Genomic DNA, 70,118 nt, shown 5'->3' with positions numbered 1-70,118 from the left:
ATGAGATGCTGGAGCTGCAGAGGAGCCGGATGAGAGAGGAGATCAGGGAGTATAAATTTCGGGAGGCCCGCCTGCTGCAGGACTACACCGAGCTGGAGGAGGAGAACATCACTCTGCAGAAACTAGTGTCCTCACTCAAACAGAGCCAGGTTGGTCGTAACTCAGCCCCTCCTGTATTAATCAGCTAGGGAGGTTGTCCACACTGGGAGGTTGTCCACACACTGTGTTTACACTTTTTACTGCACAACAATGCAGCCCATGTTCTTACACAGATCTACTCCCCTATATCATTTACAGTGGCAAAAGTGTTTGCCCTACTCACGGCTCAGTGACATTCAATTGACATTTGCTGTCAAATGCTAAAACTGCATTACAAAATTGGCATGGCTTGTTGAGTGTCAGTGGGCATTTGAAGCATCAAAGAGTGATATGGACTGCGTTGGTTGAAAATCAAGTTTGTACTACGTTATATGTTTTTGCCAGGGTTAGTTCGGAGGTCTGATATTAACTAATTACTAACCAAGTGTGAGGTCATGCCGGGAAATATCAGACTGAGGCTGTAACGTATCGCCGGCTGTTAAGTGACCGCCGGCCTTTACATTATCCCTTACTTATTCTCTTCACTGTTGGGTCATCTTGACAGTTGAAATGAAAACACAGTCCAGGCTCCAGGTTTATGACTAGATGGTGGAGCCTTACTCATCACTGCCCCCTGCAGGTGGAGTACGAGGGTCTGAAGCATGAGATCAAGGTTCTGGAGGAGGAGACGGCGCTGCTGAACAGCCAGCTGGAGGACGCGCTGCGCCTGAAGGACATCGCCGAGAGTCAGCTGGAGGAGGCGCTGGACGCCCTCAAGAGCGAGCGCGAGCAGAAGAACAGCCTGCGCAAGGAGCTGGCCCACCACTTCAGCCTGGGCGAGGGTGCCTTTGGGCCGGGCAGCAGCACGCACCTCTGCTCCCTGACCTCCGCCCCGCCTAGCGGCAGCGCTACCCCCACCGCGGCCAGCTCACCGGGCAGCGAAGAGGGGGGTAAGTGCAACGGGCACCTGCTGCAGGGGGCAGCTGGGGCGCTGCTGCTGACCAGAGCCAATGGTGAGTACCGGCAGGCCGGGGCACGCAAAGGAGAGCAGCAACCGGATCTCTTCAGCGAGCTAAACGTGACAGAGATTCAGAAGCTCAAGCAGCAGCTCTTGCAGGTAAGGCTGCAAATGCAAGCAACTGATTATTCACTGTAAATACCCCAACAGGAATATTTTTGGTTAACCTCAGAATTAGCCAAGGATGGCAACTAAAATCCCAATTATAGGGTTTCTCCACCACTTTCATAACAAGACTTTCTGTTTTTCACACTATACATTGATTGCATGTACACCATACAGTTGTCATTGCAAGTGTTTATGGATTCCAGAGGGCAGGAACTGACAACCTCGAAGATTTACGAGCTAGCCTTTCTTACTAGTGTGCATTGTAGCTGCGGAAATTGATTAACAAAAATGCTTCTGTAAAGATAAAAATAGGCATTTTTTAATGTGCTTTGGGTCATTCCAAGAAATTACTGAGCAATGTCATTCCTTTTGTTGAACATTGCTTGCAGCTAGTGTTGTGACCACTGAAGGACTGGGAGTTCTTTTACCAGTAGGAATTATGCTGGAAGATTAGGGCCCAGACTGAGAGAGAGAGAGAGAGAGAGAGAGAGGGAGAGAGAGAGAGAGAGAGAGAGGGAAAGAGAAAGAGAGAGAGAGAGGGAGAGAGAGAGATAGCACGACCAGTGCCGCAGTAGCAAGGGGTGTTTACGAGCTGGATACTGCAATGTCTAGGGAAGAAACCTGACCCCTTATACACACGCACACACACACACACACACACACACACACACACACAAACACACTCTTCTTGATGGATTTTGCTTATTTATATCCTCCAAGACTATTGATCGCCTCTTGTAGTGAGCCTTGTTTGGGATGCATTGAGGGACAAAAATCATGTGAGCTGCGGCTGTTCTCAGAAATGTAAATCATGTGTTTTGGGACCTAGAGTAGTATACCGATCAGAAGTGGCAGTCAGAAGTGACTTTTCAACAGAAGGGGAACTTCAGAAGCTCAGGATTAATACTTCTGTAAGCCCTCACACTGAGGAAGTGATGCATTTAGCTGAGGTGCAAAACTAAGAATAAGCGATGTGATACCTTGATGTGGGGAGGCAGGAAGTGATGTCAGGAGAGAGTAACTGTCTCTGAAAACAAGAAGAAATGACCTGAATGATCCCAATCATTGTTCCAATTCTCAGTCACTGTTCTGGTTGCGGGTAGTTTGCAATCCATAGATTCTCTTCCTGAAAACGTAATCAAAGCCAAGAGTTGTTAAAACAGCAGTAAGGGGCTTTAGCCCCGTCTTTTTAGCTTAGGAAGGATCCTAACTGAGTGAAATAACCCCGAAATATCAAAGTGATAGCCATGATAAGAGCTGTCCCAAAGCTGCAGTCGGATAGTCCTTCCTATCATCTATTCTCTAAATGCTTAATAAAAAGGTGCTCCAGTGCACCTTTTCGTATCTCTTTTAGCATAGGGTACACTGGACCATTCTTTATTAAAGGGAAGGAGATAATATTGTCCCACAATTTCTTGTGGCGCCAACAACAACCAAATCAACAACTGATCAATGTGACCCACGTCAATAACATCAATAACACCTTCACATAATCACATAGCCTAGTGTAAGTGCAGCCGGATTCTCTTAGCACTGTGGTTGTCTTTCCCTAAGTCCTCATGAATTCTCCTTCACATCTTTCCTTGACCTCATGACGTTTTCCATCGAGGTCAAGGAAAAGTGGTTAGGAAAACACAATAGGACGTCCTATCTGACTGCAGCCTTAGTCTAAAACCAGCGGGCTTACTACCTAAAAGGCATAGCATAGCATGCTAAGTGGTGTACTTTGGCAATAGATTAGGTGATCTCTTGCTGTGAAAGGCGTGGCCCATCTCGGTGCATAGTGCATAGCCTGGGCGGTGTACCATGTACCACCAAAATGAATTTGAAGATGATACCATCACTAGTTATTAATAAAGTATATCTATTAAAGTACACTTAAAAAAGTGTAAAATGGAGGGCACTGTGGCGCAAGCCGATAAGCCCCCCATTCATGGGCTTTATTGCCCGCAGGGACTCAGGTTCAAATCTGGCCTGCTGTCGTTCTCCAAATCCTCTCCCCACGTCTCATCCGCCTTGCTTCCTGTCCACAACTCTTCACTGTCCTATCCAAATAAAGGCATAAAAGCCCCCCAAGTGTAAAATTGCTGTATACTGTTGCCTTAACCCAAACCACACACACCACAGTCTCTGTTAATGTTGATAGGTGGATCGGGAGAAGACAACCCTCTCCACCAGCCTGCAGGAGTGTGAGGCCCAGCTGCAGCACGCGCAGACGGCCCTGTTTGAGCAGCACGCCCGAGCACGCCGCCTACGCGAGTGCCTGGGCTCCCTCCGCCGCCAGCGCAGCACCGGCGACAAGAAGGCCCTCGAGGATGAAGAGGAGGAGGACGACGAGAAGGGCCTGTTCTCTCAGACCGAGGGCCCCAGCGTGGAGGTGATGCAGTGTAAGTACAGGGTGGCGGTGACAGAGGTGGTGGGCCTGAAGGCTGAGCTGAAGGAGCTGAAGGAGCGCTACAACCAGCGGGTGGAGGGAGAGGTGGACGTGCACGGCCACAGCCAGGCACAGCAGCAGCAGGCCCTGGAGGAGCAGGTGGTCCGCCTGGAACGCAGCTGTCGCGAGGGCAGGGAGAAGGTCACCACCCTGGAGGCCGAGCTGAAGACTGTGGCCAACGCAGCCAGCGACAGCCAGGGGCGGCTGAACAGCGCGCAGGACGAGCTGGTAACCTTTAGCGAGGAGCTGGCACAGCTCTACCACCACGTCTGCCTGTGCAACAATGAGACGCCCAACCGCGTTATGCTGGACTACTATCGGCAGAGCCGCTCGCCGTTGCGTGGGTGCGGCCTGAAGGTGTCGCAGGGGCAGGAGGAGATCCGGGCGCTGCTCACCCCCCGGCTGGCTCGCCGCCTGGCCGCCATCAACGCTGCCGTCGCCAACGCCTCCAACTCCTCCACCGAGTCACGCAGCCCCTCAGACTCGCCGTCCAAAGAGCCGCTGGCCGCCGCGGGTGGGGGCAGCCCAGCACGCAACACCCCCAGTGCCTCTTCCTCCTCATCCTCTTCCTCACCCGCCCCTGAGACCCCTGCCCTAGGAGGCGGCGGGGGCTCTGACCCGCGGCGGGAGCCCAACAACATCTGCCATCTGAACGCCATCATCCGTGACCAGATCCAGCACCTGCAGAGGGCCGTAGACCGCTCGCTCCAGCTGTCGCGGCAGAGGGCGGCCGCCCGGGAGCTTGCCCCGCTGCTGGACAAGGACAAGGAGGTCTGCTTGGAAGAGATCCTCAAACTCAAGTCCCTACTGAGCACCAAACGCGAGCAGATCGCCACGCTGCGACTGGTCCTCAAAGCCAACAAGCAGGTGAGGAACTAACTATGTACTGTATAACTCTATGCACTTATGTATAACACATTACACTTATGTATACCACTATGCATTATGTATAACAATATACACTTATGTATAACACTATGCACTTAGGTACCTACGTATATACACCTACTTAACAGAGAAATCTGTTCATCTCATTTGAACATTCACTCTAACAGTGAAGCTAGTTGCCTTTAATACCTTTTATATGTAGTATCTAGCTCTCAGCCGCTACATTGAGGTTTGTGGTGGTAAGGTCTCTTTAGCACAGTGGGTAAGGTTAACGCATCAGCGCAAATGTTCTTGCTTGTGTGTTGTTTTGCTTTTCTTTAAGTTGTTTGCCTGTGGTAAGGAAAAGTGATGTCCCTTGACCAAAGTAATGCAATCTGATTCAATGTAAAGAGATTTTTGTTCTTTTCTCCGAATGTATTCTCTATGAATAAAAGCTCAGACCATGCTGTGCCCTCTCCTGGCCCCTGTGATTTACAGCGCGGCTGGTTTATAGATTTCCACCCTGATGCGAAAGCGCTGGGTTGTATGGTCACATCTTGGTGTACTACACATAGTCGAGTCAGCCCCTCCCCCGGCCCTCAGACAGTTGACAGCCAGCCAATGATGTGGAATGCTACCGTGTCAGCATGTTCTATAAAGTCCAATAGAAAATGTATTATTTAAAAATTCTGTATGACTTTGGGGTAAGTAGTCATGTTCAACACGTAGGAAGTGTAACCATTCGCATTGAGAAGGGGTCCATTCATCATTCTAATAATCTGTTATATAGCAGCGGCAGGACCACCAATCCACAAGCAATCAGCCATTAGTTATGGAGTTACGTCACATTTTATGCCTGGCCTGAGTCCATTACTCTCCTCCTCTGTTCATTTTGAAAGAGCTTGAAATGTCCTTTATCCTGATTTAATTGTGTGTAGTCCTGTTCTAGTCGTGGCCTTTATCACTCAGATATATAGATGTGTAGATTTAGATGTAATGGGTTCACATATTCTATGTTTATATATAAACAAAACTAACAAATATGATCTATATATACACTGTATATAGATATATATTAAGTCATATATAGTTTCGATCTTTATGTCTGCGTCTACTCATAAAATATAGAACAGTCCCTTAAAGATGTTGATGCAAAGGTCAGGGGATAAGGAAACAAAATATGGGGCAGTTGAGTTTTTGGGGATTTTTTTTAAAAGTGACAAAGCCTCTTATGTATAGCAACTGTTTGAAAATATGGTCTGAAAGAATAGGTCTGCATTGTGATCAGCATAATCTTAGTTCTCTGATGATGATAAATAAATAACCCGTGGTTCTCTCAGACTGCAGAGGGGGCCCTAGCCAACCTGAAGAGCAAGTACGAAAACGAGAAGACCATGGTGACGGAGACCATGATGAAGCTGAGGAATGAGCTGAAGGCTCTGAAAGAGGACGCTGCCACCTTCTCCTCCCTCAGGGCGATGTTTGCCACCAGGTGAGACAGAGACCCCCTCGTCCCCTCAACCATAAATCACCCGACACTGACAGCTACCGTAGCCTGCTGGATGATGCCCATTCCACCACTGTGTGTGTGTTTGAGGTCGAAACAGCAGAAATAGCCGGGGATGATATTTTGGGAATACTGAAAGAGATGAGGGCAACATCTGTACGGTGGCATTTCTGTGACACCACTGGTCTTTCTCTAAGTGTTGATGTCTTACTTCTTGACAGATTGGACAGTGGGTCTGGGAATATGTCTCACACTGTCTTTTCATTTCTCTGTGCCTTTTCAAACTACTGCTCCTTTCTCTTTCTTTTTGCTCTTATCTCCCCTGACATCCTCTCACTCTCTTTTCTCTTGTCTTTCAAATTTCTCTTGAACCTGTCTGTCGTTCTTTCTATCTCTATCTATCTATCTAACCTCTATCACCCTCCCTCTGTGCTCTCATTCAATCATTCTATCGCTCTGTATGTTTTCTGTCTCTCCTAAACTATTCCCTCCTTGCCCCCCTTTTTCTGTTCTCCACCCCCAGGTGTGACGAGTACGTGACCCAGCTGGATGAGATGCAGCGGCAGCTGGCGGCGGCGGAGGACGAGAAGAAGACGCTGAACTCTCTGCTGCGCATGGCCATCCAGCAGAAGCTGGCGCTCACACAGCGCCTGGAGGACCTGGCGTTCGACAGCGAGGTCTCGCACCGTACGCGCACCTCCGGCAGGGCCTCGCGCCTCCGAAGCGCCGCACCCAAAGTAAGTGGAACGTGCTTGGCCAGCTCCCTCCCTGGCTCCCCGATGCTGGCTGCATCAGTGGCGTCCAGCACAGCCACGGGTCTCCCCCCCCCTACCGCCTCCTCCACCTTCGCGGCTTCCTTCTGCGCGCCTCCCCTGTCCCCCAAATTCCCGACATCCGTGCCCTCTGCACCGAGTAGCCCCCCCTCCCTGGAGGCGCCGTCCTCCACGGCCTCGTGGACTCCCTCGTCCACGGCGCTGCGGCTGACCCACTCGCAGTGGACCATGGGCACGCGGACGTACGTGGTGGAGCCTCACTCCATCAGCTCACAATACCCCCACCTGGCCCGGGCATCCGCCCTTTCCCGCCGCTACACAGCCGAGTCTTACGCGGCCTCCCCGTCCCACAGCCCCGGCTCGCTGCCATCCTCCCCCTACCGCTCTGCCATGCTGGACGGCCAGCGCTCTGCGTGGAGTCCCCCGCGCCCCCGCCCCTCCCCCCACCCCCTCATTAGCCTCTCCCGCCCCTCCTCTTCCTCCACCACGCGCTACACCCCCTCCAGCAGCTACAGTCAGCACTACTCCCGAAACTACACCTCCCATCACCACCGCTACTGAGGCCGGGTTGACATAGAGAGGAGGACTGACTGGTTTCCTGGTGTGCTGTTTTATGTGTGACTAGCCTCTTTGTTTTTCGAATGTAAAAGTGACTTCCCCCCCCTTTTTTTTTTGCTCAGGGATTTTTCTATGGAAAGGAGCACTGGTGCCCTTCCCTCCCCGACAGACTGTTGATCAGTCTTCTTGATGACACTGTGTGTTGCTGCTGAATCCTCTCTGTTTGTTACATCTCTCTCTCGCCTACTTGAAAACTGTGAACATCCTGTGCATGTGGACAGCCTCCACAGACAGAGAGAGCAGAGAGCATACAGCATGGACATCAGCCAAACGGCTGAGGCTGTGACTATGCTAGTGACTTTACATCAAGGTGAACAGTATTTACCCCTCTTTTGGCTAGAAAAGTGTTCACATGTTAGTTCAGTGTCATACTACCACTACTACACACAGATATATGCACTGAGGGATCCAGCACTGTGCTCTTTGTTCTGTTCTATATATTTATCTTTTTTCTACTGACGAGGTTTTGTTACAAAAATCATTAACACTGAAACCCATTACATTTTGAGACTGAAAAAAATGAGTAAAACAGGAGAATATGCTGGAGACATCATGGGATTTTTAAATATTCCACCTTAAAACACCTTACAACTGTTACAACGAGACTAATCTTTGCAGTATAGTCTTTTTGATGCTAGTTCTGTTTAGTCATTTGACTATTTCACTTCAATAGGATTTGTCCAGCTGGCACATGCCACAAGGAAAAATAGATTTCGCCATCATTTATACATGGGGGTCGTAGTTCCAAAAGTCAAGACAGGTATTTTGGCTACTAATGCCAATTAAACGATCATTCTAGATATGCATTTAGATGACATGATAAGAGTGCTGATTGGTGGATTGCACCATTACTGACTGTAGCTGGTTCTTAGATAGTCCTCTCTTAGACAGTTCCTCGGCTAGGTCTGCTTTGTAAAGAAGGGGTAGTAGTTTTGAATGAATGTAAGTGTGTGGTGTACCTCCTCAGCTACATCATACACCATAACTCAGGGAATCTCACACATGGTTGAAAGGCGTGTGCTAGGAATGCTAGAATAGCGTGTGCTAGGAATGCTAATCCTAACGTAAACCGTCAGACTGACACCACAGTAGAGGTCATATGCAGTAAAGACTGGTGAATGGCACTAGCACACATACAATGTGTCTTTGATACCTGTTGGATAACATGTATGCTGATTTTCAGTGAGGAATTTGCTTAATGATTCCTTGTTCAGTTCATAAATAGAGGTATGTTTGCCGTTAGCATTCAGCACTAATCATCATTCTAACACTTTCTTGGCTGACTGGAGCCAAACGTCTAAAGTGGACAGCCAAACAGTATTTTGCCAGACAGAACAGATTACTGTCAGGGCAGTGCACTTTAAGTAAAGGGGCAAATTGTATCAAAACATTTTTGGGTGGAGTCCAGTTCACCATCCTATGGTTTGAATACTTTCCCCCTGACTTTTGAATGCCAGTATTATTTGTTACATTGCAAAAGCCCAACTAAACCATACACAGTACATTTATTTCTGCCGATCACATGGAATTGTATCCACTTAGCAACTACATTGTAACATACTGCAAATGTGGACACTGTTAAAGCCAACTTTTCATGCCAACATATGCCTGAACACTAGTCTACTCTCACATAGAACTGCTGTGCATTTTTTTTGACAATGTGTGAAGTTGCAAACTAACACGGAGCCACTGAGCATTTGACAGTCAATCCCCTCACGGGCCCTCACGCTCATCCATTAAAGACATTTAAGGCTGCTAGAACCTCTCTTCTCTTTTGTCTGGCAAATGGCACTGGGTGATGGTTTAACAATAACAGAAACAAGATTTCTCACATGCTGTTGCTCAAACCTTGCCAAAGTCACCTACTCTGCCACTTACACAAGCCTTAGTATTTGCAGTACGATGCAGTACAACACTTTACTGAAAGCACTGGCCTTAGAGTATGTGTATTTGGCTATGCTATTACACATCACACCTTCCACCTTCCTGATCTTGTTTCACTCCCACACATGCAACACTGGCCTTAGCATGTTGACTGTAGTGCATGTCTTTTATAATACTAGTTATAGATGTAACTTTCTACATTTTGATTATCAAAAAAGATTATTGGTATTTTTTCAATAATGACGCTTCAAAGGGGTTACTAAAGTGATTTATAACTTGCAGTATTAATGAACTTGAGTGAGTTGAATGCCTTCAGTCTTTACAAACTTAGGCAGCCGTGTAATCAGGATTGATGTTTGGTGGTTGTTGGAGTATGGCTTATTTGTGGTGCACTGCTATAGGTTGTGCTAAACACTGGGCGGAGTTTATAATCTGGGCAGGAAGTGTTCTAGAAGGAAACCAGTGAAACCTCCTCTCTGTCAACCCCTTTTCTCTAAGGCGTCTCCCTCACACACTCACACACACACACACACACACACACACACACACACACACACACACACACACACACACACACACACACTCTCTCTCTCTCTCTCTCTCCCTCTCTTTACCTCTCTCTCTCACACACACATACATACAGACACACACACACACACACACACACATACTTACAGCAAATCATCACCCAGTGTTCCCCAGCCCAGACCCCTACTGCAGCTCTCCATCTCCATCTTAGCGTAATTCAGGATGTGCCATAGCATCTCAAACCTGTCAAATGCTCTCTGGGCCCCTGTGGGCTTTTTTTTTATGCATCAGCTCCATTTAACGAGCTGTATTTTTTGTCTGATTTCTTATTTCTTATGCTGAGTTGAAATGAATTAGATCTCACTCTGTTTTGATCTGACCACCCAACAGGGCATCTATAGGAATGGGCTGCTGTGTGTGTTTTTTAATACATACAGTACATTATACATCTGTTTTTTGTGCTAATGTCCCACTATCATATCTGACAGACTGTTATCTTCCTCTCTGTTCACTGAATGTGTCAGCCTGTTACACCATAGGCATATGCATGTATATACAGTATAGGGTACAGGAAAGATATAACTCGGTTGTGTATAGTGGTTTGCTATTCCACGTATATTCTGTAAATACCAGGTAAAAACAGAACTATTCTTTGTCTCTGTCTTTCTTTTGTGTCTGTTCTACCAGCATATCGTTAAATTTGATGTAAGTCACGGAACTAATTTAATTTCTCTATTTCACTAGACTTCCTTATTACAAATCATACTCCACATCATGGCTTCCTCATTTATCCTATATATATATAGATATATATATATTAATACATGTGTCTCCACACATTAATCTCCCAACCTCTAATCTGTCTATTGTATATGGTCTTGGCATTTCATCCTGCTCCATGGTGTCCAAAGCGGTGTGTGTTTGGGGTCCTACTGTACGTTACCTTTCTAACAGAGGTCTGGGAGGAACATTTCCTGGGTTATATACGTCCTGCAGGAAATAACTCTTTTCATCAGGGAGAACCCCCTAGCAGAACCCACCAGTGAACGGGGGGGGGGGGGGAGGCAAGGACAAACTGAAAGGGTAGGGACAGAGGAGGAAAAAAGATAACACTTGACAACAAGTATACATACAAGAAAACAAGTGAAGGTATCGGACCCCTGCACCTGTAACCTATGATAAACTCCCTTGTACGTTATTTTGGACAAAAGCGTCTGCTAAATGACTAAAGGTAATGTAAATGTAATTTGTAATTGAGTCTGCAGACGTCTCCTGCTTAACATTTCAGGATCCTGGCCAATTATCCCACTACTCACATTCTATGCACATATGTAGTCCTCTATAGTCCTGCAAACACTAATTGAATTAGACACATCGAGAAAGACTTTAAAACAGCTAGAGATATTAAGCATGCAGTGTTGTAAGACGCTGTTTGCAGAATGCTCCTCTTGGTGAGTAGAGGAGGGTATTCCTTAAGGTTATCGCTCTTGCCCTCCCCATTATCTTTTGTCTATGTGACCTGGTGGCCCAGTGTTGCCTCATGCCTGTCCCTCTTCCGGCACCGCTCTATGCGTATCTAATCTCTCAGTCTCTCCTAGATCGTCAGCAGCCTTCTGCCACCACAGTGCCGCCAAACCCCACACAGCTAAGACGTAGCCGGGCCATGTTTCTTCGAAGGTAACTACAGAACACTGACCACAAGTCCCAGCGTGTGAAAAGTGTCCTTTTAAGGCACTTTGGCAGAAGCATTTCTGCAGATAAAAGCTGCTAATTTTTTTTTACAAATAATTACTTTGTGACATTAACCTGCTACCTGCAGTATGCTGTGAAAAAAATAAGTACTTAAGTTAAGAAAACTTTGAAAATTTTAATGTTTACAAGGGTCTTCCAGAGAGGAATAAAGGGTGAGTATCAACTTACAGGCAAACATACTTGTGTCTGTAGTATTAAAAATAGCATTTTGTGGCCGGCTGTTTTGATAAGTGCAATCCGTTTTGTTTCCTTCTTTCCTCACCTTGTGGCCTATCCCACATGGCTTTGGCACGGCTTCTCCACAGGCGCAGGGTCGTCGTCGCTCTCCAGGACTCCCCAAGCTACTATTCCAACAGTAGCAGCAGCAGCAGCAGCAGCAGCCCTCCCTGCAGCCACCGCTACTGCCTCCCCCAGTTGCCCCAGTTGCCCCTGCTGCCACGGCCCCTGGGCCCTCGACCTCGCCTTCCCCCGACAGCCCCACCCAAGGCCCTCTGGATGGACCACCTGTAGAGAAACAAAACCACAGCAGTGCCTACATCCTTCATCCAGCCATGCTGGTTCCCCGCCGCCTCAATCTCTAAGCGACAGCCAATCAGTTGCTGTATGTGGTTGGATGAGAATCTACTTTGCTGAGGGTGGAACAGAGACCCGTAACAAATAGGCACAGTTGACTGGGTTTGGGTATTATGCTTGACCTTTGAACCAGGCGTGTCAGGCCAAAGGACTTACTATTGCTGTGACAAGAGAGGTTATCACTGCTCACCTACTCATATATTCATGTATTTTCATTGTTGTGTACTCTCTTATCTATTCATGACAAAACTTTAATTGTTTACACTGTTGGACACATTTTCCGAAAAGAGAAAGAGAGAGGGAGAGAGAGAGAGAGAGAGAGAGAGAGAGAGAGAGAGAGAGAGAGAAACGAACTGTACCACTGTTGCGTCAGCTGAATGTAGAACTGTACAATCACTATGGGTTTGTAGTCCCAATGGATTAACCAACTACGGCAATCCACAAATAAAGCATTAAGCATGGGATGTTATATCAACAATGAAAGCAATCCAAAAAGGCTGAATCTGGTTTTACATTAGAGAATGGGGCAGTGGGGACCAAGATCCATTGTTGTGATTAACTGCAATATTAAGCTGCTGTGAGAGATTAAGGAAGATTCATTTAGGGACGTTTATATTTCTGTTTTTATATGACAACCATCTTGTCTTGCAAAGTTTTTGTACAACTCTTTCAATCAGAGTGTATTGAGTTTATTATTGTTTCATTTCAGGTTGTGCTTCATTGTCAGCAGTAAGCAAGCAGAATACATCGCAGTGAAGTCTTACAATTTACTTAAATGCAGTGAACTACCTCTTTAAGTACTCTCTTTATAGCCCCTCAGCCTCATTCTCAATGTCTCACACACACACACACACACACACACACACACACACACACACACACACACAATATTGTAGTTTGTCATTGTTGTGTACACCTTCACTTACAAACACTTCTAATAGATTTGCACAAACACTTGAGTTGCTCGTTAGATTTATACTTCATACGGTTCAATTTGAGCCATGCCACCTGCTTGTTGGTAATGCACATAGCACATTTGTGTTATAATTGCAATGAACCATGTGGAAGCCCGTGGAACAAGCACAACAACAAAAGAAAACAACTGTACAATGCATTCCAGTTTTTGATTGTGATATTGCCTGAATACACTTCAACCACAAACTAATGTTGGAGATGGATATCTCCCCATGTTTGCTTTATCTGTCTGAAGACATTCTCTTTGGTGTGATTTTTGAAAATTTGACTGAAAGACTTCCCAGACACTTAAAGTGAGTGAATGTGTGTATATAAAACCTTGAGACATGTATGAGGTCTGAGGTGGAACTTCAAGATAGATAGGATGTGTACGACAAACAGAGTACACACTAAAGCATGGCTACAGCAGTAAGAAGAACAGATGATAACTTTGCTTGCTCCCTGCTTAACCTTTCCTGCAACAGATGATGGTCACATGACAAACTGCCAAAGACGCTTTTAAAATACTTTTTAATTGTGTATTTGGTGAAAGTGTCAACATAACGCCTTTTTCTAGCCATATGCCTCCATGTTCCATCTCAATTGGTTTAAAGCTCATCTAGATACTTTGGCTAAGAGCAGCACTGTCCTGCTTGATCATTGTCCTTTTTAAGGTGCCTGTCTCCCAATTATAACATTCAGTGTTTTCTTTTATGTTTCACTCTTTTGCTATGTAGGAGTTTGTACTAATAATCACCAAACACCTGATAATCATCTTGTAATGTAATGGAAAGAAACTGTTATATATCAGACAAATATGTGAGGAACTCAAACTTAAAGATTGTTTGCACAATATTGGACAACCATGGACTGAGAAATGAATGCGAAAACTGAAAGTAATATCCATACACAAAATAAAAGTAAAAAAAAAAAAAAAAAAAAACTGGGTAGCAATACAGTAGCCTACACTCTTACATCCACCGTTTTGTATCTCGCATTAACGTATGCCATGCCTTGTTTGAAAATGAAAATAAAGAACCTAAAGGTGGGTCTGGGTTGACTTTATATGAAAGTTTAATTTAGAAAGTGGCATGTGGTTATGTTTTTCAATCTAGATTTATGTCATAGCCTAAGCGAGGAAAGCATAAAGGCGTCTTTGAGCCAAAAGCAGTAGTAGGGCTACCTGTTGGCTTCTTGCAACATGCCATAAGCATGCGACATGGAGGACAATAACAGCAATGTTGCACAGTTACATAAACTGTTAGATTTATAAAATTGGATGATTGCCATGAACACAGACCAATCCCAGTGCGTGGGATGTCTTACAAATGGAGATGGGCGGTATTTGACTTCTCCGTATTGAGTTAATTTAACAAGACCGGTTATTATTAACCAGGCCATCTTTTTCATGGTGACACTCGAGTGTTGACGTTTCTGATGGGATTAGGCTTCGGTAGTGAGACTGTTGTTCGCTTTCTTATAAGGCTATCCAAGTTGACAAAATACAATAACCGTACATCGCACGGGTTGCCCATTGCTTACTTGAGCCCAGTGTTGTGAATCACTTTGCAATGTTTGACAAGGTGAAGAAGCACCCTGTGAAAAGCTTGCAGGATGGGGAAGAGTTCAGACGGTTAGCGTTGAGGAGGCGACGAAGATCAAAAGGCGACGCTAAAGCACACCCAGTGTTTTGTGCAGGTGAGTAGCTTATTCTTGCGATTACCGACGGCAGTCCTGCATGAATGCATACATTTCGTTTAAGAATGTAGTGTTTGGACTGGTTGAAGAGTTCCATCCAGGCTATAAGTGTAAGTAAAAGAGAAAAAACGTAAATGTTTACTACGCAGCTCGGCTGTAGACATTTCAGGCTGCAATCTCTGAGTGAGACTTAAGAAATCCTGTGCTGTTTAGAGCACAAAAGCCTGCTTGTGTTTGAGTGTGGTGCCACTGATTTTAATAGTCTTAGCGTTCTCTTATTATGTGGCATTACAGGCACTCCAATGGTACTGTTTTTCCCTTTGTCACTGCTTTTGATTAAGACTGAATCCCCTATCTGTACAGACAAAGGGGTAATCTGTCAAGCGCATCACATGCTGACAGTGATTGATTCTGCATTGGGAAGACTTGTTCCACAAACATTTGTAGTGCTGAAACTGGGTCAACAAGTTGGCAGGGTTTGATGCAGGGAAAACAAATCAACACAAAATAAGAAAAGAATGTAACTAATTTGAAAATGGTTAGGTCTGTATGAATTTAAATACAAATAATAAAATAATAATAATAAATATAGCTGCAAGCAGCAATGGAGGGTTCATGCAGCGAATCGGCCAAATTCGATTGGCTGTTGAAGGCGAATGCTTTCAGAACTCAATGCAGTGATAAAGCATGGTCTGTAGAAAGTCCGTGCCAATTTTGGTGAAGATCGGATCAAATTCGCGACCTGTGCAAACTTTTTAGTGTTTTGGATTAAATTAAGGTCAAAGGTCACCAAATGTATTGATTGTCCCCCAGATGGGGTCAGCAGTCCATGTACCAAGTTCGGTTTTGATACATTACAGGGTTGCCGAGATATGAGCTCACTTCCTGTTTGGCGGCTTCGCCGCCTAATTCGATTGGCTGCTACTGGCGAACGCTTTCGTCAATTGTTCCAAAAACGAATGCAGTTATAAGGCATGGTCTAATGATGGTCTGCGCCAATTTTGGTGAAGATCAGATCAAATTTGTGACCTGTGTTTGCTTTTTAGTGTTTTTGACTAAATTCAATATGGCGCCCTCATCAATTATGATAATGTCACATATTTGCATGTGTCAATCTAAAGACCTCCAAGAGCATGTATAGATCCCACTAGTAAGTTGAAATTCCAAACACGTCAACAGCTACAGGCCAAAATGCATTTTTTGTAATTACAGTGCCACCTAGAGGTCAAAGGTCACCAAATTTCTTAAGCGTCTTCCTGATGAGGTAAGCGGTCCATGTAGAAAGTTTGGTCTTGATACATGAAATTGTTGCTGAGATATGAGCCCACGTCCTGTCTGGCGACTTCGTCGCAAATTTTGATTGGCTGTCACGGGCGAACGGTTTTCGTTGCGAAGATGTACTACCACAACTTTTGTGATGCTTGGTCTGAAGATGATGTGTGTCAAGTTTGGTGTTGATCGGACAAAAATTGTGACCTGTGAAAAATTTTGAAGGTTTTTGATAAAATCCAAAATGGCGGAAAATCCATCATGGCGCAAAATGACGTCATAGGGTGCTTTGAACTCGTGCTGGTCCAAGGATTCCAAGGATGCCTCATTTTTGAAAATCGGGCCAACGGGTCAAAAGTTACGTGTGTGAACGTACGTCCAACTTTGACCTGTTGGTGGCGCTAGAGCGCTACATCTGCCTACATGAAACTTGGTGAAATGAATCATGGGACTGTCCCCAATCAGTGTGCCAAATTTCTCAACTTTTTACCAGACGGTTCTATGGGCTGCCATAGGATCCCAGCACAGAATAATAATAATAATAAGAACAAATAGAAACACAATAGGTTTCCTGCAGCTTCGCTGCATGAACCCTAATTATGCTCCACCATAAACTGTCCTGTGACTGAATTAAAAGTCATGTGAACTGGAGTGACATTTCAGTGAGTGTTGCAGAATGTTTTGCATTCTAGGTTAAAAAAATCCAGGCCTTTTACAGAATTATTAGCCTTAGCCTTAGGCTATGCACCAGATGTCGTATACAAGCCCTGGTCTGTTTCTTGCTGGTTCATAGATGAATCTGTTCCAGGGTCATATATCTGATATCTGGGACTGTACACACATGCACTAAGTTTGTACACTTCTCAGAGCCTCTGTTCAGTCCCTCTTCCTGTTGTCTGCATGTGTGCAATGTCTGTGTAGAGTGGTGTCAGTACGTCAAACATTGAGTTGGTCTCAAAGGAATACTCCACATGTGTTGAGTATAAGCCCAAATGGCTTTCACTGGACTAGGCCTGTGAGCACAGAGACTCCAGGCTGAGGCTTAGAGAGGACATTGTGTCAAAGGATGGAGAGAGGAGAGCATGGCTGGTTTCTGCTAAGGTTGAGCCTATTAGATCTGCAGGGTCATCCTCAACAATGCACCACTGCTACAGACGCTCAGCACTTCAGTTAATCTTCTTTATCTGAGCACCTAAAGCACTGTCCCTGCGTGCTGTATCACTGTGGATGGTATTTGGTTACTAATTTGATGTTCGTTGCAGAAAGGTTGACCTGAGATCTAGCTTTAGAATTGATTTATTCAGAAATCACCACAAGTAAATGAATCATAGGGTCCAGGGTGCAATAAGGGTCTGTGCCACCCCTGATAATAAACAGATGATTTGAATCTGTTAGATTGCAAGTATATGTATCACTGTCATGCAAGATGACTTCAAATTGTTTTGTCCTGTATTGTCTATGTGTCTTGTAGACTGAATTATTCTTAGTCAATGGTTGTAATACACAGGGATGAATTACAGAACGGGCCTACCGGACCCAGGCCCAGGGGGCCATGAGCTCAGGGGGACCCTTAGCCAGAGCCTCCGTGTGAAGTCGCTGTTATTAACTTTGCATTTCTTGTCGCAAAGTCAAATGATATGACACGCTGCGCTGTGGCAGAGCCGAAGTATTTTAGGCTTAAGTCATTCATGCCAATAACTTGACCAAAAGTCCTAAAAAAAAACTGAAGGAATAGCATAAACATTTACTTTAAATATGTTACAAGAAAGACACCATCATGATACCTTTTTTAAGTGAGTGTTTATCCCCTCAGTTTATCATCAGGACATGAGTACTCCATGCAATATGGGCCCCTTCAACTCTGTAGGGAGAACTCCAAAAAGCAAGTTCAGAACAATAGCATTAGAAGCTCCGTCTAAGTGCCCCCAAACACGCACACACACACACACACACACACACACACACAAACACAAATACGCTGTGTCATTAAACCCTATTATGTTGTTATCCACCCCTGATCTGTCTGAATGGAGCCCCTCAATCATATAACATCATATAACACTTTACTGTATACTCCTTTAATTATGTTTTGCTGGTAGGCCTTAACTGGGACCAGTTAGATTCCTTACATCAACTTTGAACAGTTTATAGAGGCCCACCTCGTGCAAAAATCGGGCGACGCCCTATTTCTTGAAGATATAATATTGTGAAGTCTATGATCCGTAATTTTTCAAGAAAGAGAGAGAATTGTGTTGGAGTTGTTTGTCAGGAATAGCAGATAATTGCTTAGTTATTTAAACAGGCCTGTTATGTTGCGTAACGCTCTATTGATATTGTTGTTTTAAAACGCAAAAGTACTTTTTATCTGATTAATTGAGTAATCAATGAAATAATCAACAGAATACTAGATACCAAAACTATTCGATAGTTGCAGCCTTACTTTAATAGAGTGTACCTCAGCTGTGTTAGAAAAATGTGTATGTGCATTTTAAATCCTGTTGAGGTACAGGTGAATTTAGTTATTGTGTGTTGAAAAAAACAGTTAATTACGTTTAAGTAATGTTTCGCGAGCGCAGAAGATTGTTTTGCCCATGGTTTCCGCCCATGGTAGTAAACATGAAAAATGAATGCTAGACAGGAAATTGTTGTACCTTTCTCTTCAAAATCTCAGTACATCTTGCACATGTGTTTGGTTAGTCATATAACAGTTATTTATATAAAAGATCATCAGTGTTAGGCAGATATATCAGATATACTCATGTATTGTTTTTTATTCTTCCTTGTTGCTTCCTTTAAGTCCTTTGAGGCTCCTCTCCATCTTGGTGACTGATGGTTACAATGCCAACCCCATCACTTCACTCACTGTTACCTGCGATTGCTTATCAGCTATCCTTTTCCTCCATTGTCAGGAGCAGGCAGAATGATTGATTGATTTAGTCTGAATCAACACCCTTTTAGCCCCTTGAACTTATTAGGCTAGTGTGGCCAATATGCCTTTCACACTTGGCTATATAGAGGGATGAAATGGTTTCCTCTTTGTCAGTGACCGCTGATTCAACATCCTGTTGTAGAAATTGTGATGGTGCGGCCCTTCATGTTCATGGAGGCTGAAAATAGATTGATTCTTTAAAAAGTACTGCTATTGCATTGGTTGAACACAACCCATTTCAAAGCTATATCAATACATTTGGCACTTGAAAGTTTGGTTTGAACTACTACTGACAGACTGAAGGGAAAGCAACTATCATTTATCATCGAGTACTTGTATTATACATGTAAGAATCTAAATTATTATATAATATATTATATTGTCTGTAAGCTGACAATGCAGATGTCTTTGGCTGCAATGTATCATCTTGACTTTGCTGTATTTGGCTGTATTTAATCAGTGTTAATTTACCTAGCAAATGTGTAAACACACACATACAGTGTTTGTGTGTGTGTTTGTGAGGGAGAGAGAGAAAGTGAACATGTGAGAAAATGTGAGCGAGAACGCGAGAGAGAACACGAGAGAGGCTAAAAAAAGGGAAGTACACTTTTAATATCAGTGCAGAGGAAGGTTGAGGTGAAGTGCTCTAGATCAGATAAAGTAACTGCTTCGGATTAGAGCACACAGAGAGACTGCGGACATCTTCACAGGCTTGTTCCTTCTGGCTGAAAGCGAAGCAATCAGACAAACACTGGTCAGTGTAATTGTTTGTTTGTTTGTTTGTCTGTATGTGCTGTACTGTGTGTGAGCTTTTGGGCTAATATGGCTTGCAAGTGTATGCTGGGTGATATGTTTCATCTAGTACCACGGCTAATTCCATCAGTATACATTTGGTTTCCACTAGGCTTTCCTGTCGTACCTTAATGCATCTGCGTTGTGTGTTCATGATATGGCTGAACGTGTGCATTTCATACCTGTATTTATGTGTTGCTATGTATGGTTTATGAATGTCCATGTTGGTTAAGACTGAATGAGCTTGTCTTTACTGAATAATTACACTATTTTAGAATAGGACAGCACTACTGAAGCTATGAAGCTTTTTTCAACTCTTTAGATAAATAGTGTCTAACAATTCCAGCCCCTGGTTATATATTTAGTTGTTTGACATCACTCTGATTGGAGCTGCAAATTAAATCTCTTTGTAATTTACCTAATTGTTGTTCTCGTTGCTACTGTTAATCTTTCATGATTAAAATTTTGGGGTGATTTTCTGTTAATAAGTGCTTTACTGTTCTCGTACAGTATGTATGTTTGGCTCTAGTGGACTTCTCATTTTTGTGCATGGCTACTCGGTTACAGAAGTGAGATTAAGGAAGTGCTTTGTCAATAAATGAGTAGCTCGAAACACTGAACTAAATGGCCTCTCAGTGGTTCGGGCCTGTGAACCTAAAAGGGACTGGAGTCACGGAGGTTTTAGAGAAGACATTGTATTAAGGGATGGAGAGGGGAGAGCACGGCTCACTGGCTCCACATCGGAATGCAGTGTGCCTAGAAATAGACCATCTAACATCTGTTAGTGGAAAAATGCTCTCAGATGCACCTAGTTAGCACACTTTGAAGCACTGTTTAACATTGTTGTACGGTGAAAGATTGGCCCTGCTCCGGGCCCTGGGCTCTCTCTCCTGCTTCTGGTTTCACACAGAGGCCCAGAATCAGAATTACAGAACAAGGGCCGTCCGAACTGAAGTGAAAAGACACCTGGCGGGTGAAGTGTGATTCCTGGATTCGGTTCCTGTCGCCCTAAAGGTCATTGCATTCATGCTTCGCATTGTTGCAGGCTAGGTGGTTGTGCGTTTCTCTGTGCAGCTTGAAGGGGGAGATGGTTAGCATTTCGTACTTCAAGTCTTGTTTTTTTTTAATGGATTTCAAGAGAGGGGAACGTTGTGAACCTCAGGTATGTCATACATTGCTACTCTCTCACTCTCTCTCTCTCTCTCTCTCTCTTGGTTTCTCTGTCTGTCACATGCATAGTCATCATTCACACACACACACCCACACACCACACATGTAGAACACACTCTGAGTGATTTGTCTAACTTGAGTGATGTGATGTGATGTGTTCTTCCTTCCCTCTCTCTCCCTACCTGACGGAGCAGGCCCTAGCATTCCAGTCCCCTGCGCGGCCGGCTCCCACAGCTGTGCCAGTGAGAGCAATGGAGGTTTTCTAAATGGAACAGGATCTCTCACAGGAGGCTACCACCCTCAGCCCACAGCACAAGGTAGTGCCTTAAGAGCTCCTCAGCATTTACGACTGCTCGGGTCACCTGGCCGAGTGTCAACTAGTTAAGTATTAATTAAAGTAAGGTGTAGTTTTAAGTGTCTGTTCCACAGGTGTCCCGGTTTAAGTGCCACCAGGCTTTTGGTGCACAGAAATGGTTCACTGTAATTCTTGCCTCGTGTTTCTCATACAGTGTGTTTATATGCCTGTAGAGTAGCCTTCAAAGGGCAATTCATTTGTAATTGAGATGATTTGTCTTGACTTGCTTTGTATTGCGCTTATTGGCTGACATGAACTGTAAATTGGTAGATTATCCTAAAATGTCGGAGTCGCTTTGAAGCCAATTAATTTGTTCTTTTGGTAGTGCACAGATTATAATGATGGATAATGACATTCTATTGTTGCTTGACCTGTTCATTGAAAACTTTCAAATTTGGATTTTTAATTTCTTCAGGCCATTAAGGAAAGGTTTTAAGTTTTACTACACATAAAGGCATCCTATTGATATGAATTAAATAACATGTGACACTATAACTTTAAAATAATTTTATAATAGTGATATTCAGTTTGTCAAATCTGTATTTTATAGTGACCACTACGCACTATGATACTCTATTATAGGATGAACGAGAGGAACATCCAACCTCATCACTCACATTGAGATTATGCCTTGACTGTGAATTACACATCTTAGTTTCTCTTTTTTTCTCAACCTATTAAAGGCAGTGCATTCGTTTAATAGGATATAAATTACTGTAGTTGCACTGACTGTCCACTAGAGGTCTGTAGCTTTCAATTCACAACTTAATCATTTATCAAAAGTGTTGTGACATGCTCGTGTGGAAGTGCTACGCCCTCTTCTGGAAGTATCTTCGCTCTATGATAATACTGGCCACTACAGGGCAGTATTGTTTAGTAAAAGCAAACTGGTAACATTTGATTCAGTTGATATGGAACAATCTCTCCGGTATGTGGCATGCCCTCTCAAATAATTTACCACATTGACAAATGCTATATCTTGCCACACAAAAAATAGCTCTGTCAAATAATTTTGAAACTTTAATGTTCAGAATGATACTTTTTAGAGTGTAGAGGGGCATGTTACGCTGTGTATAACAGGGATGTTAATGTGCATCCTTGTTTTCAGTGCCATCGAAGCCACTGAGGCTGAAGAGTCCTCTGAAAGACCAAACCGAATTCTGGCAGAGTGAGAAAAGAAACCCTGGCACCAAGATGGAGGCCGAGGTGGAGATAAAGGAGGCCAGTCCCTCCAAACTCGCCAACGTGTCAGACCTTATCAGCCGCTTTGAGGAATCCAGGTGTGAGAGGGTTTGTGTTTGCTTGTGTGACTGTGTGTCTTTGTGCGTGTGTGTGTGGGTGCGTGTGTGTGTGGGTGTGGGTGTGTGGGTGGGTGTGTGTGTGTGTGTGTGTGCCTGCCTGCCTGCCTGCCTGCCTGCTCATTTACTAATGTGTCTGTCTGGTGTGTGCCCATTCAGAAGTAGGGCAAAGACTGTCCTTGGGGAACTGCTGTAGCACTGGTCCACAGTCACACACACACACACACACACACACACACACACACACACACACACACACACACACACACACTTGCACACTCTACATACTCCACCCCTTTGCTGCACTCAGCTCAGAACAGTTTCACTTCCTTCAGCGGTTTGTCTTTTCTGCCATTTTTTCTCTCTGCTTCTGTCTGTGTGTTGTTCTGTACTGGTGGCTGACGGTCTCTTTTGTTTTCCTGCCTCTCTCTTTGTTTTATCATCTTTGCCCCCTGGCCACCTCTTCCAGCCGCAACAACATTAATGCCAATGGCTCGCCTCTGAAACTCTGCACGGACGGCAGCTGCGACCCCGACTCGGAGGAGAGCCCAATAGGGCACGAGAGACGCTCCCAGCCAGGAACTGGCCAGTCTCAGGATGCGCACCGGCCAGCCTGCGACACCGACGCACTAATGCAAGCAGAGGAGGTTACCGGGACTAAGGCGGAGGCCAACAGGGCCCCGGCTCTGGTGAATGGGGACGTAGAGGCTCCAGGCATCTCCAAGGGCCAGCAGGAGCAGGAGCAGAAGCCCAGCGCGGAGGAAGGCCGAGCCCCAGCAGCAGCAGCAGCAGCCAACGGCTCTCAGGAGGAGCAGGCAGCCTGTCAGCAGCAGGCCTGCAGAGAGCGCACAGAGGAGGCGGGCACCGAGATGAAAGTGAGTAGAGGAAGAGTCTACTCAGCCGTGCTGGTGTGGTGGTTAAATGTGGGACAGAGTGGTGTGCGGTGTTCTAAAGCTACGTGTTATGTTATACTCATTTTATTTTTGTATTTCAATTTTTTGTGGTTATGTGTTTAATTTTTTAGTTTTTTGGTCTTTTGTGTTGACTGCTTTTTTGCAGTATGTTTTCAATGTTCTCTGTTGAATTCATATTTGTATTCTTTTGCACAGAACACATTTGCATAAGCGTACCAAATTAGTTGTTGAAAACAACACGTTAGCACCTATTGCATTTGGCAGGAACTGACAGTTAAAAATAGCTGACACAACACCTCCCTTCGTACTTTGTGGTGCTGTGTAGACTTGACTTTCATTATGAGAGCTCAGCACAAAATGAGGAGTTAGATTCTGAGGTATTTATATGTATTTTTGTGGTATTTATCTGTGTTCTTTAACCAGACATGGTTTTGCTAATGCATATCACCACCACCACCCTACCCCCCCTTCCTTCCTCTGTCACTCTCTTTTTCTTTTTCTCTCTCTATTTCTCACTCACTCTGATATATTTGTCTGGCCCTAACATTTCCACACCCGCCCACATAGGAAACCAAAGAGCAGAAGCTGCATAAGATAGCCAATGAGCTCCTGCACACAGAGAGAGCCTATGTTACACGGCTCCACCTGCTGGAAAAGGTGGGTGTCTTGTTTCTTACATGTAAGTGTGTGGTATAGAGAACAATGCTCTTCTTTCACACATTGTTTTTCTTTTTTCATTGTGCTTTCTGACTGAATAACCTTTGCATGGTACTAGTTTATCACGGTAGTAGTGGTGGTTGTAGTATTTGTGTTGGTAGTTGTAGTTCAGCTTGTTTTGATAGTAATATGTTAACTTTTTTCAACTCATTACGGCTTTGTTCTTCCCACGTTTGCAGCTATTCTGTGCCAGGCTGACTGAGGAGGCTACTAAGGGCTCGTTTCCAGTAGAGGTGGTGAATAGCATCTTCTCCAATGTGGGATCTATCTACGCCTTTCACAGCCAGTTCTTGTTGCCAGACCTGGAGAAGCGCATTGGCCAATGGTGAGCTGTGTTTTCTGTCTGTACTTCTGTCTGTCTGTCTGAGCCTCTATGGGATTCTTTCTTGAGTGATTGGGAAATACGGATAACAAGCTGTATTTGCGTATTGCTGTATATTTGAAATACTTTCGTTACGTGTGTGTGTGTGTGTGTGTGTGTGTGTGTGTGTGTGTGTGTGAAATGTACCCTCAGGGCTTCAACCCCACGAATTGGTGACATCCTTCAGCAACACGCTCCTTTCCTGAGGATGTACGCAGAGTATGTGAAGAACTTCGACAACGCCATGGAGCTTCTCAAACAGTGGACCGAGCGCTCTGCAGCATTTAAGGCTGTTCTTGTGGAGGTCCAGGTATAGCTGATGCCCCTTATAGAAGCAAGAAAGGCAAGATTGTTGTGGAAGTGTGTGGCTATCAGTAGTAATATGCACCCTTTGTGTGCTCTGCAGAGTCTCCAGGAGTGTGGGTGTCTCAGCCTACAGCACCACATGTTGGAGCCGGTTCAGAGGGTTCCTCGATACGAGATGCTTCTGAAGGACTACCTGAAGAAACTTCCAGAAGATGATTCGGATCGTGGAGATGCAGAGAGTAAGGGAGACAGGGTTGTATAGTGGACATGTCAAGACACACACAGATTTGACCGCCATCTTGAAAGTCTTTTTTTATTTCAATTTTATTTGTTTGCTGACAATTTCTCAATAAAACTCATCCTACAGAATCTCTACGTATGATCTCCATGGCCGCCACTCATTCCAACAGTGCCATTCGTAAGATGGTAAGAGACTCTTTTTTTGCTTTACTGTACAATTGAATCTTTTTTTTTTATTCATCTGTACATGTTCATAACCAAAGGTGATTTAAATGGAGGCAAAAATGTGAGCATTATGGTCAGATTTTACCTCCACCAAATGAACCGTTAGAACATTATAATGCTCTTTCAGTAGATTGGTTTTCTATGATCCTGGTAGAAAGCTTTGGAAATGTAATGATGGTAATACAAGTGAGCGCGTCATAGCTCGATCTCAACAACATCTATGTCTCCCCAGGAGAACCTGAAGAAGCTGATGGAGATCTATGAGATGCTTGGCGGGGAGGAGGATATTGTGCATGCCTCCAATGAGCTCATCAAGGAGGGACACATACTCAAGCTGGCTGTCAGAAACACCTCAGCCATGGAGAGATACATTTACCTGGTGAGCGCTGCTTAGGACCTTCTAAGGTTTTTTTCTTAACCTGTGAAGAACAAAGTAGTCACATTGTTTCATGGAATATACTGAAATCTTTAAAGAAATACTGGGGGAGCCGTAACACAAGCGGTTGCATCCCGACCATGTCTGAATCTGACCTGCACTCCTGGTCCCACTTCCAATCTCTCCCTCATACTCACTTCCTATCACTCCTATCCAAATTAAGTAATTTGTTATGACTTGCACCTCTACATTTGAGAATTTTAAGGACATTTGTAACATGCATTTGCCAATGTCATGACCTTCATGTGGTGTGGGTGGTATAGTGTATTTGCTGTGAAAAGGACAGTCTGTTTAAATAAAGCTGTGCAAAGCAAACTGGTGATTATTACAGGCGAGAGACCTCTGTGAACCATAGATAATCTTAGACCTGCTGCGAGAAATTGCTAATCAGCTAGAGCAGACATTGCCGCCTCAAACAGAAACCAAAGCACCTGTTGAAACTTTGGTTCCATATTTAACCTGTGTGAATAATGTTTTTTTTCATTTATCATGCTGATTACTCCACTTAACTTTTGTCTGCCTGGGTCTTGTCTATTCCCCACATAATATTTGTTGATCAAATAATGATAATCAATTTTTGTATTATATTTAACACAATTAACTTGTGTCACAATTAACTTTTTTTTTTTTAAGCAATTCTTCCTTTTTCAATCATGAAATGAGACATATACATGGCCTCTGAAACTCTTTAAAGTTGTACTTATTTTTTGGACTTTATATTTGCCTTCATGAACATCGGCGTCATCTCTTTCCACTGGCATCGAGAAGTCTGAGATTGTTTGCATGCTGGTCATGATGTGATATCAATGCTTCTGACTCTTTCGGCCTTCAGTGTCTCATGTTTTTCCTCCTCATTCCAGTTCAACAACATGCTGCTGTATTGTGCGCCCAAGTTCAGCTTGGGAGGGCAGAAATACACCGTTCGCACCCGAATCGGAGTTGAAGCAATGAAGGTCGTGGAGTTGGTCGATGGCCACCCTAACACTTTCCAGGTGTCCGGCTGGGAGAGAACTCTAGAACTGCAGGCCAGGTCCGCCTCTAGTCTTGATGATTTTCTTCAGATTTTTGACTGGCTTTGTTTTGTTTGATTTTAGTCTACGTGATAATGATTCTTTTATTATTATTTAAGGTCAGAGCAAGACAAAGAAGACTGGGTAAAGGTATAGTATCATTGTGTCGCTCTAAAGGCATACTTTTCTGTCTCTTCTTCCACGCACCTATATCATCATCACATCCCTCTCTGTTCTTTAATCATTTGCAAGTGAAACTGTCATTTCTTTTAGGTCCTCAATCAGACCATAGAGATATTTCAGCAGAAAAATGAAACCTTCAAGTCTGCACTGAGAGAAGCAGATGAGGTGTCTGTACGTATACCATTTTAGCTAATTTGATCTGGTAAACATTGCTAAATAAACTGTCTTAATAAAGGCTATAGCTACATTAAGTGTGTGTGTGTGTGTGTGTGTGTGTGTGTGTGTGTGTGTGTGTGTGTGGTGTGCGCGCAGACAGAGGAGCTGGGGAAACGTGCCCCACGCTGGATCCGTGACAATGAGGTGACCATGTGCATGAAGTGCAGGGAGCCCTTCAACGTTCTGACACGCAGGAGACACCACTGCAGAGCATGTGGCTATGTACGTCTCAGCACGTCTTTATTTAGAACTTCTTTATTAATATCTATGTATCTATTAGACCCATCTCGGTCAGTATTTTTAAGTATCATTGTTATTGTAGGTGGTTTGTGCAAAGTGCTCAGACAACAAGGCAGCTCTTCAGTATGACGGCAACAAGGTGAACAAGGTGTGTAAAGACTGCTTCTTCATCCTGACGGGGCGCACTGAGGGAGAAGAGAAGCTCGAGCACAAGAGGGCCGACAGCAAGAAAAAGGGCATTCTGGAGGTGAGAAAAGAGCGTCCCCTACCCTCTAACATTTAACACTCTTATTGCCGAATGTGTTGAACGTGTTGAGTTTTGAGGAAGCATAATTATGCCGTAATATCGGTTCGGTGGTGAGGAAGCAAGGCTACTGTTTAAAACTTGCACCATGTTTGAATGTGACTTGTGCCGTAGATTGAGGCGGCGCAGTTTTCAGGCAGCAGCCTGGTATGCGGCTTCCTGCATCACAGTGAGAAGGCCAAGCCCTGGCAGAAGGTGTGGTGCATCATACCCCAGAAGGAAGCCCTGGTGCTCTACCTGTATGGAGCCCCTCAGGTAACACTCAGAATGACCCAGGCTAAGGCCGAATCTCGATTCTTCCCCTTGCCCCTTTTTCTTTGTCTTTGTCTTTGTCTTAACCCTAGCACTTGCAAGTGTAAGGGCCAAGGGCTGAAAACTTTCCCCTATGAAATGAGACGCCACTCGGTTTCGGGTACGTCACTTGGCGTCCCTGGATAATACAGGATGGTACATGTAAAGCACAGGTCGATGTCTTCAAACAAGTGCTGTCATTCACAGATATCAAACGGAATTCGCGGATAAGTTATCTGTAGACATGCGTGACTGTATGAGCTATGAAACTAGCGATTTAAAAAAAGTTTCAACTATGGTTGCAAATATATATACGACTGTATAGAGCACAAAACTAGACTGTCGTAATTGTTTTGTGGACGGTACATGTAAAGCACGGATCGATGTCTCCAAAGCAAGTGCTGTCATTCACAGATATCAAACATAATTCGTGGATAATAAAGTTATCTGTACACATGCATGGAGTCAGGCTAGTCCTAGCAAGCTACCATATAATCCAATGAAGTGGTGGCATACGCGCTAGCTGTAACCTAAAACTACTGTTTGAAAGCTTCAGTTAAGACCTACAATACTCTGCATCGTTCGTGTAGCACATTTCAGATCAAACCGAGTCATTATAAACATATAAAAAGTTGTGTAGATAGCTTTATTCATGTAAAATATTCCTCACTTCAAGCAGCCATGTTTTTTTTTTAATTCCCGAGCTGGTTTCGCTGTGTGCTCTGGGATAGCCCTTGGAGGGTAAGGTCTCGGATCATCTTAACTCCAAGGGCCATATAGCCCTCAATCTTATCCCTTAATCTTGATCAAATTGGGTATTGAGACACCACTAGCTCTCACATGAACGCGCAACTTCAAGGGTAAGGGGGAAGATAAGGGGCAAGGGGAAGTATTGAGATTGAAAAAGCTTGTAAGAGTAAGAGATCTAAAAAGCTCTTACTCTTACAAGATTACAGTTATGGAAATGAAGGAGATGCATAATAAGACGACGTATGTTTCCAATATAATTAATATTGCATAAAGGAATATCTGAACTTATTATTCCATCTCCCCTTCTGAATCTACCCATGCACTGCAGGATGTCAAGGCCCTGTCCACCATCCCTATGGTGGGCTACAGTGTGGAGGACAACATCCGGCCTGGGGACCTTGCCTGCAGCTTTCGCCTGGTCCAGTCCAAGTCCATCCACAGTTTCGCTGCCGAGAATGAGGAGCTGAGGCAACGCTGGCTCCAGGTGATTCGCATGGCAGTGAAAGGGGAAGTACCAGAGGGCCCCCTCCCAATCAGCCCTGGCACACCCAATGGAGACATGGAAGGAGTTTATGATGGCTCTGGATAGTCCATGGCACGCTATGGAAGACTTGGGGCACCAGCTCAACATGTTGAGGATAGACTATGCCACGAGTTCTGTATAAACCATGCCAACTTGCTGTGAATAGACCGTGCAACGCTACAGCAGACCAGCTTCAGCCTGGCATGCTGCGTACCACTTCACCCTGAGACTGAGTATGATGAGAGAGAGAAAACCGTGGTGTCTGTGTGCGCACACCATCCTGCAGACATGTGATCACCCACACTCTCACACAAACATGCTCACAGTTGCACAAGTTGACTGTGAGAAAACACACACACACACACACACACACATACATACAGAAGAGGACACTGATCTCCATATGTGACAAACGCTGAAAAACTCCTTTTTTGGCCACAAGCTTCTTCTTCATGATCCAAATGGAAACAATGCCAATCCAGTTCCGGGTCTTTTAAACTTTGTTTAAAGGCTCTCAAGTTCAGTAAAAACATAACGAGGCAAAGCTCTCAAGTGACAACTGGGCATTTAGTGACACAGGATATACTTGTTCTGTTACACAATGCCACTAGGGCAGTGGTGAGCTAAGTTACCAGTTTTATTGCAGTTTCCACTCTCTTATTGGACAACTCCTTTTTTTATTTCATTTTCTTTATTGTGATGTTTAAACTACCCTTTTCGTTTAAAGAAACTATCTTGCTCCGTGAAGCCTTTTTTATTGTTAATATTATATGTTTAACAAAATGTATAATATATGCTCTGTAATATATGCTGTTTTAGAGGTTCTCAGAAATTTTAATAAAAGTATGTTCAAAAAAGGTGTTTTGTAGTGAAAAGTAACCCTAAATAATATAATCTGAATTTACTCAATTTAATGTATGCAGGAAGTCTTGATGGTTCAGTCTACGCTTTCCCTGATCTGTAGTCTTTGTAAACCTCCATTGTTGGTCTTTCTACTTTTTATCTTTTTGCACTATAAACATTAACAACAGTAATTCGATGACTTAGCAGCAGGTGTTCCCGTGAATATTTACTGAACCCATAAATTAAGCTTCTAGGTACTGAAAGTCAAGCTAAGATCGTGCGTGTGTTTGCGTATCCTGTTATGCAAAGCTGGTGTGGCAGGTTGCACGACAGCAACTGTCTGACAAAAGAGGAACTTGCATTGGTTGACAGTGGCTTCCCTCTGCTGCGCCACTGTAATTGATCCACCATCAGTTTAGTTTGTTAATAACCTTCTATACATGAATACATCAGTCAACTGGCAATAAACACCTGTTGTTTCATTTTTTTCTAGGATTGGTTAACTTGGCTACTTCCAGATCATTCATATTGAAACCAAAATGACTGAGGAAACTGGACTGTGCGGTTTCAGTGTTTTAATAAAAGATTGATTGAATACAGACAATAAAAAAGTGTTTGAGGAACATTACACTCTGCAAAATCACGTTATTTGCCTTCGAAACATGTATGTATGCATTTTAAATCTGAAGTGGTACAATGGTATACAACACTTAATTCTGCATTGTTTCATATGAGGTGTACACTATAAAATGTAACATTGAAAAATATGAAGCAAGCAAAATGAAACAAAAAATAAATAACAGAAGTCTATTAAATAACAACTTTTTCATAGATTTTAACCAATTTTAAAGGATGACAAGTTGAACTATTAAAAAAAAAAAACAGCTTATCATCTTGTCTATCATAAGGATGATTTTGCTAAATGAAGGCATCCTGAACGTGTTTATCATTTAAGACACAAAGATAACTTTGTTTTTATAAACAATGCATAGAGAAATAAAACAACACTTAATCCTATCCTAAGATAAATCAATCCAAGAAAACAGTAAGACTTAACATTAATATACTACTTATACTATTACTACTACTAATATACTACTATATTTCTGCTTTTTCAACAAGGGGAAAGGTCGTAACAATCTCAGGCATTTCGCCTCGGCTCCTGCAAAAAAACAAATCACCTTTCATCCATCCCACACTGTAACCCAGAACATAAAGGCATTGTTGGAGAAGGCAAACAAACAATGCTGACATTTGGCTGTAGGTGTGAGGTTCCTTAGGCATACCCACTTCATTTTTCACTTCCAGGTTCCCCAGTGAACCGCCCTTGTTGTCGGAGCAGGTACTGCTGGGGTTGCTGCTGATCTACAGCTGATCTACAACTTCTCTACAGCTGGCCATCTGTGCCTGGTAGTTACTGATGTTCCTCTTCATGATCTCCATACACGGACCCAGCAGCCTCTCGAAGGCCGACACGCCCATGACTGCAACATGAACAGAGAGCAAGGCAGTAAGCCTAACTAGTAAGACACTACATCGAGCAACACCACATTGGAGGGCTGAGTTCCCTATGAGCACAGGTTGTGAGTAAACTGTATTTCTGCAAAATAATTTAAATTGCTGTGGCTGTATAGTAGCCTGCAAACGTGGCATTTATGAAAAAATGAAGGCCATAAAGATAATCTAACAAGTACTGCAATATTGTAAGGAAATAAGCAGTGCAAAGAACATAGGGCTAACTCTCTTTCTATGAGCAGTAACTGAGCATGCTACATAACACTGGAAAGCATGCACTATAATAGGTCAGCAATATTCTCCTAGGCATCCCGTAAGAGATGAATGAGAAAACTGGAAGCAGTAAATAAATACAAATGTGAAATGTTGCCCGGAAGGCAAAGTGAGGTGAAGCCCCATGTGCTGCCACAGGGGGCAGTGTCAGTACAAATGCACTGGAGAGAGCTGTCAGAGATCGTTCTTCACCTAAACACTTGACGTCCCCTACAGCGTACGCTGAGGCCGCTCTTGGTTTGTTGGTGACAAGCGCCAGCTCCCCAAAGTACTGGCCTCTTGTGCATGTGGCAAGCTCGACCTCCTCAACTTCACAGTCCTGTGTCATGTGACAGGAAACACAGAGCAGCGAGTCATTGCATGGTAAATGCTTGTGGTGAGCGTGACAGGGCTAAAACTACACTCTAGGACTCAAAACAAAGCATTAGGGAGGACAAATATCACAGGATGTTGATGACCACATGCTTTTTTCTGACTGAATAAGGAAAATAAATACCCACCGGTTCAGATCTCTTGACTGAGATCCTGACCTCACCAGACTCAACAATGTAGAAGCTGTGTGCAGTCTCTCCCTGGACAGCAGTATTACAGAGGATAATAATGTATAAAACGTTATACTTATTTTCACCATGGGCTGACTTTGCACTTTTAATCCCTAGTATATCTGTATGATGTTGTTAAGTGAATGTGCGAGGACCAACCTCAGCAATGATTTGCTCCCCGTCTGTGAACTGTTGCATGCTCAGCACATCCACCACCTTCATCCGCTCATATGTCTGCAAGGAAGGAGAGAAGCTATGGGTGTTCGTATTCCCTTAAGGAGCACAATGGCAATTTGCCTGAGGCTGAACAGGAGAACATTCGTGTTTACTTCCAAGCTTGAGAGCAGAGGGACCGTCTGGATGAACTCGTCATACGCACTCCTTTTCTTGGCATTGTTTTTCACAATAATCCGCCTGAAGGTCGCTCTGTCCTGGAACAACATAGGTGCACCTGCTCAGTCAGCACAACTTCATAACACATCAAAACCTCTTTATTTATTGATAAGGTGAATCATTCTGAACGCGTCCACTCTTTAAACCCCTGGGTTAACTTTTCAGTAGAATAAGGGTTTGCCCCGTACACTGGAAAAAGCCATAATTATCCTTCAATAAAGATAGATCCAAAGTCCAGCAGGGGGCATCACTGCTTAATGAGGCATTGAGACTCTCAGTTTTCTCAACTTTCCATGGTAAAGGAGAACTGGCAAAGTTTCTGAACGGAAATGAAAATGTGTTCCCTCACCAAGCTCCACAGGGCTCCAAGAGTTCTGGCAGTGATGGTGGTAGCTCGCGGTGTGTTGTACATCAGTGCCAGCTCCCCGAAGCTCCCGTGGTTGTCGTAGGTGGCAATCAGTCGTGTTACTCCGTTATCCGTTACTTTTACATCATATATTCCGCTAATATAATCAATTATATTTTAATCAGCACAAGATTTCACAATCAGTTCAGCAGAAATCACTAGATATATAGGTAATTGTGGAGTCTATTCTTTGTATCAACAAACAATCTGTGAACTCTACCTCTCAATTACATAGAAGTTATCCCCATCTTCATGCTGCTCGATAATCTGTTCCCCTGCACCCACAAGCCTTTCAAACATGGCGTCTAGCACCATAGAAAAATCTTCCTGCAAAGTCAGGGAAATAATATTTCATGTCTGTGTTATATTATCCCTTCAATTTGCTACAGTAGATTACAACAAACACTGGCTAAATAACCTCTTAAACCAATCAACGACAAATCAAAGACTATAGTCTATTACATATCCAATATAACATTTGTATGGTACCTACATTACCTCATTACTGTACATCTAGACTGATTTTCATTAATAACTATTTATGGAAACTTTTATGCCATTCAAAATAATGTTGCTTTTCTGTTCCCTACCGGCTGCAAACTTCTAAAGAGAATATTGTCTTTGCAGGCCTCTTGCAGTCTTTCCCTCTGCTCATCTGTTTTTGGATGAATTACCTGCAATACAAACAAGATGATGGCAGAAATACTTCCACAGATGATTCATTCACACATGAAGCTGAGTTTCTAAGCACATATGGAAAAGGTCGAGAATCATTGAAGCATCTCAGATGGTCAAAATAAAGATCATACCAAAGGCTCCCTGTTCCCCTCTGTTTCATTGTCAGGGTCATATTTCTCAGCAGACACTACAAAACAGAAAACAGAAAATAGAACATAGGCCTATCTTACTGATTAAAATCTAACTCCGATGTAATATGGTCACGGGAAGGACCAAGAAACAGATATGTCGTCCCCACTGGCCGTCCAGGCTATGCACTAAGTTCTGTGGCCCAGGTCTGAACATCAGCCCGTGGAATTTATGAAAAGCATTCATGGTACATTGGCAACAATATCACCATAAAGATGCCAATTAACATGTTAGCAAGCTTGTCTCACTGCCAAATGGGCTGTTGGTGGTGTCTCCAACGTTTTAGCATGCTTTAAGGTCCATAATGCTTCTTCAGCTAACAAGCAACCGTGTGTGTCAGTTAATGGTGACTTCAGTCAATCAACACTTACTGAAATTCACCAAACCCTTTAAATAAACTTTAAGTTACCTTTCTTGCGTCTTGTCAATCTGTCGATGATTGGGGCTAAGAAAGAGAAATAAAATTACACTTGGTTAATGTAAAGTTTGAGAGATTAACCTGTGTATTACTTTCACATTTCTTGAACTATGAGATGCTAGCTAACATCTGGCTAATGCAAGCTACCAACAAACTCCTCCTCATCTTCAGAGTCGATCTGCATAGCTTCCTGAGTGGACTTCAGAAGTTGCCCCTTCTCTTTTCTTAGATTTTTCTGTTCCGCAAAGTACTGCAAGGCGAAGTCGCATATATCCCTTGGCTGATTTCGCAGCACTTCAGTAGTGAAACCCTGCAATATCTCCTTTAGCCCCTCTGGGATTGGAATATGTGTATTCATTGTGAAGTAAAATTAATAAAGTCAGCTAGCTGCTTTAGCTGGATAGCTGAAACTGGCGCCTAAAGAAAAAAAGTCCTTCTGTGCCTATGCACGCGTTGGCTAAATTAGCTAGTTAGCGTTAATCTCCGTGTATTTAGCAATAGCTAGCTACCAATCAAGCCAACATTTACAGTGTTCACTCGCTGAGTACAGTAATTTACACTGTAACTAAGTTATAACAGAAAAGTCCATTTCTTTCAACCGCGTTTATAGACGCCTTTCGATTATCTACCTATGGTTTACTTCAAGACTTTCACACCCTTCACTGAACACAAAACTAATGAAAGCTGGCTAGCAAGTTAGAGGATTCCTGTAACCATGACAAGTCTGAGAAAAGGCGTAGACAGTGTGAGGAAAGTGACCGTTGCTTCTATCAGAAACGTTATCAACCACGAGCCTCTTTGCTGAGAGGATTGAAGCACAGTGCACGCTTCACGGTTCTGGAGAAAATGAGGGCTGTTTGGCTGTTTTGCTCTTGGCCAACCAGCCATAGATAGCTAGTTAACTAAAATTTGTAAGTATAATTTTTCCTTTCTCTGCTTTTAATGAAGGCTAACTGACATCAACCAGATGTACTTTCCAGAAAAAGAAATTCAGTCCAACAACCTAAGGGATTTGACACAAGTGTTGCATAAACTAGTTTTAATGTCAATTCAAGTCAAATGTATTTATAGAGCACATTTAAAAACAATTCAGGTTGACCAAAGTGCTGTACAATTAAATCACAATAAAATATAATGTGGTCAGTAAATCTCTGGAGACCCCTCTGTGATGATTTATTGTGTTCATCAGCTGGAATAGGACATAACGACCATAGCACTGCACGTTACAGTTTTGGGTAAATATATATCTGGTGCTTTTCACGACTTATGTGGCTCAACTCTGAACACATCCAACGCCAGGGGTACATTTTCTAAAATTAAGACTTAATGGAGACCTCATTGACCTCAATATGACAAGTCCCAACTTTATGGTGTTTTATAAAATCACAAAACACTTGTAATCAGTAGAGCATTTCTCATGTATGCATTATAGGCAACCTAAATCTTAAGTCAACTAACAAGCCTGAATTATAAACAAAAAAATCGGAACAATACTACAGCACTCAAAACCTAGACTGAACAGTAAGAGAAGCCCACAGCAGTAGCAATAAGAGTAACCAGTGGTGTAGTCCAGGGCATATGCAGGTATACCCACTTATTTTTCAGTCAGCATTCCATATACCCACTTCTCAAAACAGGGCGTTTATCCTGTGTTGTATGGGCTGCTTAAAAATAAAAAAAAGAGTATACCCACTTCTCCAGGGACCACTACACCACTGAGAGTAACCATATGAAATATTACATAATATGTATATGTACACAGTGCGATGGCCAATCAAGTCAACAGGAATTATTTTCACCCTTTGCCATCAGGAAGAGACATCCTTTTAATTTTGCACTATAAGTCAAGTGTAAAAGGTTGCTAATGTATTTCTTAAGGGCCTTGCAAAAATGCTACATAACAAAGACAGACAAAGAAAGCTTGTATGATTCAGGTGCTTTAGCTCAAGTGCAATTTGCAATTTGAAACCTGTGTTCTTGCCACTTCACTATATACAACAGAGATTCCCCTTCATAACCCTATGGCATACACACAAATGTTAACAAGAAATGTGAATGGCGAAAGCATGTCATGTGATATGCTATCCCTGCAACCATGGGAATTGAGAAGATCAGGCAGAGCGTTTCTCCACTCCTTGTTTGATTCCCAGGACCAAGTGCAAGAACCAGTTGAACTGCACCGTCCAGCCTTTATCTCTGCAAATCTCGATCTGGTCTAGGAAGTGACGCTGTGCCTCCTCCTCCGAGCGGCCGACGGTCAGTGCCTCTCGGATATACTCAATGTCCTCTTTGCTGGTCAGCTGGGGCATACCGGTCATCAGCATCATGGAGAAGAGAATGATGAGCAGGTTGGTGTGGTGTCTCAGAGCTGAGTAGGCTTTCACGCATGTATCCTGAGTTAAACAAAGAAAAATTTGAGTTTCTACAACAGAATCAAGGAGAGACGTTATGCTATGAATTATCACTTTCACTACGTCACTAAATATATAGTTTAGACCTAAACTTTGCATAGAATACCTGGAATTTCTTAAAATACGGGCTGCTTTTCTTCCCTGTCGTCCCCATGACGTAAAGGAAATCAGGAGTCAGTACAAATGGGACCCTCTCTTTACTGATGCCCATGAAACTCTTGTAATTGCCCAGAATGTGTCCAAAGTCGATGTGGAAAAGGTTCCCTTCACAAGTAAAAAAAAAAAAAAAAAAAAGACACTGTTATCTACTAAAATGGTTAAAAAAGTAGTAACAACTTTGCATCTGTTCTAACTTCAATTCATATTTTAATTGATTTTTAAATGTACACTACTACTAACAAATATGGGTTTGAATTTACCAGTTTCTGTTATCATAATGTTGTCATTATGACGGTCGCCAATCCCAAGGACATAGGTGGCCACACAGTAGCCTGCACAGGAGTACACAAAGCGCTCCACAGTCTGTTGAAACTGAAAACAGACATTAGGTCACATTCAGGTTTCAAGAAATGTTTATTGGCACTACACACAATCTTCTCAAATGACTGTTGTTAAAAGGCTAGTTAATCTTCCAATGTAATTCAACAGACTTCCTTCTTCACACTTTTTTATTATTAGTATGTATTATTATTATTTGTATTATTATTATTATAAGTAGTAGTAGTGGTAGTTGTCACAGTATTTTCCATTGTAAGTTATTCTACCAGGATACCTATCTGTTTATTTGAACCAAAAAAAGAAAATATAAGCAAGTGCTGTATTTGGTATGAGTGAGCAAGCCTTCAGACAAAGAGTGTGAGCTCAGGAAGTGCGTTTGTCGGGGGTGTTTCCTTCCTGACATGCTTAGCGTCATTCGTCAGATCTTGCTACACAGCTGATACGGAAGAGTACATACCTTGTCCTCACTGACACACTTTTCCGTGAGCCACTGATTAAGAAGCTCATCTTTGAAGGCACCTGTATTTCCCACAATACTCTGCTGTATATTGGCAATGGTTCTGGCATCCTTCACTATTTCAATCATGCCTGTTGAAAAAAACAGCAGCATCAGTGTTTTAGTATTTGTAAGTCTATCTAATTTTAGGTTAAATTACAACAAGTATCTGTTTAGTACAAGAATCTGTTCTTATCTAATAGCAAATCTGCTGACATTGTGAAAAACAAAAGGACAAAAGTACCTATTTTATTTCCAGTGGAAATGCAGCCATATGGCAATAAGCACAGATCCAGTGACTCAGCTTCCCAAATGGACTCCATTATCAACAGGATCTAAGAGTTCCGAAAAAGGGCACATCTTAGGCAGTCCTACTTTCTGAAAGCATCCATTTTGTTTACCACAGCAACACCTCTGAAAAAAGGAGTGCTACACACTTAGCTATTAAACACAAAGTGAGAACAAACAAACATATACAGTATTTCTGCTGGCAGAATGCTGCTGGTGTTTTGCACAGGAAGAGTAAAGCTTCAGGTAACGCTACTTGTAGGATGAGCATGTCTTGACGAAGGTCATCTCCATCCTTGAAAATGATTCCAATGGTGTCACTTGACAGGGTTGTGGGGTCTGCACGCTTGAACTGCAGCCACAATGGCTTCTTTTTTGATGCCATAACTTTGCACTGTTCGATCTGCAATGACATGGCCACGGTGAAATGACATGGACTTTGCTCATTACAATTGTTAAAAACATTAGGCAGGATGGAAACACCAGAGGGGAAGTAAACTGCACAACTAAAACCACAAAAAAAAATGGGTAGTTGTAAAGGAGTCTCAGACAACAAAAGGCTTCACTTACCACAAGCCCTCCTGCACGTAGGCCTGGGTCATACGGCACTTTGAAGCTCTGCGGCAGACCTGACACTTGTAAACTCTCCAATTTCTGTCGCAGCTGAAAAACCACTGTTCATCGATACATTAGTGATCAACTGTCACAGACTGTTCAAATCATTCAAATAGTTTCAGCTGTCTTTTTTTTTGCTCACCCTGTGCTGACACATCATATTTTTCTGCTGAGACTGCCTTGATCTCACGGGTGACTTTTTGAAGAGCCTCTGTGATCTCCACTTGCTTCTTGAAATCCTGGAGCATGGCATCACCACAGCCTCGCAGATAGGCCTCCAGAATAACCGCATAGCGTTGCTGATAATGCATTGACTGGGCAATTTCACTTCGCAAAAACCAGAACAGGAAATGGCCAATTCTCTTGCTCTGTGGAGTGAGAGAGGCTTGTAGTCCAGCTCAAGATCAGTGAATGAGTGAGATAAAGAGAGACTGCATAGCAATGAACGTGTGCTTACCCTGAGTGCCCGTTTTAACAGGAATCTTGCAAGAGCACTGTCATGGTAAGGCTCAAATTTCAGTGCCTGCATAAGAGGGTGCAAAAAAACATACACAAGGTAACAAGTCTATTATACAACACGTAGCCAATTTGAATGCTTTACAAACGTTTCATTGTTGACCTCTGTTTGGTTTCAGTCATGACGTGATGCATGCAAATCACTCTGCTGAGATGGTGTGTAAAAACAAAACAGCAATTATATTCCTACCTGAACCAACTGCAGCAGATATCGCAAGACAACATCTTCATCCAGTGTCTCCAGTTTCCTCACAGCCATGGAGCGCACATTTGCATCCGAGAAGTTGCAGTCCAGCAACTGCATGGCTAACCCCACATCTAACGAGCTCCGGTCCCACGTGGTGGTCCTTTCCAGAAGCTGATGGGTCGCCATCACAGCCTCCTGTTTGCCCCATTTCACAGACCCGAGAAATTTTGGATAAGCCCTGGGGTGCCGCATGCACTCCTGTCTAAAGTGCCACAGGAGCTCCTTGTCCTCTGGGCTCAATGGGTGCAGTGGATCTGTGGCGACAATCTGTTCAAACTGCTTTCGCAGGTGGTTAGGCATGTCCCTCTGCCCTCTCTCCCCTTCCAAATCAGAAGCCTCTCTAGACTCTCTGCACTTGGGCAGAGCTACAGGGTAACAGTACTTGTCCAGCAGTATGGCTACAGCCATTGAGCTTGTCTTGTCTGGGTTAGTGGCCGACGTCAGTTTGTCTGCATTGACACTGCTGTTGTCCTCACTCTTGTCTGGTATCTTCCACATGTGCAGGATGAACTCTCCTTGTCTGAGCAGGGAACGATGGTCAATCAGCAGGAGGTTCACGTAATACAGCAAACGGCTCTTGCTCTTGCCATCGTGGCCTCCATTGTCCAGACTGGACGACTTGGATGACTGGGTCTGGGCCTTGCCACATGATACCTGCAGACTCAGTCGAGCTCCCTTAGGTAGGTCTTTTATTTTGATGTTGAACTCTAGCCAAGTGTTCCACAGTACCTCCTCAGTGAAGGGCTTAGGAGTCGTTCTTTCTTGGGCCAAAAGCTGCTGCCCATGGAAAATACTGGCCTCCACAAACACAATCAGCTCAGAGTTACGGGGCAGAACAGGAATATCAATGCCCAGCACCTTGACCCGAAATTTGCGATTGCAATCCCACAGCGAAATTGTAAACACCTTTTCATGGTCCTTCTCATCAATTGTCAACTGTTCATGAGTACCAGCCACTCCAGTGCAATCATCCACCTGCGCCCAGTCTTCCTTGTGAACCTCCTCCGAGTCAGGGTCTGGAGGCATTTCTAGCACCAGGTGAATTTCATCTCCATCCTTGAGGCACTGTCTTACCCAATGGAAATCCTTGATGGCATAGTTTCCAAAGATGTACTCCTCCCGCCCACAAACCCTAAGCACGTAGTCTGCCTCACAGACATCTTCTGGAATGTTGAACAGGGCCCTCTTTTTAGCTATCTTGGTGAAGAAGCTCTGAAGCACCTGGACAGTTGTGTCATCAATTGACACCTTTATTGTTTGACTGGATGTATTCCTGTGTATTACTAGCAGGACGTTACTGTTACTAATTTTACCCATCAGATACTCAGGGAGGGGTTTTGTAGTAACCCAAGGATCCATTGAATACAGTTTGGCATCTCTATCTGCCAACTCAATTTTGCGGGGGGTAAGTAACTTTCTGCGAGTGAACTCAAGTTCATCATCATGAACATTGCTCACATCAGTGACATCGTAACCAATCAAGTAGTTCAAGTACTTCTGATACTGAATGGACTCATCTGAGGGCAGAGGCCTCTTGGCCAGGTGAATCTTCCCACTGTCTTTTTTAAGTGCTTTCCAATAGCGAATGCAATCCAAGGTCTGAAACACCTGGTGTTTGTCGTAAATCTCACACCAGTTTCCTTTCTTTTGGTAGAGCAAGATGCAGTGGTCTGGGGAGTATTTTTGGTAAAACTCAGGACAGATGTGACTAGCAACAGCCCTGAGCCACACCTGAGCTTTCACCTGTTCCACAGTGCAATTTCCTGCTACTTCTAAATGCAGGGTGTCTGGGCTTTTGCTAGACTTGTTAGATGTGGGGAGCACAAACTCGACAGCAATCTGGTCCATTGCAACAGCTGCGTTGGATGTAAACGCCTTCATTTTCCGTCTTCTTCTTTTGGTATCTTCTCTGCGGACTACTGGTGATTCATCGTCGCTAAACTGCTGTTCCATAACCAAAGGTATCTAAAGACCAAAACAGTAACAAGCACATTTGTGTTACTGCTCCATGAAAGGTCCATCCATCTGAATTTGTACTGTTCATACATAAACTATGGAGTCAGAAGGAAGTAGGCTAGACAATAAGCAACCACAAGAATGCATGTAGGATATGGTCACTGCCGAACCCTGAGGCCAACTGGTCGGATCTTGTGATTCAAGGACTGGCTCTTACGGTTTTTCAGTCATGAATTTCCTGTACAGTACTTCAACGTCACAGTTATAGTAAGAAATCATATAAGAATATTGTAACTCTTTCTACTATTAATGGTGTTCAAAGGCTTCCTGATAGTCGATAACTTTGCTTGTCATACTGTCAAAACATGCAAAGGAGGCACTTAAAAACAAGAAGCTTACAATAACAGGCTAGGACGCGACTACACTTTACAATCGCAACTACCCGATTTTTGGAGGGGCTCTGAAAACCCACCATTTGTGTGTTAAACCAAACTATTTAATGTAATGCAATGACACGTCCCTGAAATGTGTTCACGAACACATATTAAAACGTATAAGAGGTTCAACTCATTAAACATTACGGCCTGATTGTGCTAACATGATTCAATGTGAATATCTCTTGCTAATCAGTATCTCCTGAAAACTAACGGTAGCATAAATCCTGCTTACACCAGCAGGTTCTTGAACACACAAATACTTACTGTTCAGCAAACGAAGAGACTTAGCCTCCAGGAGTTGACAACCAACACGTGTATTGACATTTAAGCTGTAAATGAATACAAATGAACTAGTGAAGTTGTAAGTTCCTGCTCTCTGTGCGGCTATTCGTATTATGAAACGTCAGTTTGGGTATTTCCCCTCCCCTTTCGATTCCTGTTGCGCATGTTCTCCTACTGGCAGATGAGGCATACTGTCACACTGTCATGGCTTGGTCAAAAAAGTACAACGCATAGAAGAGACAAGCGCATGCAGCCGATACATTAACAAGAAAGAGTATACACTTTTAACACTTCTGACTACTGCTTTACTCTCACCCAAAGACCCAGGTTAATTGGACCTGAGCGCGCCTGCTCCCTTGTTGGTCAAAAAAAGTACCCATATACATAGGGCGGATGTGATCAGCAACCAAATATCAAAATGATGTGTTGCTGTAACAAATACAGCCTATAGTATTTTTGCCCTTCCTAGAGTGTCTGTCGTAAACTGTTAAGTTATAGGGCCTACGACCTCAAACAACATGCTCAACAGACAAACCGTATGATATATAATACAGACCAATACTATTTGTTCACGGTAAAAGGGATTCTTCTCTGTGTTCTTTATTTAAGTGAACTCCTAAAAAACAGCTGGCAATTTAAACTTCATTGCATTTATGCAAGCCACTTATTGTGATATGTTGACCATCGGTTCCCCCTTGTGGTTAGTATTAGGCTGTGTAAAATCAGGGCGAATTCAACTCGTGAGCATCTCAGCCTTTAAAAGTTGGTTTCTTTGTTTTCGAACTTGATTTTTGTAAATGACAGGATAATCACATAATGGTACCTCATGTAATGCTTGCTGACGAATTAACTATCCATTAAGCACATAAAATTGGACCATTGTATCGGGGGTGGAGTGTGGATTTTATCAGGGGTGCAGTGCTCACGCGGATGTGTCAACCATGACCAAAACAGTACACACATACACACATATATATTATTTAGATGGATACTATCTACTCTTCCTTTAGTTTGATCCTAAATGTCATAATTCAGCTTACTTTGATCATTGCCTTTAATTTTTACGATGTGTTAATTAATTCACGACCATCCTTTATGGTTGGTCTATCGCTGGTCTGATATTGCGTAAACAGCTGAAAACAGAATGGCACAGCATAATATGCCATAAAAGCGGCGTGGGGGAACATAAAGTAGACATGTTGTTTTGTTTAGCCACCCCCTAATGGATTGGATGCAGCTGACAGCTTCCCTGTACGCTCTTAAATTAATCTTCCACCAGAAGCTTTGGTTTCAGCTGCAGACTTCAACACCGACTTCAGGAAATGCATAGTATTGTTATTATTAGGATCGATGTTTACATATACTGTAGCTTGTATTCTTGTAGTTCAAGACGAAATTGAAAGGAATTCATGTTTGGTCATAATAATTTACGGACCCTGTCCTCTCAACAAACGTCCAATTCCAGGGTTTCTTTAAAGCACTTCCTTTTTATATGAATCAAACTAAATCAATTGGTACTTACTGTTGAACAAAAATACCGGTCTCTGCACTCAGTCCACTAGGGGCAACACATTTACCGGCGCTTACCAGGCGTTCTTCTACGACCTACGCAGTCGAGAGGCGGAGAAGCCATGGGCCCTGCTTTCACATTTTCATTGGACAAGGGATAGTACAGTGATTGGTCGATCCACATGGTCTTGCCTCGAATTATACGTCACTAACAGGTTGCATCCAATGTTTTCCCTTTGCAAAGACGAGCGTCCATTTGTCCCGCCTCCTACTATTTCTTCACCCTTTCTCAACGACGGAGCTAGGTTGTGCGTCCCTGGTACAGAGCAAAGAACAACAGAATTGACAGCCACGACTCTAGTCAAGGGGAAGATGGAGCACAGAGATAACGAGTTCAATTTTTTATTAGCCACCGATTCCTACAAGGTGAGTGATGCAGGCCGGTTTTCAAAGGTCGTTAGAAGGGTCATTGCTGACTTGCGTAAAGGGGGTCATTGAATGAAAACGGTAAAAGGCAAGGTGCTTCCATCCTCCAAGGCCACCGCGTTTGTCTTGGTTGCTCCGTGTAGGCCAAATGGGTGGCGGGTAGGAGGTTGTGAGTACCAAATGTAAAGCATCACCTAGCTTCCCTTTAATGCGGTCATCTATCTATCGATCAATGGGAGTAATTGATCACATTATCGTTTCTAGTTTGCCGTCCAGAGTGGAGCTCATTGAGACCTAACGTGACTTATGAGGAATTAACATACCTCTGAAAGAAACAGAAATGGAATATAGCGGCTTAAAAAACTAACGTTATTTGTGTGTTGCAGAATTTGATTGATTTGAAAAGCGTCGAGAAATATCCAGTTAGCTATTCACCCCAAACCCCGGACTCAACCTGATAATAATAATGTTACAATGACAACGTTAGGTGGCTCTTGAGCTAGCTAGCATGTAGCGTACTGTAGAAACAAAACTGAAAGCAAGCCCGCTTACGTTTATAGCTGTCTTCTCAGTAAGTGAAATATCTTAAATCTGTGAAATTAAATATTGCGACCGTATGCTTCAAGTTCATACAGGTTATTTAATGTTTTGAACTGGTCAATTGTATTAACGATAACCAGTGATTACATGCAGTGACTTACCTATCATTTGGTCATTTTATTGCGTCCACCCCATGCAGGTTTCTGCCTTATTGTGACTTTTTTCATATTGTAACATTATATTGTAACAGTGTTTTCATCCTTTTCCATTTGTATATCAGACAGGTTGGTTATTTAGATCGATTGTCATACCCTTGATGCCTCTCGCATGTGTGGCGAGAATAGCCCAGTCGCTAGCACAAGTACACCTGCGAAAACTAAAGATGCAGCAAAGCTCCACTTAAGTTTGACTTTTCACTTGGATGGTATTCTTTGCATTTCATCTTTCTCTCTGTGTTTGTGTGTTTGTGTGTTTGTGTGTTTGTGTGTGTGTGTGTGTGTGTGTGTGTGTGTGTGTGTGTGTGTGTGTGTGTGTGCGCGCGCGCGTTTGTGTGTTGAGTCGTGAGACGTGTGTAAATTGGATCTGCTGAGGGTTGGTTGAAATGTACCCTACAAGAGCGTTTCAATGAGGTGCTTGGAAAAGCAGAGGAAGCATTTACTGCTTTGGGGTTTTTCTTTAGTCGTCCCTAAGTATAGATCATTTTCTGGTACTGGTTGAAGAAAACCGTGCTGTTATTATTTTGCTCAAACGTTGATTGAGGCCTCCTGAAGTTCTTGTGTGCCTAACCTGTCAGGGGGATTGAAGAATATTTCAGTTGGACAGTTCAGATGATAATCACTGTGTGCATATTCTTAGTCAGCGTACAGACTCATGGGTCTATGTGCGTCCTTGTTGGACACAACATACTTATCCACATACAGCTATAATTTGCCAAGTTGACTCCGCACTCTCAACGGATTAAAGTCTCTTCAACATAGTGAAACAAAGTGCTTAGTCTAGGACAGTGTGACAGTTGATGGGCCAGTCTTGTTGTTCTGTAGTGAAAGGCTCCATCTTAATGGGGTTTGCTGTCTAAAGTGAACTGAATGTCAGTTTGTGTAGTGTTCTTTACGTTTTACAGTCAGACAGCCCTTAGTGTACATACTTGCGAAGGTTTTTCTTGGAAAATGTAGAATTTCATTTCTCCCATGCTCTCTATTTATTTATTTATTTTTAGTTTAGCTATTCCAGGTGTGGCACTGACCTGTTGCATTCTGGCCTGTTCCATTCTCTTTTATTTGTCAGTTTGAAACTTTAAGATTTGTTCTTTAGTCAGTTCATTAAATGATTACATTTATTTGGTCTTTTCTTCAGTTGTTCTGAACTTGTGTTTCAGCTTCTTTTATTTGGATTGGGTTAAGAATACAACAAGACCAAGCTGAAGGACATTCAGAAAGGTCAGTGTATTTGTAGAAGTGCACGACCTTTACTGACAGGATTCTAAGATGGAGGGAGGGAGAGGAAAGAAACCGAAAGAGATATAAAGGGAAGAGGGTGCGGTGGGGGGATAGCGTGAGGAGAATATGGTAGGTAGAAGGTGAAAGAGAAAGTTGGATAGAAAGAGAGTGGTTACACTGGAGAGGTAGGTTGGAAATTGTTGGAAACAGTCAAAGGTGAGTGTAACTCATGAATTACTGTGGCGATACACTTGCATTGTAATTACATATGGTAACTGATCAGTAAGCGCTGAGACTATGTCTTTTTTGGCATCTTGTGCTTTGCTTGCATTTATACTCCAATCTGGTGCTGTCCCACTCTAAACTCTTTTTCTTTCTTAATTGTTCACATGCTATGCTCACACTTGTCTCTCAATATGAATTCAACAATGCCATGTAGTATGTTCTACCAGTTGCTTAGCACACCTCTCTCTTGTCACCACAATACGGAATCCTGTCCTAAGAACCGTATTTATCCATAAATACACGAGAGCAAGTGAACATATTTAGATTAATTTGACTCCTCTGGGTCGGCCTCCGATCCACCCGTTGATCCGGTGTTGAACGGCATGCTGGTGTTGATCCCATGCCAACCCAAGTACGGGGTGGATGCACTTGTGCATGCCTCGGCTCTGTCCTCACGCTCTGCCCTACTCTGTCTTTCACTGCTTCCTGTTTCCTCCCTGCGCATGTCTGGCCTCTGCCTGCAGGGAAGAGGGTGGGAGAAAAGGGAGGCGGAGGGACAGGGGGGTAGCAGAAGTCACTTAAGGCCAGATGATCCCATAGGGGTGGGTAAGATTGAGCAACTCATGGGAGGAGAGGGAAGGAGGAGAAAGAGAGGGGGAATCAGCCAGGAGGGGCGTACCAGACGTAGTGGCCCTTGTCCGTAACATTTTGGTGATGATGATGATGATGAAAGGGACACCCCTCCGTCACATCAGTGTGCCTCTACAACTGGGAAGGAGGAAGGTCACATACAGTAGTCAAACAAGAAGAATGTCAATAAATAAATAGGTGTGTCTGGTGAACCATTGTTAGAGACCATTCTCAAGTTATGTCATGATGTTGAGTATGTTTGCACACGCAAACACACACACACACACACACACACACATACATACAAAGCTTTCACCACTCTGCCGACAATAACATTTCATCACCCGTGGTCCATATGGGCACACCCTTCATACACCCTTCAAACACTTCAGTGAGAAGCCTCCCTATGTTCACTACCCTTTTTGTGACTTTTTAGGCACTGTCTAGCGTTTGCTCCATGTCCTCTCTATAGATACACTTGCCTGGTCTTGCGTGAATGATAAATTTAGATATTTTCCGGCTCACGTCCTTGGAGCACTGCGTTAAGGGTCACTTGGCCATATCACTGTGCTGTTTTGCTTTGCTTCAGAAACATTTTACATTTGTTTTGAATTTCATCATCTTGTTTTAAAAACTCCCTCAGTTCGGACTCCTGTGTAGAGGACAAGACCAGGCATGTCCCCTTTAAGGTGGCTTTACACGACAACGCTCCCGGGTGAAACCGACAAAATATTTTATCAGATGTGCCTTACGTTTAAACGGCGACAGCGTTTTGGGGGCTTAAAAATGCGAAAAAATGGTCACACTGGCTATCCTCGCATACGCGTTGATGTCATATCCATGTGAAGTACAGCCAAACAACAACAATTATGTTGGATTATTTCCATCAGTCGGAGATTCAAACTGCTTTGATATCTATCCAGGAGTCATTTCAGCAAATAAGCAGAGTAATCACAGATATAGGCTAACAGAACAGAGAAGGCGCATTAATTACCTAGGGAAATTGTTTGTTACACTAGGTCTCTAGTGCTCGTAGCTTGACTGTTCTCTCCCTTGTACGTTGCTTTGGACAAAGGTGTCTGCTAAATGACTGAATGTGGATGTAAATGTACATGAACACTGCAAATGTAAGTGAATAAATAAATAAGCACTAAACCCAATCGCGTTAAAATAGCCATAGTGGAATAGAATGGACACATATACATCCTGCAGTACCTCCACGTCTGCACCTGTTAAGTTACATTTCACACACTTTTGATCACCGTGTGCATACAGATTTCCACCCAAAAACGCTTGTCTAAACGCGAAATAAAAAGTGGGAACTTTTGCGGTTTGTGTTCAGATCGTTGTCGTGTAAAGCTAGCCTAAATCCAATAAGTATAGAAATACAACATTTGGTATGGTAAGGTGGGTAGCACAAATTCTGCCTCAAGTCACAACCATGTAGGTTCTGTGATAGACTGAGGGTGTGGCAGAAACAATATGGGCCAAGTTCTGACCTTGTGCAGTGTCATGCAGTGTCAGTGTGAGACGATTAAAAAATTTACAAATTAATCTGTTGTGTCACTTGGCAACACCCAACACCTCAATGTCAGAATGCATTAACACTAATTGCTGGCATTGTGATTGTACACAGACGTTCGGATGGGCCCATGGCTAACTTGTGTGCTTTTGCTCTCTTCCAGGTCACACATTACAAGCAGTACCCCCCAAACACTAGCAAAGTGTACTCCTACTTTGAGTGTCGTGAAAAGAAGACAGACCCCGCCAAAACCAGAAAAGTCAAGTATGAGACGACCGTTTTCTATGGTTTGCAGTACACACTCCACAAATACTTAAAAGGTACGGTATGAAACGCATTGCCCTGAAAGCATCACATTTATGCTGATTTCACCCAACCTGTGTCCATTAGCTGAAGTGTAGAGTAAACTTCTGTTCAGTGGATTTAAACCTATGTAAGTAGGTTTGTAAAGTAGTGTCTATGTAAAGTAATGTCTCAGGCCTATGCCAGAAGTCAAATGAATCTCATGTGATGTAAGCCAAGTGTCAAACGGCAAGGAAGACTCCATCTTAAAGGCACAGAGACCGCCACATGGTGGTGAAAGGATGAAAATACCTCTTCGGTTCTCCTGTCCTGCTTCTCAGAACACCTCTGCTTTTACTTAGATCCTTCAGTTCTCCACCTCATCTTTTACCACCCCCGAACATGCTGCTCTTTATTAGCCTAGCTATCCCCTCCTCCACTCCTCCCCATTTCAACAGGATTTCACGGTTGGGGAAGGGACCTGTTAAAGTTTGTTATGGGACGCTCAAAGAGACAAAAGAAACATCTGCTCTTCAGCCTTGGCCGTACAAAGGCCAGCTGCACCTAAAAGGCTTTTGCCAGGGAGCGGAGCCTTTAGAAGATGCTCTGGTTACGGCCATGGCGCTTCAGGGAGTTGGTAGTGGTGTGGTGCAGTCTGAGGCAGCGTACTCTCTGCCTGGGGCTGACCCAGCCCTGGGGCTCAGAGGTGAGGCTGCTGTGCCTTTAAGGAAGGCTGAGCATTTTGCGCGCTGGTCCCGATGGAGACAAAGCCCCGCACTGTGCACAGAGAGAGAGTTGCCTTAATGCAATAACACACAAGGGGATGGCTCGCAGTGTGATATTGCATTGCATACGGTCTCTCTACTTACTTTCACTGTGCGTCTTATCTGTGCCCCTCTCTTTGTCTTCCTTTCTCCCTCTCTCTCTATTGAGACTCTTTTTCGCTCTCTCCCTGTCTCTTCCTTTTTATCCAGGCTCTCTTCCCCTCTCTCTCACTCTCTCTTTCCCTCTCCATTTAGCTCTTGTCTATTTAGTTTTTTTTTTTAAGTACTTAGTTTTTCCCAGTTGCATTTTGTCTTATGGCGTTGGGAAAGGCCTTTCTCTGTCACTCCAGTTTTGGATGTTGTTCATGCACATTCACATTCATATCACTTTTGCGTACCCAGGGAAGGTGGTCACCCCAGCGAAGATTCAGGAAGCCAAGGAGGTCTACAGGGAACACTTTCAGGATGACGTGTTCAATGAGAAAGGCTGGAACTACATCTTGGAGGTACAGTTTCAGTAGGGACTCCACTCTCGCCCCGCTCTCATTACTGTCCCCACAACCACACACCGGGACTCAGGTTATCATGCTTGTTTCCTATGGACCAAGAATTTTGCCCTCTTGATGTGGTTACCATATCTTTTGAACAAAGAGGAGGAGAACAAAGCTTTCAAATTCAATGGCAGGCAATAGAGTTTGCAGGTGTTCGACAAGTAAATAAAGGAAACTTGGGACTAGCATAGTTTAAACGTCATATGAGGGCAAACATCTTGATATTGGTGCAAATGTCCTTTTAGCCAAACACTTGAACAGATATCCCACAAAGTGGTTGGTGGTGTCATTTTCAAATGAAACCTTTATTTACATTTTATTGCGCATTCCTATGAGGATAATCACGCCTTGAAAGAACTTCAGAGAACAAGAGGTCAAATTGTTATGCTTTTGCTTGTCTAAATTAAATGACATGGTTAGCTAATGTTACATTTGCTACATTAGCTTGCTGAAACCACTGCATAACATACTAATGTTAAATTGAGGTCTACTGGGGACTTTGCTTTTTCAGTCATTATTGTATAGTATATATAGTACATATCAATTTTTTGCCAATGATAGTAATTATAAGATAAGACGTAGGCTACTTTCACTATCGGCCTATAAGTGTTTGCCATAGGTATAGCCATTACACAGGTTTCCATTGGGTTATCTCTCCAAACAGCCGATAAAGCCACAAATCTTATTCCTCTTATTTCCTCCCCATTTTGTTATTCGAAACCAAAAATAAATGAATATATGTGTGTTATATAATTTATTTGGCAAGACACGGTACAGTTACGTTCAGGCATAGTGACAGCCTCTCCCTCCTATTCGCCACAATTTTTTATCACCTTTTAATGGTTAGTTTTCCTCCTAAAAGGGGCGTGGTCATTAAAATACTTCAGGTTGACGTCACATTGCTCTGGTCTATCTACTTGTCAGTCAGAGTACATTTAGAGTACAATCAAAGTAGCTGAGAGCTGACATAGCTTAGCCGCTTAACGGCACACAGCACGTTTGTGCAAGTGCCGATCAGGCAACATCCAATTTGATCAGTCTCTTATTGAATTTTTTGCCATGTTAATTTTGCAGTACTTTCAATCCATGTTGTTTTTCTGTCCAGACAGTATAAAAAAGCTAAAATAAAAAGCCCATTCCAACAATCAAGTAAAAATCTCAAACCTTTCATATAATTTACAATTCTCTTGTTTGAGTTACTTTTTTGTGTATGGCTATGTTGTTGGACAATTCACTTAGAACCAAAGTGTTGCTAACCAACATACATTACATTTGGTTGCAGAAGTACGATGGTCACCTGCCCATTGAGATAAAGGCAGTGCCGGAGGGCAGTGTAATACCTCGTGGGAATGTTCTCTTCACTGTGGAAAGCACCGATCCAGAATGCTACTGGCTAACCAACTGGGTGGAGGTGAGTAGGAGCGGATGGAATCAAACTTCCGTCAGAAATATTAACTTTTAATGTTGCATCTCCCTCTATGCAAGTCATTTCTTAAGAAATGTTGAAATACCGTTGATGGACTCTTCTCTGCCATTTATTGCCCCCAAGTTTATTTTTGGAATGTTTTAAATGCTTTCATCTATTTGTGTCCTGCTTTGTGAAGAGTGTGAGAGGCTGTATCTTATGTTAATGAACGTTACATCATAAACATAATTCAGGTGTGTTAAGTTCTAAATAACAACCAAATCCCAATGCTGCGTTTGAATTTATCCTGGAGAGAATTACCGTCATAGCAACAGTCACTGTCAGCAGTTCATCATGTGTCATCAAACATATTTTAATGGTTATACATAGTAACTAACGCATATAGACCAGACCTTCTACCTGATTTTCTGTGTGCCGTCCTAGAACATTGAATTTCAATTCAGATCAGACTCCCAGATCATAATGACTGCAGATTTCCCCGGCCTCTGACCTGTGAGACTGCGCTGTCTCACTGCAAATGCTTCTAGAGCGGGAGGCACACATGTGTTGTCTGGCACAGCTGGTAAATATAGAAACACTCTCATGTGTCCTTGGAACATGAAACACTGCGTCACGGCGGGCCCTTGCCTCCCGCCATTCTGCCCTTGAAAGAAACGTGATGAATGGCAGGTCCCCTCGGCCTCCTTTGCCTTTGTTTCCCTGCGGGCCGCCACAAAACCGAGTGGGAAGGGTTGATGATGATGAAAAGGAAACAAGTGTGTTTACTGTTGGTCCTGTGACAGGTGGGAGAGGGTCATTGTTTTTTTTTTTTTCTTTCTCACCATCTGTGGAATGAAACCGTGCACGTGCGAGAGTGAGTGTCAGCAGTCATTTTGGCCTACAGGGAATGTGCAGAGTCGCTGATTTGAGTCACATGAGGGCACATTATATTCTAATTGGCTGCAAGTTTTGGAGCGTGTGACTGCGGTCTGGATCAGTGAGGCGGAGAGGTCTGACGTCTCTGCCTGAAACACTGATGAAGTGAGTCTCGCCAGAGAGAGAGAGAGAGAGAGAGACAGAGAGAGAGAGAAAAAAGACCCTCCTTGTATGGTTGTCCATCTTGCGATTGTGAAAGTCAGCTGGATGCTGTAGATTGAACACAAGCCGCTTTTTTGTCCACAGTTCGCCCAAGCCACCTCTCGGACAGATTGCTCCCTTGGCCGTGCCAAGGTTCGAATAGCAGTTTCAGATCATGCACTGCTCTTATCTCTAGATGCGTGATAGCAGAGCCTAGTCACACATGGGTGTGCAAAATTGTATCAAGGTCCAATAGTCTTATTTTGTGATGGAACCTTTTTTGTTTAATCATGTGTGTTGTCCCTTTGGATCTTATCATTATACTGTTACGAAGCAAATATATCGGGGTTGTGCAAGCAGAGTACTTAAAAAGGAACTGAGGATTTTTTTGACTGTGTATTATAACTGGCTAGCAAGTTTGAAGTACACACTTTAGTGACTGTATGATACGATTGGACTCTGTTGCCCACTTTCAGGGGCAACCTACCTTTTCCGAGGAGGTCTCCTATCCCAAACTTGCTAAGTATTGGTATAGACAGAGATTGGTATTACAATGTGGCCTGGTGTGTGGTCATTACGTTGGAAGTGCAGACACCAAAGAAAGTAATTTACATTGATCATTACCACAGAAACTTCAAGATGTACCCATCCACATTGATCTTAACAGGATGCTGTAATGTGTTCTGTAGTACCTTTATTGCTCTGAAAATACAGCCGCTATAGTTTCTCCTTCCACATTGTAGATGACACAGCCTGTTTTGATAAAGTGCTTCAAGCTGATTGTCTAATCTCCAGCTGCAGGATGGTCAAAAGGCTGGCGGGCAAATTGCCTTGCGATACATCTCACTATTGTGCCATGCTTTGGCTCACAAATAGTTCTGTCTCAGCATTAGATGGTTGCTCACATCGAACAACTATGTACAGCTTCCATAGTGAGAGCTGTAGCCCATTTCTGTGTTGTAGGCACAAAAATTCAAGTCATTTCAGGAATGTGATGGCAAGCAGTTTTCGACGATTGTCATAGGGTGGCATATTTGATATATCTGTGTGTTTTTTGGCCGTATCATAATATTTTGATTTTGCTGGCCAGCCATGAACAAAAGCGAGTGGCCACAGCCCTGCCAAACAGCCTTGCGACAGGTCCTCCGACCGAGCTGGGCAACAAGGGGAACATGGCGTCGTCCCCCACCCACCCATCGCCCTTGTTGACCTAGCCGGCCTGGGCTATGCCCACTGGAATGGCCAGCAGGATAAAGGGGTGCTGTAAGTCAGCTTTAAATTTAAGTTCCAGCTGACTACACTTGGAGACAACAGGCTTTGTCCTCACATGGGGCAATTGAACAGGGAATGGGAAGGGGGTGGGAAGAATGGAGGAGGGGTGCCTTTGCCAAGTTAATGTGCCAGTGTTTCATCAACTCAAACTTATCAGCAGTATCCCCCTCTGCCCATTTTCTCTCCACCTGCAGACTATCCTTGTCCAGATCTGGTACCCCATCACTGTGGCAACCAACTCACGGGAACAAAAAAAGATCTTGGCAAAGTACATGATGGAAACATCCGGGAACCTGGAAAAACTGGAATACAAACTCCATGACTTTGGCTATAGAGGCGTGTCTTCACAAGAGGTGTGTAAGAGATGTAATAGTCGAGTAATTATCAATAAAGCTTTTTCATTGTATTCATTAATGCCGGCTTGCTCCCGTGTGTTTCACTCAGACGGCTGGGATTGGTGCCTCCGCACACTTGGTGAACTTCAAAGGAACAGACACGGTGGCTGGAATTGGTGTGATCAAGAAGTTCTATGGAACCAAGGACCCTGTGCCTGGGTTTTCAGTACCAGCTGCAGAGCACAGGTGGGTGCTAGCCTGAGGCACCTCAGCAGCAGTAGTCTCTTAATGCTCAGCAAATTATGTCATGTCTAATTTATGTTTAATATTGACCTAGTTTCTGAGCTGGTAAAGATAGAAGAAGGCTGTTCAGACTTCTACAGATGCTAATCTCACTTCTTAACATATCAAGGGCAAACAAGCATGGAAGTCAGCTAGTGCGCAGCTTGGCCTGCTGTACGCCATTACACTGCTGTTAGGACCTGCCTACTTGGCACAGGTTTTTGTTGACAGATCCTCACAGAGACAAGCACATTCGATCTTTGCTGCAGAGACTCTTCGAACTTGTCAAATACTATGAAATATCTACAAATCCTAACAAATGGATCCACCTTAGCTTTGAAAAGGTGTCTCATTGGGTCAGATGTTTTTAAAAGGTCTGAAATAAAGCAACTAGACCTGTTCACAGGGTGGGAACTGTTGACTGATAGTCCAAAGAGTGTTTCCTGTGAGCCTCTATAGGCCATGCAGCCAATCAGTTGTCAGTCTCCGGGATTGACATCTTGAGAGAATAAAATGGTTTGCTTCCCAAAGTGTTTTCAACTTGGTAAATAAAAGGTATCAGACCATTTGTGATACTTCATGGACAGAAGAACAGAAGCGCCATGTCCTTTATCTTCAGAATATGAGAAAAAGTAATGAAATTGTGAACGAAAAAAGGTTTGTACTAGAACATACCATAGTATTTCATGGCCAGTCTGATATGGTCTTGGTCATGGTTTTGGTTCATGTACCTCACATGTAACATCATGATTGAGGAGCAAATCCTTTGTTGGGCCAAAGTCCTTGAAACCTTCCCTGTGCATATAAGAATGATAAACAAAAGTCTTCCATTACTGCACCAGGTGGCTGTTGATTAAAGTGGCAGCTGACATAAATTGCATGATTATACAATGTTGGTTTGTGGCTTTTGTGACGGTACCTCTTAATTTTCTCCGAGGCCCCAGTCTGCTATGGAAATGGCCCCTGTGAATCTTCTTTCCTTCTTTTTTTGTTCCTCTTCTTCTGCACACAAAACCGATCTCTGCATTGACTACAGTTACTGCTGCATGAGTGCACCCTTCATCAAGTCCAGTGCATTATGGGTGTTCAGCCAGAGCTGTCACTGGAATGTTACATAACACCACACGCCATTCTCGTGGATTGTGGTGAAATGATTAGTGTTTTTTTTTTTTTTAGAGATGTCCTCCTTTTCAAGTGATGGTGTTAGTAAGTTTGATTACTTTTGTCTTTGTTTGAGAGATCATTTTGTTTACTTTTTCTCCAAGAGGATGGTCTGTGATCTCGTCATTTTGCAGTGTTGCTCCTCCCTCTAGGGGTCCTGCACCACCTGTTCAGCTCCGGTTTAACAGACTTTCACTTTTCTGATCAACGGCTCACTTTATGCCTCCTAATTCCTCTCCAGTACCATCACTGCCTGGGGGAAGGATCACGAGAAAGACGCCTTCGAGCACATCATCAAGCAGTTCCCCAATGTGCCCGTGTCCATCGTCAGCGACAGCTACGACATCTACAATGCCTGCGAGAAGATCTGGGGCGAAGACCTCCGGAGCCTGATTGTGAAGCGAAGTGCTGACGCTCCCCTGGTGGTGCGGCCAGACTCAGGGGACCCACTGGACACTGTGCTGAAGGTACGGCCTGTGGTGGTTTGCTTGGGATTCACCAAGCATGCCTAGGGCTTCATTATGCAGTGTGTGGTAAAGATGAACTAGAGGGGGGGGGGAATGAATACACCTCGGCAACCACTCATCATTGTCTCTCGTTCTTTAGGTCTTAGAGATTTTGGGCAAGAAGTTCCCCCCCAAGGAGAACAGTAAGGGTTACAAAGTTCTTCCCCCCTACATCAGAGTCATCCAGGGAGATGGTGTGGACATCAACACGCTGCAGCAGGTACGGAACATGCTTTACTGCCTTATTCTTTACATATACAGCCAACTTATATTGCCTACTTATTCATACGCCACAGTCTACATGTTAACTTACATCAGACCAAGAGTAATTTTATTGGGAACACATGGATATACTTTGTTTCATACATTGAAACAACTGGCCCAAATTCTAAAATGCTTAAAACAACATCTTAAAAAAATAATTTAGATATGTTGAATGCGCACATTAAGGTTTGGTAAACATCACTAGTTGGCCCAACACACAATTGTAACACGCAGTGCTTCCTAAAATCTTACTTGTTAAGGGTCTATTATATGGATCGATTTATATTAATTTATTTTAGTTATTTTTTTAATTTTAAGGTTGGACTGTCTCCTGCAACATCCATCGTGTAACAGTGTTTTATGTAATCAGTAGACCCAAATTTGAGTGCATTACCACCACCTACTGGGTTGAAGTGTGAACTGCTTATTCTCCAGCATTACTTTCACTCTTTAAAGGTGCAGTCTGTAACTGTATTCCCATACACTTTTTGTCAAATTCAACCAATTGCTACTCACAGTCCTCTAGCTGTCCGTTCAATGTTTGTGCTAAAAACAAACTGTGGTGTTCGTCGAATCCAAAGATGAGTTAAATCTCTTTCTTGAATGGACAACCTAGAGGAACAAACCCACTTTTTTGAATACCCCCTGGCCCTGTTAATGGGAAACAAAGTGCCTTGGACTGAGCCATGAACAGCCAATCCTGGCCAGTCATCATGGTGCTTCAGGAGCATGGAAGGGAGGGGTGTAACCTGACTGGCCGTTGAGCTCAAATATCAACAACCTTTCGCGAAACTGAATTGTGGACTGCATCTTTAATTCACACCCGTAGGGACAAGCCACATACTTTTTCTAGCTGTATGTTGAATGAGTTCTCACACAACAGTACAATTCTAAAGAATATTTTTGTAGATTATTTTATTTCCTTTCATTCTCATTGACTAAACCAAATGTACAGTTCTGAGAATAGTTCAGTCAATTCTCTTTTAACAGCTGAATTTGCCAAGATGGTGACACCATCTTACTTTTTAAAAGTTCATAGCTGATGAGCCATGGTATCGTATATTTCTGTATCCTAAAAGAAAAGGTTTGGTGGCATTCTCTGCACTTTGTCCTTTTTTTTAGATTGTGGAGGGCATGAAGCAGCACAAGTGGAGCATTGAGAACATCGCCTTTGGCTCAGGAGGGGCTCTCCTGCAGAAACTCACCAGGGACCTCCTCAACTGCTCCTTCAAGTGCAGCTACGTGGTGACCAACGGTCTCGGGGTGAGAATGTTGGCTTACGCTGCGCCCTTTGCCCACTATTGTCAGCAGTTGTCAAACGTTGATTTCAACTTGGTGGTTTTTTTGCAGGTAAATGTGTTCAAAGATCCTGTGGCAGACCCAAACAAGAGGTCCAAGAAGGGTCGTCTTTCTTTGCACAGGACAGAGAGTGGAAGCTTCGTCACTCTGGAAGAAGGAAAGGGGGAACTCGAGGAGTTTGGAGTGGTATGTATTGTTGTGATGTTGATGTCTTGTCTGGTTGGAACTGTTTCTTAATCTTATCAAACTGTTTGGAGTTCAAACATCAAAATTGCTACCCCTGCCCCTTCCACAGGATCTACTGCACACAGTGTTTCAGAATGGGAAGATTGTGAAGACGTACACCTTCGATGAGGTCCGAGAAAACGCCAGGCTGAAGGATAATGAGCTCGAGGAGCTCCTTCACTGAGTCCTCTCTTGATCACCCCAAATACCCCCAGCCCCCACCCTCACTATACCCCACCCCATCCCCCAGAACCTCGGCCTCCTAACCCCTCACACACCCTCTATAGCACTATCCTCCACAGGGCCGAGAGCATTAGAACCCCACCACAACGTCCAGTCCCGGGCCTCAGCAGCTGACAGCGAGAGGTAGATGGAGGGAGGGAGGGAGTGGAAAGGGGGGGGGGGGGGGGGGCACTGAAGAATGAGTGAGCGAGGGAATAAAGAGGTGCGAGAGGGGAAGATGGGAGGAGGAGCCAACCAACAAACAACACGCTGTACCCTGTGTTCTGTGTACAGAGCTGTTCTGTCTTTAAATTTCCAGAATCTGCTAAGCTTTGATGTCTTTTCTGAATGGACGAAAAAATTAAGTATATATATATATACAAATCATAATATCATGGTATACAAATCATTTAAATTGCGGTAATGTAAACTGTGTATTTGACCAAGCATTGCTAAAGATCACACATCTTTGCGGGAAAGTAGATATATGTGTATATTGAAGAGAGTTTTGAGTTTTTTTTTTCCAGTTGTAGGACTGGAAGATAGCGATTTAGTGTTTTTTGAATGTGAATGTTGTGTATGGAGATGTTTTTAAAACACTTGTTTCAAAGGAACATTGTTCCTTATGCAAAAGAAATGGACTGGTTACATTGTAATCGGCAAAATGACAACTTTGTCTGCCTTTTCAAGGAACCGTATAGCTTTTCCCTTTCCCTCTTATGGATGAATATTAACTAAAGTTGCCAAGTGAGTAGATGCGAATATTGCTGAGGCACTCTTCAGAAGACAGTGAAAACAAAGGTATCTATGGCAACTAGAATGCCTCCTGTTTTTTTTTCTATTATTGTTGTTACTACTACTACTTCTGTTATTATAAGTTGTACAAGTACTACTTGTCATCTACATTTTCAGTCAGTTGGAAAACAGATGGATCATGCCATTAAATATGGGAAACGCGTTAGACTGGCTTGTTTTGCTATTTTGTAATAATCATTGTTTCGAACTCCAGAAATCATTATTTTTTATGACTGAAGAAGAATATTTGCCAGAGTTGTTGCATTGAAATATCCATACTTACAATAATGTGGCCAAAATGCCTTCTCTCTTGTATAAAACATGTTGTATGTTTATGAAAGGGAGCTGGCTGATTAGAAGGTAATAGATATATTGTTATTATTTTTGTCTAATGCCCATTTTATACCAACAGAGTTTGCCTACCTTCTAAGTTCTAGTGTGACTAGTATTGTGTGGTCAGCCTCTAGCTTATACGTGTGTGAGTGTGTATGTATGTACAGTCTCGTTTGAATGTGAAATTGATTGATTGATTATGTTTTAAGTATATTTTTGTTCTGTTTTTATGTGTGTGTGTCGACTGTCCTATTTTTTTACCCTTTTCCGGACTCTTCCTCTGATATTTTACGTCACATAACGATTGCAGTGTTGTCAACATTAAAAGAAAAAAACTACCCTGTCTTTACCGAACTGTTTTTTAAGGTAAATTGAAAAAGGTGAATGCATTCCCTTTTCTAGCTGCTGTAAAGTCAGTGAAAGATTTCCCAATGCACTAGCATTCAATCTGGTAGTAAATTTAATCACATTTTGAAGTTACATTGTGCTAGGAACATAAGTGTGGAAGTTTAAATAAAAAAGCAATATCATACCACCTGTTGTCCAAAATATTGTTTTTGTTGTCTATTGGAGTTTTTGGTGTGTTTGTTTATATGTTCACATAATATTGATTTCCGCTTAATCGGACCCTTCTTTTGGGTCACCAATCCAATAAATTGACCAATGGCCAGAAGTCCATAGTGGCCACCCCTAGTGGCTCAATATGCAAACGGCAACCTAAATGCCAGAAGCACAGTCAAAAACCACCCATGTAACTGAGGAGCCTTTCCCCACATAGTACTTGGGAATTTAACTTTCAGCAGTTGCCTCTTGATAATTAGAACATACTGGATATTAAGATATAGGGCGGTTTCAGTGTTATGGTTTGACATTTGACTCATTGGTAACTAAATGTGTCATGGACAAGCACAGTATCAGGGAATTAATTTGCATAGCTTTCAATCTAACCTCTGCAGCTGAATACAGATACATTTATTTGATTAATTTGATCATTTATGTCCTAAAAATACATAGCATTTCATCAGTGTAAAATTCAGTCACATTTTAACATCAGTTCCATTTTTGAATTGCCCTATAATGCATATCTTTTGCGATCCAATGGCCATTCGCAGTTGATGGTGCATTTGACCTTGTAGCCACACCCACTGCACTGTCTTGTCATTGCACAAATCGTCACGTGAGTTGGGCCCACTATGTCTTAAGTCCTCTTATAAGATATAAAGGAGTTATTCACCAGCATAAATGTCCAATAACAAATCTAACTCATTCGTTTATCAACTTTTTTGTAATAAAGAGTTTCCGTCATTGAGTGCCATCTTTTCACAGTCAGTCCTTAGGCTTGGCAATATACAACCTTTTTTTTCATCTCCAAATATTCTGTGGTTGTCATCTTCTCATGTTGTCTTTTGCAACTTCCTGTCCAACTGTGACATCCTCTAGTTGCCATGCAGCTGTCCTCTCCCCATACAGGTTGAGAGATCTTACATCTTTAAGCCAACCCAGAATTCATACCTTCCATAGATTTCTTTTGGAAGACACAGTCAGTGGAATGTACCTTTTAATGAGATCTGACCACAAGCTGTGTAAGATGTGTGCATGAACTCAGAGAGGTTTTTGTTTTTCCCAAAGCCCTTTACATGGTTTTCTAACTTCCTCCCATAGGCTCTCTGTAAATACTTGTGTACTGTATCTCTACAATTGCGCCCCTCTCCCCCCACCTCACTTTCTTTTTTTTTTCCCATCGTTGACGTGAAATCTTAGATCTCCATGTCTGTTTCACTTCCTCTGCCTGGTACTTTGCTTGATATCAGTCACACCAACTAAACCATACACAAAAAAGTACACAGAAAAGTATTTCACAACAATTTCTTTAGTGTCAAATTGTTGCATAGTGTTACTTTAAGTACAGTTTGGTGCTTTGCACTTCATAGTTGTATTGTTGCTTCATTGCTGAAAAGCATACGGTTGCAATGACCTTGAGATAAATGATTCACCTGTGAACCAAACACATACACAAACACATAGCCTACTCTCTCTCTCTCTCTTTCTCTCTCTCTCTCTCGCTCTCTCGCTCTCTCTCTCTCTCTCTCACACACACACACACACACACACACACATTGCAGTTGTTTGTACCATCCCGGGGCCCTGGCAAGAGTCCTTCCTTATAAGTAAGGAGCAAGAAAACTGAGCAATGTTTTATCTCATGAGACTGAGTTGTCTGTTTTGTAAAGTCAAATACAAAAAACGTATATGTATCCAAGCAACAGGCTTTTTTATCAATGATAGGAGATGTGCTGACTAGTACATCTCTTTACAAAGACCGAACAGGAAGTCTCAAATGCACAGGACGGATTTTGTGTTCTGCTCTTGATGGGTTCCTGGCTACTTCAAAAAGCCAAAATACTTCCTGTACTTTTCAGTTGACTCCATCCATTTTAACAGCCTGCCCTCTAAGTGCAGTCATTCAATCAGTGATTTTGAAGCTGCAGCCTTTGTGTTATAGATGACTAGCGATAGATCTAATAGCAAAACTGACATTTAAGTACAATTGTTTACATGTTTGGCAAGGATAAAATTGTGACGTTCTCGGTCAAAGTCCATTTATGCTGTTTTCTTTTTTACGACGCACACAGCAAAACTATAAACACCTTACTGTCAAAGCCCAAAACACAAAAAATGTTTAGACACGACTGTATTATAAATCTCAGTCTTCACTCGAAGTTAATGTATCTGGAAATCGCTTGCGCCCCCGTTCTGCACACTTTTTTCATGCGTAGGAGGGGCAGCATCTTCATCAAGGGAGAGGGCGAAAGAACCACGTCACTCTTTCAAACTTGAACATTTACCTAAAACATCCTGTCCACAAATTGGTTTTAGTGTTCGAGCATTTCTGTGGCGCCAATACAAATGATGCCAGGATTTAGGCTTAACTTGGCTCCACTAAAGGAACCGCTGGGTTTCATAAGGGTGCTGGAATGGGTAAGTTAAGCAAATGCAAGCGCACAGAATGTCGTCAATGTAATCCGCTTTTCCACATTTAAAGCAGAGGAATTGCAACTATAGTTCGAGGATACGGCCTAACCTAGATGGGAAGGAATTTTATATAAATGCATTAGATATGTTATTGAACTATTAGCAAAGGTAGTTGGTAAGTTGGAATCTCGCTGGTGGAAAATGTTCGGTCCTTAAGTATCTTTGACTGAATTTTCTGTTTTGCCGTCTCATCATTTTGCTTCAGCTGAAGCCCTTTTGATTCAACACTTTCAAGAATGTTCAATAGCCTAACTTAATATCGTTTTTATGTTGACTGTCTTTCATTTGAATGGGATCATGCTCGTTACATATTAATTTCGCCATAATAATTCAGCTAACCTATGTTGTAAATGTTTAACATGAGTTAATCCTTCTCTCTGTTTCAGTTCTACCGTTTTCCCTCCCATGAGAAGAAAACCACATTCCATTCTCCGAACTTTTCAGATTTGCGTAGCTTAAAGTCAGTTTACAATCATTGGCCTAGGCTATATTTTGTATCTATTAGGCTATATATTCTTGAAACGACGTGAGACTTAAAGAAGGCGTTAATTAAATTCACTCGCAACATCCCGGCTCAAAGAGATAGTCTGTGCAGAGGAAAATTGAATTACCGGCTCAGCTGTTCTCGCCCATAGAAAGGATAAAATGTGGAACTCATAGTCATCTGACCTACGGCGAATCATGTTTTAGAAACCTCACGATGGTAGGCTTATTGTGAATTACACCTCGACACCGACGTCAAGAGTGATGTGGCCCACAAACAGGATGTGAAAAGTTGTAAAACTAAACATCTGGATAGTGGCTCATAGAGCTGTAATGGAGGACAAGTCCATAAGGTGGACAGTAGGGGGAAGGGATACGTTTCCAAATGCTGCGCTAAACTATTAAGGCATAACAGCAAACATATACGGCCAACCCTAGAGGTATTTTAGCTATTTCCATTGACTGACTCTGCCTTTTCCAAGTTTGGACATAGAAAGGTCTGGTCTGTTACCCTCAAGAACAAGGCCAGCAGCCAAAAGACCTTCCATGCACAAATACACGCACACACATACGCGCACAGTGTTTAACTTTGAAATCAATCTTGATATTTTCCATAGTTCACCGCTGTTTTTGCCTTTGGAAGTTGTGGTGGCTATTCAGGCAGAAATGTTTTTTCCCTGAATTGCACTGAAGGAGCAAACAAGACATTGACAGCTGCTTTCTCTTATCCTTTCAGGTGAGTGCCTTCCCTGTCATTAGTTGATCTGTGGATACATTATTATTGATGTTGATCTTTAGAGAGCCTTTGGTAGTGTGCTTGTTTTCTGAATCCACAAGTAGATGTCAGTTTCTTTGCTTGTATTTTTGTGTTAAATAGCTAATTTCCTGTCTTGTATACCTACAGATTAAACCAAGAAATTCTTGTTGAGGGCAACACCACATTATGCAACCGCACAGTGGCAGAGACTCACTTGATGGGGGACTCAGCATCCTCAGTGGAGTTCTTTGTGGGGGTCGCTGTGCTCGCCTTCCTTTTCTGCATGCTGGCTTTGCTAGTATATCTGGGCTATATGCACGTGTACAAGGACTCCAACTTTGGGCCCATGCTTGTGAGTGCAAGTGAAGGATCTGTCTTTCTGGAGTGCAACCAACTATGCAATCCCAGATTCCAGTGGATGATCTATGACTGGCAAGTGTTTTCACCTCCCTTTCTCTCTCACTCTCTCCGTCTCGCCCGCTATGCTCTCTGGCCCTCTTTCACACTCCCTCTGCTGCAGGACTTTGTGGTGACAGCTGCCTTCGCCTTCCTGTGGCTGGTGTGTTCTTCAGCCTGGGCCAGGGGCCTGCAGGTGGTGAAAGACGCCACGGGCCCAGCGGGCATCGACTCCACCCTGAGCCTGTGCAGGGAGCCAGACGTGATCTGCGAGGTCAAAGAGATCGCCAACATGCGCAGCCTTGATATATCCGTGGTGAGTTTTTTTTTCTCAAGCCTTTAATGTTGTGAACAAACAGGAAGTCCAGACGTTCTGCGATAAAAGGGTGATGGAATGCAGATTTTACTCTTTGCACTTCTTAGTGTTTATTGTTAGAGTTACACCACAGGAGGTTTTTTTTAGTTAGAAGATATTTGTATATAAAATTAAATTTCAGGCAGGTAGCTGCAATGACTATAAGTAGTGCAGATGATTCCTGTGAATGGAAAATTTCATTTTAGTCTTGCCCATGCCATGTTCTGTATAGCTGGTCATTGACACGCTTAAACGATGTTGTTTAACTTTTTCTTGCAGGTTTTTGGCTTCCTGAACGTGATTGTGTGGCTTGGCAACGCTTGGTTTGTGTACAAAGAGACACAGTGGCACTCCCAAAAGGCTGCTGCACAGCAAGGTTCAGGCCGCAGGTCGGCCCCAGCCCCCATTTAAACAACGGCCCGTTCCTAAGCAGGACCTTCTCTCTTGTCAGCTGCCTGCGGAGGAGAATAGGTGGCAGTCACGGCCTCTCCTGCAGTCACGAGAGAAGTGAAACCTCCCTTTTTCTCTTCCTTCTCTTTTTCTCTTTTCAGTTCACCGCTACTATAGCTGTCTGCCTGATGCCACCCTGAAGAATATACCGAGACGAATTATCTGCCTTTGCTCTTTAATCACTACAAATGTTCTTTTGTGAGGATGTGTGTGTGTTCACCTATGTTATTATGTGCCTCAGCTAGCAGTGCTTACAGACCTAGCAGAGCTTTGCTTAGCATTTTATTTCTTGTACACTTGCTTATTCCATTTTATGTCCCTGAAGCTTTATATATAGATGTGCCTGATTTAAAACTTGCCTTATGTTTGTGAACTTCTCTGAAACTCCTTAGCCTTATAGTAATGGTACTGTTTTCTAATGGTTATTTTTCAAATGAATAAGAAATGTCCTGACACTTGATTTTGTATGCATCATGTTCTTGTGACAGTAGATTTATTTGTGTTGTGTCTTTATGCACTCATTTGACCAAATGCCTTTGAATACTCTGAATGTTAATGCCTGAATGAGAATTTACACCTCAAAATGTGCATATTACGAGCTTTGTCATTTTGATTATTCTTTTGGAAAAGCTTGTTTTTTGTATTGATTGATTCTGTTGTATGAAAGCAATAATTTCTGACAATGCAAAAAAAAACGGTTATTTACTTTCATTTCAAGCCAAGTCCAAAGCTGAATCTGTGTTGAACATAAATATGCTAAAGACATGCTTGAGGTGTCTATACATCCTAGCATAGAGCTATTTTATTTTGTCCTGACAGAAATCCTTTAAAGGAGTAATTATGTTTTGTGTTTTTTTTTCTTTTTTTTAATAAAGGCTGTCCCCTGAGAAAAGCAATCAGTGTCTTGCCAATGTCATTGGGTGATTTTATCCAAATAAATCCTGAAGTCCCTTTGGCATAATACAGCTTTTGTGTTCTTGGTCATCCTGTGACACACTGGTTGGTTTTTGTCTGGGGAACAAATGCTACATTATTTAATGAAACCCTTGAGGGTTGTGGCTGCAGTTGGAAAGGAAGACCTCAGTACAGTACTTTGGGTCTCTTATTTCACCAAATGCTTATGGTTTACTTTGAATAGAAATCTCCAGATGACTGTCTTAAGTATGTACGCCTCCGATTAAGTATTTGCCACTAGGCCCCTATTATGCCACACAGTTAGGAAATGAGTTGCTTGTGTGCCACTGACATCTAGTGGTCACATTCACTGACCACACTTTACCAACAGCTGTACTCAACTCTCAAAAAAATTGAACAGCGTCACATCTTGGAGGAAACTAAATGGATGTTTCAATCTTGAATCAATACTAAATAATTATCAACGCGTGTCTGATGATTCTGACAGCAATCACACGCTTTATCAGGCTACGTTGAGGAAATGTTAGTCATCTATGGTGCCATAAACGTTACGTAATGCATAATATCACCGAGGCTAAAAGTATTTATCTTTTGAATTGAGTCATCGTCATAAGGCAAATAAGACTGTACTCAAGATAAATAGTTAATGTGATTTCCTGAATCACAAAATTCATGGATTCACAGCTTGAACTTTTGAACTTCGTCACCGCCCCCCTTCAACCTTTCACCTCTCTGCCGCCATGGTACGAGCAGAGACGGAATTTGTCGAATGTGACGTCAGACGCTTCCCCAGTCTCGTTTTGCTGGCTGCGAAGGAAAGGAAAAAGCAAGCAACAAGAAGGAAGAGCAATGGCGACATTGGATCGCCAACTACCAAGTCTGGATACGTTCAAGTGCAAACCGTGGTCTATCTTTACCGACGCAACTGAATTACTCCACTCCGACAGTAAGTCCACGCTGATATTCTGGTTTCACTGTTTAATTAATGTTTTGCACTTGTTATCGACAATGTTTTTCAACTGAGATTGAGCTGACTGGGTGTCCTCCATGCATCTCTGTGAGCAGAAATAAACAACATATGCAAACATCCAGCGAGATGAGCAAAAATATTCTGTCGCTGGTGCAAAGTGACAGTTCTACCCTGACAGAGGCGCTGGATTGATTTTCATTCTATTGTACTTTGAGCCATATGTCACTAAGTGTACAAGTTTAGTGTTTGCCGTTTGTGCCTCGCTGGATTTAGACAGCCACCTAGCTACTACTAGTTGTATTTTCACTATGCAAGCCACCCTGCTGATAGTGTTGACTTACTGTTGGGACGCACGGTCAACTGCATGCCCATACTTTGTAAGGGGAAAGCTATCACTGAAACACAGCAGGTTATTTTGCAAGTTGTTCTTTGTTTGCAAATAAGCTTTCTCGTTTTGTGCAGGCGCACTCATTGCTGAAAATCAAGGGAAACATTTTTTGAACAAAAAGGAAGCGATGAAACTAAACAGAGAAGGTAAGATCCATAGTCAGTTTGCTGTGCCGTTTTAACTCTTTTAGATGTTGACAGTAACAAATGAATGCAGTAGTAATGCTTTTTCTATAAATAAATATGTGTTCCAGTATTAGCACAAGTGTTGCCATACTTGCTTGCTCAAACTTTTTTGATATTCATTATGCAACACAATATTGCAGTTGTGTTTTAATTGTGTTTCAATTGAGAGGCTAGTGAAGTTTAAAAAACTGTCACATTTATGAAGTTGCAGCTTGGTGCCCTGGTGACACAGTCCAGTGTTTTAATACTGAAGGGACGCTATGGATGTGCAGGGGCATGTGTTTTCACACATATCTCCAACCAGCCGTGGTAGGATTTAAAAACGTTAAAGTGTGGAAGATCAACAAACCTGAAACATACTCCCTTTCAGCTCACTGTACCATTGCATAGAATCACTGTCATTACTTTGAGTCTGGGTGCATTCAGTGCAACAGGCGTCTGCTGGGCCACCCGGCCCTCACCCATAGCCGAGAAGGTGGAGAGAGAATGTGAAAAATTTGGTGACAAAAAACAGGCCAAGTTTCTTGTTATCTGTTATGAACACATTTTGATTGTAATCTTCTGGCTCACACCTTGACAGATCGGGATAAGCTCTGTCTACAGTTATGCTGGGCTGGGGCACCCCCTTTCATTGAGACACTGAAATAATTCATCATTCTCCCGCCAGCTTCTTTCATTCATCACGCAGCCATCATATAATGAAAAATCGACTACCCGTTCCTGGCAGTGTTTGAGATGTATTCATTCACGAAAGGGGAGATTGTTTTAGTAGTTCGGTCCTGGCACCAAGCCTCATTTGGCAAGCTGTTGCAGCAGCGCTAAGCTACACACTCAGTTTGTATTTGCCTTGGCAGAAATGGAGGAAATTGCTGTCGTGCTTTTAAAAGTACAGTCAGTGTTGTTTTCTAAGTGACTGTGAATCGTGATACAATCAGTGGTGAAATATGTTTCTCACCATCGTATTCATATAGGTTTGGTATCTGTTGAAAGGCTGCTGTGATTGGTGGAGCCACTCTGGGAAGCAAGTGGTGGGCCACCATGTGTGCCGCCCACCCAACCCATTATGACTGACAGTCTGAGGCCTATGGTATGAGATTCAACGTTGACATAACTGATTGTCCAGAACTCTCTAGAACCTATAGCCTCTTAGAGTGTTTTGAAAGGAAAGAGGTGAAACATGTAGGACATTGGAATGACAATGTCATGACCAGGGTTCACGCTAGACTTTTTCTTGGCCGGACAAATGTCCGACGCTATTCCAGAATATCGGCCATTTGGAATGTCTACCGGACATTATTCACTAATAGCCTAATTAAATAACCACCAAAACTCCAAATGAGAAACGACACAAATTTAAAAAAAAAATCAGGAACTTCCAAACACTCAAGTAATTCTGTCAATCTGCAAAACTGATTACTTGGGATGTCACGTTTAGCCATGTGATACACCACTTTCATTTGTGCCACGAGTAGTAGTGGCGTTATCGCAGTGCACTCTCATTGCACTTTGCTGCGGTGTTAGGGACATAGCGGCTCTGTGGTCAGACGACTCGCTATGGTCAACTAAGGCAGATCTTTTTAAATTCATGGAGCCTTTCGTAAAGCCATTTAACTTGCCTGCTCTCTCACAAATGCTACAAAACATTGTGTCTCGACCATCCACCTTTTCCGACCTTAGCCAACGGAATTGCTCGAGCCATTCACCTTTAAAACTCCTTTTAAGTTTTTTGGCAGGCGCATTTCCTAAATCCGTCGGGGCCTCGGATGATGTACTTGGAGTCGAATCATTTCTTGACGAATCATTAGGCCTATCAAGGCTATTAGAGGTCTTTTTGAAGAACTGACCGAGAGACGTCTGCTTAGCCTTTTTAAAATTTTGTTATTGTTTATTTTAGTGAACAGTTTTTAGCGGGGAAACCAGCCTGCGTGTGTTGCGGAACCTCGACCAGCGCATGTTCCGAATGCAATCCAAATCTGCTTTAGAACTTTTTTTTAATGACATAGCAGGCTGATTATATTCAGGTTTATGTTACAGTTGTTTTGTTGTTTTCATATGTTACTGATTAAATCATAGCCTACATACATATTTTCTATCGGACATTTGGGCCGTTTACATCTTATTATACCGGCCATTCATGCGTTCAATCGGCCAATGTCCGGCCATAGCCGGCTAACGTGAACACTGGTCATGACTGAAAATAAGGAATCCCTTGATACAAGCTTGTCATTCACACTATTGTGTAATGACCCTTTTAATGCTTGTACATATCATAGAAGCTCATCAAACAACATCAACCTATTTTTTGTGGTCATAGGATTGTGGCTATAATTAAATTTTACTTAGCTTTTTGCTAGCTGGTCTTCTAAGCACAGGTATAAAAAAGGGCTTTCCCTCGTGGACATTTTTTTTTGTGCAGTGTTGGTGTTTCTCGCTCGGTCTCCCCCTCCTCCCTCTGTGTCTCTCTCTTGTCCTTGCCTTTCCTCACAGGCTTTCCTTGCTTACTCAGTTCACAGTATTGCTTTCTGCTTCCCTGTAGATATGCACTTGTTTGGCCAGTTTCCCACTCATGACGAATTCTTGCTCGTCGTATGCAATGTCTGCGAACAAGTCATCAAACCTCAGGGGTTCCTGACGCATTACGGTAAGCGTGCTTCCCACAGTCTTGTGCTAGATTATGAGAAAGGTGAGTCATTTGGCGTAGGCTCTCTTGGAATTCAATGCTGTAATTGATGTGGATTTTTTTTTTTTAATGATCATTTGTTTGTTTGCTTTTTATCTCTGTTCCAATCATCCTCATCAGT

At 43.0% G+C, this 70,118-nt stretch overlaps 7 protein-coding genes across 8 annotated transcripts in view; 5 read left to right on the top strand and 2 right to left on the bottom strand.

The window, feature by feature from the left end:
• The window catches only part of LOC308375011 (protein bicaudal D homolog 1), a gene marked incomplete at both ends in the record, with an annotated part of 20,431 nt that extends 13,085 nt beyond the window's left edge, over window positions 1–7,346 (top strand). The window contains 5 exons of the mRNA XM_080851030.1: window positions 1–149; window positions 719–1,195; window positions 3,351–4,505; window positions 5,846–5,997; window positions 6,536–7,346. The exon at window positions 1–149 is cut by the window's left edge and continues 4 nt beyond it. Of these exons, the coding sequence (XP_080707156.1) occupies window positions 1–149; window positions 719–1,195; window positions 3,351–4,505; window positions 5,846–5,997; window positions 6,536–7,346 (2,744 nt within the window). The remainder of the gene's footprint in view (window positions 150–718; window positions 1,196–3,350; window positions 4,506–5,845; window positions 5,998–6,535) is intronic.
• A 7,319-nt stretch (window positions 7,347–14,665) lies between these two features.
• On the top strand, window positions 14,666–29,387 carry fgd4b (FYVE, RhoGEF and PH domain containing 4b; the record flags this gene model as incomplete). Its single annotated transcript, XM_080851683.1, has 17 exons — window positions 14,666–14,792; window positions 21,147–21,269; window positions 22,416–22,587; window positions 23,075–23,480; window positions 24,087–24,176; window positions 24,416–24,561; window positions 24,751–24,907; window positions 25,004–25,142; window positions 25,271–25,329; window positions 25,601–25,747; window positions 26,665–26,834; window positions 26,934–26,964; window positions 27,088–27,168; window positions 27,310–27,435; window positions 27,536–27,700; window positions 27,872–28,012; window positions 29,127–29,387. 17 exons carry the CDS (start codon window positions 14,666–14,668, stop codon window positions 29,385–29,387), a joined length of 2,541 nt encoding a protein of 846 aa, XP_080707809.1.
• A 2,142-nt stretch (window positions 29,388–31,529) lies between these two features.
• LOC308375516 (cAMP-dependent protein kinase type II-alpha regulatory subunit-like) lies at window positions 31,530–34,936 on the bottom strand (the record flags this gene model as incomplete). Its single annotated transcript, XM_080851682.1, has 10 exons — window positions 31,530–31,648; window positions 32,145–32,271; window positions 32,453–32,524; window positions 32,654–32,728; window positions 32,824–32,925; window positions 33,237–33,390; window positions 33,514–33,620; window positions 33,884–33,967; window positions 34,103–34,158; window positions 34,726–34,936. 10 exons carry the CDS (start codon window positions 34,934–34,936, stop codon window positions 31,530–31,532), a joined length of 1,107 nt encoding a protein of 368 aa, XP_080707808.1.
• An 807-nt stretch (window positions 34,937–35,743) lies between these two features.
• pik3cg (phosphatidylinositol-4,5-bisphosphate 3-kinase, catalytic subunit gamma) lies at window positions 35,744–42,421 on the bottom strand. The gene is made up of 11 exons (XM_080851029.1): window positions 42,307–42,421; window positions 39,593–41,614; window positions 39,344–39,409; window positions 39,029–39,254; window positions 38,842–38,945; window positions 38,528–38,674; window positions 38,228–38,318; window positions 37,945–38,075; window positions 37,409–37,520; window positions 37,096–37,253; window positions 35,744–36,971 (listed from the first exon to the last, which is right to left on the bottom strand). Exons 2-11 carry the CDS (start codon window positions 41,600–41,602, stop codon window positions 36,690–36,692), a joined length of 3,327 nt encoding a protein of 1,108 aa, XP_080707155.1. The 5' UTR covers window positions 41,603–41,614; window positions 42,307–42,421; the 3' UTR covers window positions 35,744–36,689.
• Window positions 42,422–44,133: 1,712 nt separating this feature from the next.
• nampt1 (nicotinamide phosphoribosyltransferase 1) lies at window positions 44,134–58,431 on the top strand. The gene is made up of 11 exons (XM_080851036.1): window positions 44,134–44,259; window positions 48,776–48,932; window positions 50,061–50,164; window positions 51,492–51,620; window positions 54,158–54,316; window positions 54,408–54,544; window positions 55,983–56,208; window positions 56,348–56,467; window positions 57,634–57,774; window positions 57,862–57,996; window positions 58,106–58,431. The coding sequence occupies exons 1-11, from the start codon at window positions 44,206–44,208 to the stop codon at window positions 58,217–58,219; spliced, it is 1,476 nt and encodes a 491-aa protein (XP_080707162.1). The 5' UTR covers window positions 44,134–44,205; the 3' UTR covers window positions 58,220–58,431.
• Window positions 58,432–62,206: 3,775 nt separating this feature from the next.
• On the top strand, window positions 62,207–65,739 carry sypl1 (synaptophysin-like 1). 2 transcript variants are annotated; one of them, XM_080851038.1, is made up of 5 exons: window positions 62,207–62,364; window positions 63,519–63,637; window positions 63,806–64,010; window positions 64,179–64,370; window positions 64,689–65,739. In XM_080851038.1, the coding sequence occupies exons 1-5, from the start codon at window positions 62,293–62,295 to the stop codon at window positions 64,818–64,820; spliced, it is 720 nt and encodes a 239-aa protein (XP_080707164.1). In that variant the 5' UTR covers window positions 62,207–62,292; the 3' UTR covers window positions 64,821–65,739. The 2 variants fall into 2 exon arrangements, with proteins under 2 accessions (XP_080707164.1, XP_080707163.1); XM_080851037.1 differs by having other exon boundaries at window positions 63,806–64,370.
• Window positions 65,740–66,613: 874 nt separating this feature from the next.
• The window catches only part of atxn7l1 (ataxin 7-like 1), a 15,087-nt gene continuing 11,582 nt past the window's right edge, over window positions 66,614–70,118 (top strand). Inside the window, exons 1-3 of the mRNA XM_080851035.1 lie at window positions 66,614–66,720; window positions 67,207–67,278; window positions 69,854–69,958. Coding sequence (XP_080707161.1) covers window positions 66,624–66,720; window positions 67,207–67,278; window positions 69,854–69,958 — 274 coding nt within the window. The 5' untranslated portion in view covers window positions 66,614–66,623. The remainder of the gene's footprint in view (window positions 66,721–67,206; window positions 67,279–69,853; window positions 69,959–70,118) is intronic.

This window comes from Sprattus sprattus, assembly GCF_963457725.1.
Source record: "Sprattus sprattus genome assembly, chromosome: 14".
Lineage (NCBI taxonomy): Eukaryota > Metazoa > Chordata > Actinopteri > Clupeiformes > Clupeidae > Sprattus > Sprattus sprattus.
Note: the sequence above shows the minus strand (reverse complement) of the source record. Positions and strands in the feature narration are given on the sequence as shown.

Bases quoted from the DNA above. Each gene is read 5' to 3' on its own strand.
- sypl1 (XM_080851037.1), top strand. From the start codon at position 62,293: ATGATGCCAGGATTTAGGCTTAACTTGGCTCCACTAAAGGAACCGCTG. The intron at 63,638-63,805 runs GTGAGTGCCTTC...GTATACCTACAG, and splicing joins GCTTTCTCTTATCCTTTCAG to ATTAAACCAAGAAATTCTTG. The intron at 64,371-64,688 runs GTGAGTTTTTTT...TTTTTCTTGCAG, and splicing joins GCAGCCTTGATATATCCGTG to GTTTTTGGCTTCCTGAACGT.
- nampt1 (XM_080851036.1), top strand. From the start codon at position 44,206: ATGGAGCACAGAGATAACGAGTTCAATTTTTTATTAGCCACCGATTCC. The intron at 44,260-48,775 runs GTGAGTGATGCA...GCTCTCTTCCAG, and splicing joins TAGCCACCGATTCCTACAAG to GTCACACATTACAAGCAGTA. The intron at 51,621-54,157 runs GTGAGTAGGAGC...CTCCACCTGCAG, and splicing joins GGCTAACCAACTGGGTGGAG to ACTATCCTTGTCCAGATCTG.
- pik3cg (XM_080851029.1), bottom strand. From the start codon at position 41,602: ATGGAACAGCAGTTTAGCGACGATGAATCACCAGTAGTCCGCAGAGAA. The intron at 38,946-39,028 runs GTGAGCAAAAAA...ATCGATGAACAG, and splicing joins ATATGATGTGTCAGCACAGG to TGGTTTTTCAGCTGCGACAG. The intron at 37,254-37,408 runs GTAAATTCAAAC...TTACTTGTGAAG, and splicing joins CATTATGATAACAGAAACTG to GGAACCTTTTCCACATCGAC.